Source organism: Ailuropoda melanoleuca, chromosome 1 (genome assembly GCF_002007445.2).
Source record: "Ailuropoda melanoleuca isolate Jingjing chromosome 1, ASM200744v2, whole genome shotgun sequence".
NCBI lineage: Eukaryota > Metazoa > Chordata > Mammalia > Carnivora > Ursidae > Ailuropoda > Ailuropoda melanoleuca.
This window is the reverse complement of record NC_048218.1, coordinates 148,848,744-148,920,832: the sequence shown is the minus strand read 5'-3', so window position 1 is coordinate 148,920,832 and position 72,089 is coordinate 148,848,744.

The window sequence follows — 72,089 nt, the reverse complement described above, 5'->3', positions numbered from 1 at the left end:
TGCCTCATGGGACATGCCAAAATGCGGCAGGAAACCTTAAAGGTAATATATTGACATCTTTTGGCGTTCTGTACCTGGCACTAAAGAGCTTGGCTTACAGGGTGCAAAATAAATACTCGGTGCAAGTCACATAATAAGAGCATGTCACATCCACCAGATTTATAAGCCTGAGGATTTACTGACAGATACAGATATTTTAAAGGTGTTTTCATTTAGCATCTTACTAGTATCGTGGTAGATATATACTGAAAAGACCTGTTCACTGTACTCTTGGGAGGAGAATAAAGCCAAAAAAGTTTTGTGGGGTTTTTTTTTTGTTTTTTTTTTTGACAGCTGGCCTTTGTGCTCCTCTATTTTCACTATATCCTTTAGGGGATAAGATTTCTTTTTNATGTGAATGAATATACAAACTAGTGTAAGAGTCATTACTTTCATTAAGAATATTACAGTGAATAAATTAACCCCAAACAATAAAACCTGAGCAGTTGATATATGCAAGTCATTTACATCTTGTAGACTCATTTGGGGTAGGGAAAAATAAATGTGTTATGGTGGAGGTTTCATTAGCCCTTGCATTTCAATTGACTTCAAAAGCACACAATAAGAATACAAAGGCAATAAATATCATCCATAAACAAGAATACCATACAGGATTGTGGCTTTTTTTTTTTAACAAGATGTTCTGTGCCATTACACTTTAATAGTCCTGCTGAATTTTCAATATGAAAAAAGCTAAAGAGACCTGCCGTAGTGCCATCACTGTATTCTGCAGCCATATTTTATCCTGCTTTATTACATCACTCTGCATTCAGAGCTATGTACATGATGATGCCTCATGGGACATGCCAAAATGCGGCAGGAAACCTTAAAGGTAATATATTGACATCTTTTGGCGTTCTGTACCTGGCACTAAAGAGCTTGGCTTACAGGGTGCAAAATAAATACTCGGTGCAAGTCACATAATAAGAGCATGTCACATCCACCAGATTTATAAGCCTGAGGATTTACTGACAGATACAGATATTTTAAAGGTGTTTTCATTTAGCATCTTACTAGTATCGTGGTAGATATATACTGAAAAGACCTGTTCACTGTACTCTTGGGAGGAGAATAAAGCCAAAAAAGTTTTGTGGGGTTTTTTTTTTGTTTTTTTTTTTGACAGCTGGCCTTTGTGCTCCTCTATTTTCACTATATCCTTTAGGGGATAAGATTTCTTTTTAATCCTGTCTAGATCAGCATTATTTTTCAAAAGATTTGTATTTGCTATATCAGACTAGAATGAAAACTCTAGACTTCAGTATCAACAACACTGAGTTAGAATTTCATTGGTGATACAACAAAGAGCTTTAGAGATCAAACTAGCAAAAAAAATAACAATAATTTCCTTGTTACAAACATTCAGAAAAATTTTAAATGCTCCTTGAATATAGCAGTTACATGAAAAGGACTTTGGAGACCCTTTGGGGGTGAATTAATACATGAAAAGCCCTGCTTGTAATAGCTGATGGTGCCCCCAAAATAGACGTTCTGTGGTAGCCCTTCTAGAACCATGAAATAAAGTAATCAGAGACATTCAGGGTAAGACTGATGAGCACAGCCCTGAAAAAAAAAAGAAAGAAAAAAAAAATCTCTCAGCTCCCTGGAGGGTTTGCACTCCAGGTTCAATTCAGGTACTTCATCAGGAAAGACATCAGGGCCTGAAAGAACTTATACCTGTCTGCCTCTAACACCCCTACACACCTCACCAGACTCTTCCTTGACAGACTCTCCTCTTCCTTCAGCTCTCAGAGATGCCACTTCCTCAGAGAAGAGTAACTTGATCATTCCGCCTAAAGCAGCCTGGCTCCCAACGCATTTCCTTATCACTTTGCCTCATTTGTTTCTTTATATTATCAAAATCTGTATTCATTGGGTTTACAATTTTGTTTCCTTGCTTACCAGTTTATGGCTCTGACACCAGAATGTTATCTCCAAAGAGGGAGGTATCATGACTGTATCCCGTGACCTCATACCAGCATCTTGCTCAGTGTAAGGCACATGGTCAGGTTTAATCCATATTTTGGAAGGGGGTTAGAGAAGAAAGATAAACAACTGAGGGAAGGGAAAGGAGAAGGGGAGATAACAGAGAAGAGAAGGGACAGGGAACGGGAGGGAAGGGATGGAGAAAAAGGGAGGGCAGGGGACAAGGGGAGAGGATGGAAACAAGGAGGAAAAAGCAGCACACTAGGTAGCTTATAACTCTTCTTGTTTGTTTCATTAGACTTATACTAACTGGTACTAGTGTTTGACTAGGGTTGGATGGCTTAACTGCTTTTGGCCTCACTTTTTTTTTTAATGGAAATAATAACCAGAGTTGCTTGATTGTTGCCTAGTCTAAATGACACAGCAATTGTGAAGCTCTCTGCAAATTGCCACGCATAATACATAAAACTTTGTAATCTATAAAGCCCTAAAGAAATGTTAGGTATTACTATTAGCTGAAGTTACTGATATCCCCACTAAGCATAACTGCACAACCAATGGTTTCATTCTGGTTACTCCTCCATCCATAAACATATTGATATAAGTATATTAAGGATCACTCTTAAATGTATATGGTGTCTTTATTCAATTAACTGGTTGTTAACATAGTACTTGAGCAAACCCTTACCACGGAGCAACATCATAACAATAATAATAAGTTAGATTGCTGAACAGTTATTATAAGACTGAAACCATTCTACTATTATAAGCATTTTAAAAATATCTTTAATCTCATTTACTCTTTAGAAAATCCTGTGAGGTAACATTTCATTATTCCTATCTTTAAAGTGAGTAAACTGAGGCACAGAGAGATTAAGTAATTTGCTCAAGGGCCAGATCAAATAGGAGGCAAAAGCTGGCTGTGAAGAGAGTATCTAGCTCCAAGGCTAGTCCTCTTAACCTATGCTCCACAGGATTCTTAACATGCAATCTATCTATATGATTCCTCAATTATAAGGCCTATGGAATTGTTCCTGGAAGTGGATCTTGAATTTAGAACTGTGTTCAGTTAACAGACAGAATGGTTCTCTTTTGCACACCCAATAAGAACATAAAATAGTGACAGAGATGCCAGAAATGAAAACATGTCCAACAATTTTTAAAAGAACTTCCAAAATACTTTGAAAAGTGGGCCCTGGGTTTAGTCCTGAGATAATTTATTTACTTTCTAAAAGTCCTCATTTTGTATATGTTGGTTTGCAAATTGTTCTTATGTACNAGATTCTACTCTTTCTCTCTCTGCATCTAGTCTGTCAACTAATACAGTGGCCTTTCCTTTTTTTTTTTTTTTTTTAAAGATTTTGTTTATTTATTCGGCAGAGATAGAGACAGCCAGTGAGAGAGGGAACACAAGCAGGGGGAGTGGGAGAGGAAGAAGCAGGCTCATAACAGAGGAGCCTGATGTGGGGCTCGATCCCATAACGCCGGGATCACGCCCTGAGCTGAAGGCAGACGCTCAACCGCTGTGCCACCCAGGCACCCCTGGTAGGTGGTTTTAAGAAACAAAGGAAATTACTTACAAGGCTCATCTTGGATAGCCCCAAGTGAATAGAACTCTGCACCCTCCCACTAGAATCTTAAAAGCTCATATAGAGGTCTTAACGAGGTTCAGTCATGTATTCAGTCCGGATGGTCTCAAGACTTCTTATTCTCTCAAAGCTACATCCTTGAAACAGTTCCAGCTATGGGAACAGGGGGCAGAATGTACATTCCAAGGGCAGGGGAGAGGGTGAGGAGCCTTTGATTGCCCAGATCTAGCCCATGGGTCAACTGGTGGTCACATCCTCTTGATGACCTCCTCCAAGAGTATTGTGCTTAAAGATTCTCAAAGAAAAATGAGTAAGCATCAGAAACTCTAAGAAGTTTCTACACACTTCCCAGGTTTACTACCATGCTAACAAGATATAATAATAAAGTTTTTACTCAGTGCTTACTAGACACTTGGTTAATCATTTTAACATACACACAAGGCTTCCTAACAACTAACACATATAATATGTTCTCTTGACCTCCATCTTACTCAAGAAACTATTTCAGTTATTTGCCCAAGGTCTCTCAACTATGTGACTGGTGGATCTGCAATTTAAAGCCAAATCAACCTGACCCCAAACACCCAATGCTACCTCAAAACACGTTTCTCACCACATGAATGTGTGCAACACACAGACACACACACACACATATTTTCTCTCTTCCTCAGATTTCTGCTTGGCTAATTAGGGCACTATTGATGCTTTAGATTTGCACTACAACAGGAATGCTCTAAAAAAAAGTACTTTGCTATTTCTGTATCATATTATGAAATACAGAGTTCTTTTTTAGCATAATTCATGTGCAACAGAGTCTCATGGTATGTAACATCGTAAAACAAAAAGGTATTCCATATTCAAAATGTCTCAAAGTCTGAAACTAAATCTTTCAAATGCTACAGCTTCCACACACATTTTATTCACAATTACTAGTGACGGATATGCCACTAAAGCATTTCACTAAAGTCCCCACTTCCTTAGGCCATTGAACATGGCAGCACAACCATTGCCTAGTGTACTGAAATCTGTAATATTTCTGTCTTCATCCTCTCTTATAGCATCAAACAATGTTTGGTTTTTTTTTTTTCTGTTTTCACTGGGCTGGCTCCAGGAGCCTCTATTATGGACTGGGAAAACAAATAATTAAGATTGCTAAGAATTTTGTATTAAATGAACACTAATAAGGTGTCCAAAGGAAAGTAGTGTTGGAAATAGGGTCAGAAGTGTGGAAAAGGATGGCCAGTTCTTTTAGACATTCAAAAGTTCTTTTGATAAGATAAAGGGGATGCTAATGCACATAGATTCATGGATTCTTCATTTCTCATTTGTAATAACTTTTATAAAGAAACGCCTCTGCTATGTGATCATTAAGGATCAATGGAAACTTGATTTTAACCTCTCTTCAATCCTCTAATTAAAAGAGCTATCATTCTTATAAAAAATTCTATAATAAAGATATTGCATATTTTAATTATCTATTGAAATTGAGCAATAATATTCCAATAGTTTAAGTACTTTTTCTGGAAAATCTCTACATTTTGTGACAATTTAACAAGCAAAGAAACAGCCCTTATGGAATTTTGTTATCTTTAAAGACTTTTATAGGGGTGCCGGGGTGGCTCAGTCAGTTAAGTATCTGCCTTTGGCTCAGGTCATGATACCAGGGTCCTGGGATTGAGCCCCACATCAGGCTCCCTGCTCAGTGGAGAGCCTGTTTCTCTCTCTTCCTCTGCTGCCCCGCCCCCCCCTCATGCGAGTGTGTGTTCTATTTCTGTCTTGCTCAATCTCTGTACCGCTAATAAATAAATAAAATCTTTAAAAAAAATTAAGACTTTTATAAATATCTAATTGATCTCCATCATGTTTTGGCAATCAGGTATTAATTATTTGCTTTATACAGATGAAGAGCTTGGGTTGCAGAAAAACACCTGTGACTTTCCACAGACACCACATCCAAAAGACTATCTGGACTATAACTGAGAAGCTTGGAGAATGATCTGCACCTATTAATATTCATGACAGATTTTGAAAGAGAGAAAGTTTTCAGGATTCTATTCGTTTTGTTTTAGGCAACACCCTGAATAAGTGTTTGCCATTATTTCATTGCCATGAGAAAAGAATGACATTAAAATTCAGCTGAGTGTAATTCAGAAGTTGTGGTGACCTACAAATTTAAATTCTGATGAAAATTCTAGTTAGAAAGTGAGATATTAGGGGCGCCTGGGTGGCACAGCGGTTGGGCGTCTGCCTTCAGCTCAGGGCGTGATCCTGGCATTATGGGATCGAGCCCCACATCGGGCTCCTCCGCTATGAGCCTGCTTCTTCCTCTCCCACTCCCCTGCTTGTGTTCCCTCTCTCGCTGGCTGTCTCTATCTCTGTCAAATAAATAAATAAAATCTTAAAAAAAAAAAGTGAGATATTAACATTTCTCTTGACTCTTAAATAAATTTACTACTATATATAATGCTCTGAAAAATGAAAAAGGTTTTTGATGAATTTTAGGGACAAGTAAAAGCAAGGTACCTGCTCTCACAATTTTTCATCAGGCATTATTTTTTTTAAGAGAACTAGAATAGTGTTGAACTTTAGAAAAATAAAGGTTGCATCTTTAAGCTAATATTTATTGAATATACATGGGTCAGGCAAAGTGTTCAGCATTTTCACAAATGGATTCTATTCTCATCTAATTCTCACAGTGAGGTCAATTCTTCCTTTTATTTGTTGAGAAAATGGCAGAGGTTAAGTAAAGCCCACAATCATACAATCAGCTAGTGGCAAAAATCAGATTTCAAATTCAAGTCTGCTAATTTCACAAATCCCAGTCTCTAAAACTGCCACATGCTAATATCTCTCTATTTTCTTGGGTACTTTACATTTAGGTTGCAGGACTAGAACATTTTAAACCCTCCAGATTAAGTAAAAATTAACAGAATCAAAAGGAAAGAATATTTGCAGGCCACTTCAAGACTAAAAACTAACAGGATGTGATGAATGAATTGATCTTTGCCTCTGCTCTCACTTGATACATGATCTGAACGGGAGACTGAGCAGCGCTCAACTCCAAAGCTAGAGCAAGGCTGCCCAGGCTCCCCTTTCTGTGTTTTCAGCTCTTCTTTGCTCTTCCTTGCCACTAAGTTTTACATATCTTCCACTCAGTTCCTACCTTCTCTCCTCATTGTCTAACTTCCAGATGATACCAGGCAGCATGGAGCCACTTGAAGCTGGCCTTATTAAAGAAGCTTCTAGTTTGTAACTGCTTACAAGATAGGACCAAAATAAGCACCCGGTGTTCCATGCAATGGCCAGGCTTGTCTGAGCTCCAGAATTCTACACCATAGGCCCAGCTCCCTAGGCCCAATTTTACCCAACGTAGCACTTTAGAACATCTGGAACAGAGTGGCAAATTTTAAACCTGGGGCTTAATTTGGTTAAGATCGACTCTGCCAATGTGTGTGAGACATTTTAAAAGACAAAAAGCAAAGAAACAACTCATAATTAAGTAGGATAAATGTTTCCACTGCAAATTGCTAAAACCTACTCAGAGGCCAGGATAGGCACTTAAAGAGATATGTAGAAATACATGAGACAATGTACCTAGGCTTAATATTTAGGTGGAGAATTGAAATACAGTCATAAGAAGCCACGCCTAAGAGTAGCAGAAAGTGTCAAATAAAGAGTGAAGGAATCAGGACACGTACTATGAGTTAAGAGTAGAAAGTGGAGGAGAATGTTTCCTGAAAGAGGTAGAGTCTTCCTGGTTTTTCAGGAAGATGAGTTTCACTTGGATGGGGTGAAACCATAACACAGGCAAGGGCACCACAGTGACCCTGGGGAAAACATCTCATTTTTCTACATATGTTTTTAAATCGGGCTTTTCAGTTTCAGAAATTCATCCTACAGGTACTCGTATTGAGATCACATTCAATGTGTAGATTAACTCATGGAGAAATGACATCTTCATGACTTCCTGTCTTTCTTGCAAGAACATGACGTGATTTTCATATGTCAAAATATCCTTTCATGCATCTCTGTAGGGTTTTAAACTTTTCTGCATTTAGGTCTTGATTATTTTTTTTTAAGTCATTCTGTTGCTATTATAAAAAATGTTGTTTCTTCAAAGTGAAGGGTGGGGGTTGGGGAGTGGGTAAAATGGGTGAATGGGAGTGGGAGATACAGACTTCCAGTTATGGAATTAATAAGTCACAGAAATGAAAGGTACAGCATAGGGAATATAGTCAATGATATTATAAAACCATTGCATGATAAGAGATGGGGCTACATGTGTAGTGAGCATAACTTAATATACAGAGTTATGAATCACTGTGTTGCACACCTGAAACTAATGTAACATTGTGTGTCAACTATACTCAAAAAACAATAAAAATTTTAAAAATTAAGTTCTAAAAATATTTCTTTTGTTATATTTTATAAATTATTGTTTCAAAACAAAAAAAAAGCACTCAGAAAATAGAGTGGTGGTGGCTAGAGGCAGGGGTTTGGGAGTAGGGGAAATAAGTAAAGGGTGTCAAAAGGTACGAACTTCCAATTATAAAATAAATAAGTCATTGGAATGTAATGTACAGCATAGTGATTATAATAATACTGTATTGCAGGGGTGCCTGGGTGGCTCAGTCAGCTAGGTAACCAACTCTTGATTTCACTTGAGGTCATGATCTTGGGGTTATGAGATTGAGCCCTGTGTTGGACTCCATGCTGGGTGTGGAGCCTCCTTAAGATTTTCTCTCTCCCACTGCCCCTATCCACTGCTCATGAGCTCTCTCTCTCTCTCTCTCTCTAAAAAACAAAATAAAAAATAATACATATTGCATATTTGAAAGTTCCTAAGAGTAGAACTTAAAATTTGTCACTTGAAAAAAAAATTGGTGCCTATGGATAAAGATGGATGTTAATTAAATTCATTGTGATCATTTTGCACTATGTACAAATAACAGATCATTATGTTGTATACCTGAATTATGTCAATTATCTCTTAATAAAAAATAACCAAACAAAAAGACAATGTGTATGAAGGCAATTATATTACTCTATGCCTACCTCACTGAATTCTCTTTGTTTTTCACAAAAATTCAGTTGATTATCTTAGGATTACCAAATGAACAATCATACTATTTGCAGATAGTGATCATTTTACATTTGACTTTCTAATTCCTATGTCTCCTTTTTCTTCTTCTTTATTAATTACATTAGCTGGCAATTCAGAACAATGTTAAAAAATAATGGTGTAAGGAACATTCTCGTCTTATTCTTTGTTGTAAAAATAATTATATTGTGAAGATGAAGAGTCCAACTAGGCTAGAAGAGTAAGAGGTGGAGAAGAAAGAGAGCTGCATAAGAGTAGTTATAAGACAGAAAGGGTTGGGTGAAATAATTGAAAATCTTGTAAATACAAGAATCCATTGAAAGTTTGTCAGTGAAGAAATGAAGTGAGGTGGTAGAGTTATTTAAAAAGAGTTAACAGTATTGTAGACTATACGTGGAGATATAGACTATAAAGCGAGACGGGCAGTAAAATTAATCTATAATTTTTTCTTGAAAAGGCTACATTTCTAAATGGATTTTAATAGTATGCAAGCATTACAAACTATAAATTATAAAATAATGAGACTATCTTTCACTTATAATTAGTGGAATCAAGCTATTCAGAGGCATTTAAGAGCAATTAATTCTTTGATCCACATCTTTTCTAGAGGGCTTTAAGTGCTGGAAGAATTCAGAGATGTTAAAATCTTGGTGCCCTTTTCCCTAGAATTAAAAATATAATTGAGTAAATATGTAAACTGAAATACACTNCTTTAAGTGCTGGAAGAATTCAGAGTTGTTAAAATCTTGGTGCCCTTTTCCCTAGAATTAAAAATATAATTGAGTAAATATGTAAACTGAAATACACTAGGTCATATAGGGTAAGTACCAGAAATGGTACAAAACAAGTGCTCAGAAGAATGAACTGGGAGAGATGATGAGAAGGCTTCATGTTTGTGGCTGAATTTGAACATACACTTGAAGAGAGTGGTCTTTGATTGACGATATGTAATGAGGAGTGTTTATGTAGGACATAGTGTGTATTAAGACACTGCATTTCTGGCTTAAGCAAAGCTAATGTGAAGGGAAATTATCAGGCGATAACAAACAGAACTATTTGATAGAGAAGGAATTTTGTTTGGTTGATTTTTGTTTTGTATGTGTCTGTATGTTTTGTTTTTGTTTTTGGAGAATAGTAAGTCAAAATTACTAAAAAGTTAAATCAAGGACACATGATCAAGTTTTGGAATTTTTTTATTCATTATAGGGAGANTTTTTGGAGAATAGTAAATCAAAATTACTAAAAAGTTAAATCAAGGACACATGATCAAGTTTTGGAATTTTTTTATTCATTATAGGGAGATGAAGAAAATTTTACTGGCAAGAAGATACATGATTAGAGTATTTTTATTTATTTGTTTGATAACAGGAAGCAAGAAGAATGGATGTGAGAGGGAGATGCCACTGGCCCTGGCATGACTTTAAAATGTTATAGAGTCTTTCGTCTCCTGTCTGTAGCCAGTATCACAGGTTTGCAACATCTATTTTCGGTACTTTAGTTTTATGAATGCAGATTTTGACTTATTTAAATATTGAAAACTAGGACAATTGAAACTTTTACTTTTACATTGCCATGTATTTGTGTGAAGTACTGTCATCATTCAACTTAAATTTAAAATTAATTAGTAGGTCTAAAACTTACCCCAAGTGTCCTATTTATAAGGTTTATTCCAATGCAACTTGTAATTTCTTTTTTTTAAATATAAATCAATAGCCCATCATATTTTCTTTTCTAAAATCAAGGCTTGGTTAATTTATTCTGCTGGCACATAAGATGCTAAGTAGAACTGCCACTGAACAGGAACTCACACTCTTAGATAGAACTTGAATAATACATTTTTTAATTAAAGAGGAAAAACAGAAAGCTATTCCCAGAAAGTATAGGGTAGTTATAGCATGAGTCTTGCACTCTACAAAAATAGTTCTTACATTTTTAGTTTCTCTTATAAAAATGAAGAATGAAGAAGCAGACTCATGCTTTTGATAATCACTACTTTGAAAGAGTAAAATCATTCTCCTTGTTTCCCTAGTCAGGTATGTTTAGAAGGGCATAGAAGAGGTAAAGTAGAATTTGGCTTCTCATGCCCCCCCCATATCCTTTCCCCATAGTATTTCCTTCATGAACCTAAGACTCATGAAAATGAAGTTAATGGCACCAACTTTATGCATACTAAAAGTCCCCATAACCCACCCAAATCAGCGCTTGCATTGGAACTCTGCTGTATCCCAATGTGCTCAGAGAAGCGAGGGTGACAGCTGACTGGGACATGAGCCCCCATGGAGAATAGGAATAATTACTAATAGGTTTGTTTCCCTCTATCTCCATTGAGCGTAGGCTATTCTCAGTGAAAATCCAAAGTATTAAATAGAAATTTCAGTTATGTGTAACAGAAGCTTTAGATGTAATAAAAAAGAAAAAAAAAAAAAACCCTGTTCTTCAAAGCCTTCCTTTCTTTGAAATAGACAAAAAGGAAAGGTGAAATTCATTTGAGAACTGTTCAAAAGCATTATAATCTCAGTAAAAGGGGTAAAATGAAAATATGTTCAAAGCCATCTTTGTTTCTTCAGAAATATTTTACAAATGAAATCAAGGAGTATTTGCTTAGAGCAATAAAGTCAAACTCACCAGAGAACGAAAATGATACACATGAATGTTTATAGAAAAGTATTCTTCATTTGAAGTAAGTTTACTTTACAGAACATTGAATTTACAGGATTAAGGTGAATAACTATTAAGTTTCAGGAAACGGGCAGCCAGGAATGCAAGAACTTTCCACCCGAAATACATTGTAAAGTATATTTTGTAAATATCTTAGAAAATGTGACTCTATTGAGTACTATGATGTAATAATTTATTAATAATCTAGGGAAACATACTCACTTCTAAAATACTAAGAGTATCATGGGCCAGAAGAAGCAACTGTGTCATCCTAATTTTCATTTGTGATCATTTGCCATAACTGGTGCCAGTTTTATGTCGCAATACAATAACATAATAAAATTTCACTGATATTGTTAATACACCTAAACTGAGATGGAGGGATTCTTGCATTCTCAAAGAGTTAACTTCTTTCCTCAATTCATGAAGGAGGAAACTTACTGAAAGTTAATAATGCTTGAATGGGGTGAAGAGTATTTCAAAGACATTTGCTCACTAGATCTAATGCAGAGGAAGTCATACATGTTCTGAGTGCAGAATGAAAGGGCCATACTCTGCTCAGGGTTCCGAGGTGGGAAAAGTTTCCTGTCTCATCCAATCAAAGTAGTTGATGAAGGGATTCCTTTCAGGCTTGGGAGTGGGAAAGAGGAATAGATATGGGAGGCTAATCTAAATTACAACTGATCATCTTTGGCTAAACAGTGTCTGGTAAGTAGATGAAGTGGGATAAGCAGCATTTACTTATGAGAGAAGAACTTCTGTTTGGAATCCTGTTCTGCTCTATGTAGCTGAGCAATTCCAAGGAAGTTATGACTTCTTCAAGCCACAGTTTCTTCATCTGTGAAATGAGGATAGTAACATCTACCTCTCAGAGTTCTTTTGAGTAGTAATTACTCAGAACTGCTTATTAAAAAGTAGGAAACTGAACAAAAAGTATGTACTCATACATATATAGATATGCATGTATATAGATAGATATATATCTATATATGAGCACATGAATATATTAATATATGAACTCTCTGGCACTGCACTCGAAGAATAAACACTATGTACATAGGCAGAAAACAGCTTTAGTGTTAAATATTATGGGGAATATACAAATATACATGAAATACCATATGGCTCCTTCCTTCAAAATATTTATGTACATTGTTTTTTACTTACTAACTAAATGCAAATTTAAAAAGTTGCTATTATTACCATCCCTGTTTTATAGATAAGAAAATAAGACACTGAGTAGTAACAAGTAGTAGTAGTAATAGGTGCTGTAGTCCAGAAACAAGAAATGATGTCATCTAAAGTTAGTGATCAGGAAAATGGAGCTATTACAAGGAACTGGCCTATCCATGGATAATTTGAGTGAAAAATTAAAGAAGTAAAAAAAAAGGTATCTTTGCATAGAAAATGAGCATTAGGCCTCAACCTACTGGATTACAAGCTTTAGAAAGGGCTATTTTTTTTAATGGTTTTTTATTATATTATGTTAGTCACCATCCAGTACATCCCCGGTTTCCGATGTAAAGTTCGATGACTCATTAGTTGCGTATAACACCCAGTGCACCATGCANGGTATCTTTGCATAGAAAATGAGCATTAGGCCTCAACCTAGTGGATTACAAGCTTTAGAAAGGGCTATTTTTTTTAATGTTTTTTTATTATATTATGTTAGTCACCATCCAGTACATCCCCGGTTTCTGATGTAAAGTTCGATGACTCATTAGTTGCGTATAACACCCAGTGCACCATGCAATACGTGCCCTCCTTACTACCCATCACCGGTCTATCCCATTCCCCCACCCCCTCCCCTCTGAAGTCCGCAGTTTGTTTCTCAGAGTCCACAGTCTCTCATGTTTCATTCCCCCTTCTGATTACCACCCCCTTCTTTATCCCTTAGAAAGGGCTATTTTGAGACACGTGCATTAAAATGTAGTGGAATTGGTGTGACTATCTTGAAATTGACAGCCAAGCATCTGTAGCTTTGTTATGAATTATTAGTGACACTATCATTTAGGGATTTTTAAAAGTGACAACAGTTGACATAAAATCTGATAATAACAACAAAAATCAATAGATAAAAGGAGAGAGAACCTGGAATTATGGAGGCCCATGAGGAGGAGTTTTCAACTGTTTATATTCTTATAAAAGGGGAAGCAATATTTACATATGTGTGGAGAGGAAAAAAAGTGATTTCGTGGTGGTCTACAAACAGGAATACAGAGTTTAAAATGATGTTCAAAGATAATATTTTAAAACATTTTATCTTTTGAAGTGCTTTCACAAGCATTATCAATAAATTCTCAAATAACATAAAAGGTGGAGCAAAACAGCCATTTCTTTCACTCCTAGATATGAAAATTAAAGAACATAGGGACCACAGAATTTGCTCAGTCACAAATGTAGCGAGTGACAGCAAAATGCAACCCACGTCTGCTATCCCTTAATTACTTGTACTCCACTATATCACACAATCTCTCAAATGCATGTGTCATCGTTCCCTTTTCCACATCAGGTTATTTTCTAACTTGCAATGTACTTTCTTTGAGGAGGCTCTTGTGAAATTATAAAAATGATAGTCCTAGAATATTAAGCTTCATGAAAAGCAGAAATGAGCTTTATAAATATTGAATGGTAGATGACTGTAAGTATAAAATAGTCATTGTCTATGTTACTAGCAATAATAATACATACTTTTTTTTTTTATAGAGCTGCTCTTTGAGGATTCTGTTTATTTTTAATTCCAGTATTTGGCAATGCTCTCTCCTAATGTGGCCTTTTGTACCAGCTGCTTCCTCCTACCCATAAAGTCTGTTACATTCTATTGGCATAAATAAAGGTAGGAGCCACTTATTCTAAACAAAACAAACAGAAAAGCAAAGATGGTGTTAATTGGGAACCACAGAAAGAGAAACGGTGAGAATGAATGCTGTGAGGATATTTTAAATCCAAAAGAAGAACTGGCTTGATTGATTGTTGGGAATACTCTGTCCGTAAGGAAGAGTGGTTCCTAACAAGGATGGATGCATCATCTAAGTGCACACGAAACGGCAACAGCAAGGAAGAAATTGTGATGCATGTAGAGAGCCTTTTCTTTGAACAGTGCCCGCTATGAGACCATGTCAGAAGCAAGTAGAAAGCATTCTCTTATGTATTGTGCAATAAGTAAAATGGCATGATGGAAACAAATATCATCAAGCTATAAGAGGCTACAAATTGTGAGTTCTTTGTTTTCCAAACAAAAGAATTTTCCACTGTCCAAATGTCTGACAAGCACACACTGTATCTTTTACTCACTTGAGAATTTGTTTCAGTTTCCTAATCAAGATGAATTGCTGCAGGATAAGAAAATTATTCCGTAGGAGGATAAAAGACATTTATAGGGTTGGGTATATTAATAACTAATGATTTTAGTTCAGATTTTATTGAAAACAATTGAAACAGATAAGATAATGAATGTAAGAAAAGCATGCTGGAAGCATGCAAATAATTGTGCATTTTCACTTGTTTTCACTTACCAGTAATTTCAAAGAAAATGTGCATATAAATATATGGAAAATATTTATTCCCAAAGCGAATATTGGACTTAACATTTTTCACAGAGAAAAAAATTACAGGAGATACAAATACTTTTGTCCATCATGCTATTACAAAAGGATAAGAAATTCTATTTCATTTCCAAATAACAATAATACCACCTTATGGTTATATGGTACATTTTGTCTGAGAGCTCAAAAGGTCAACTCCATGCAAGGTGTAAAGGATTTTTTCATTAAAATTAATAACATTCCTAGTGGTGAAAATTCAAAAGTGATAAATAGCATCTGATTTTTGCTGTGTGGGCACAATACCGGCACTGAGAAAAATTTAGAAATTTGTGGCGTCATATTTTCAGATCCATAAATAGATAAAGAGAACCATCTGGAGACTTCTATAAATTTTGCATGAATTTCTCAGGAGTCAAGTTTGAATCCTAAAGGTTAAAAATATGTCAAATATAAAAGGTTCATCTTTAGCTTAAACTACTCACTTAAGATTATTTAAAGTCTTTGCTTAGATTTGAAAATCTGTGAGATGGTAATCAATAATTTTCTAGAAATACAAAAGACAAAAACATTTATTGCAAATGTAATCTGAAATTCTGACATATTTTGTCTGTCATGACATAATTCATATACATTTCAATATATTCTCATTATACTAGTGAAAATAGTTAACTCAAAATAATAATTTGGTCCCAATCAATAGTTATCTGAGATCACTGGTCTTCTGAATATTTTATCTATTTTTATCTTCCCAAAAGAGATTTAGTGATATATTGTTAACAAAGAAGATAAAAGACAAGTTCTATGTGCTTCCTATAGATGTCACTTACCAGTAATACTTAGCATTGACTACACTATAATTTTAGGTAACATTTTAAAATATATAAACATATATTCAAAAGATATTTTATATAACCACCTCTCAGAATTTCAAAGGAAGAATAAAACTTAGGAATCATCTAATCCTCCCTACTTTTACAGCTAAGAAAACTGGAACACAGGGAAATTAAAGTGACTCTGTTTTAGGTTATGCAATATAAGTTATTAGTACAGCTAGTTCAGAAATCTGATTCACTTGGCTTACATTATCTTCAACTGTTGATTTAAGAGTAAATTAAGACTTGTAATTTGCCTATTTGTGTATATTAAAAAGATGTAAGTATCAAGAGCACTAAAATCTTCAGCATAGAACTGTTAATTTCAATAATTTCTTAGATGATTGATTTAATTAGCTTAATCACTATTATGCTACAATTGAAATCACTGTGACCTGAATAAAATGTGACTGAACTCCAGTGAGTAATCTGTACCCATTCATTCATTCAGTCACTATGTAGTAAGTTCCTACTAATTCTAAGGCACTGTTATAGGCATTCAGAGTACAGGGACAAACAAAAATAAACCAATTTTTATGCATTTTTAAGGTAAAGATGAGATAAAATAAATATGTTAATTGGTTATAAGTTCTTCAGAGGAAAAAATAATACACTGTGTGAGGAAGCGTAAGGCAGGATAGCATTTCATTTAAATAGAGTGTTCAGGAAAGCCCAAATTTAGATGCTAAAATTTGATTGGTGAGTGAAGGAGCCACAAGGAAGAAGAACATAACTGGCGTAGAAACACCAAGTGCTGAAATCTTCTATGGGGAGAATGCCTGGTGTCCTTAAGGAACAGGGAAAGTCTAGAGCAGGGGAGTACATGACAGAATGGCTAAGAAGGGAGATTAGAGGAGGGGTAAGAGAGCCATGGACTGAGGAAGACTGTCAGGGTTCTGAGGCGAAGGAGATGTCTTGAACTTTTAGATTTGAAGCCCTGCAAGAGCTTTGAGCAGAGATATGATCTGATCTTTCTTACATTTTAACAAGATCACTCTGATTCCTCTGTTGAAGATAGACTTTAGTGGAACAAGGGTAGAAGCAGGGAGACCAATAGGAGGCTACTGTAATAAAGCAGGCAAAAGAAGATGTGACATTAAAGATTGTACCCCAAAACTCAGTACTCTGGGGAATCCATTCGCTACACAAAAAACAGATCAGTCAGGAAACAGACGGATCATTTAAATGGGGTAATCTGAGGTTTTACTAAAAGGATTATTTCCAAGAGTGTGTCAAGTTATAAAGACATTATTGATAAATAGTGTAATACACTGAGGCAAGTAATAATAGAAAAAAGTACTATCATATAAATCTAAAGAGGCAATGGGAGCAAGATATTACTGGAACCTAAAGAGCACAGCTATGAGGAGAGGGCCTCTTGATGGAAGTCAGCCTTTCTTTTAGGGGCACAGTCAACTGATCACATACCAACAGAGAGACACTTTGGGAAATAAATACCCTTACATCACTGTCCCCCCTCAGGACAGAATGTAAACTAGAAGCATAAACGGAAGGTTACAACACACTGCCCTAATTCACCCCGAGTATACCCATGTACACAGTAAACTGTTAAGAGCTCACTATATTTTGTTTGAAGAGAATGCATATGTGCAGAAACTTAAAATACATAGATTTCTGAAACTAATTCATGAATGTGACTAATTCATTAAAGTTGTTAATGTGTTCTTATTCTTGGGCAATGATGTATAAAATTTATATATTATGGAATTTATTTTTAATGAAATTATTCTATTCAGTATGTCAGCGAAAAAAATTATATATGTTTAACTCATCTATATGCTACCAAATCAGACATTTAGGAATTATTATTAGGAGTCATTGAACATGTGTTGGGCATTTCAGAGATTTTCTAGAAGACAAAAGCATACTTCATTTATTTGAAGTCCTGCTTATCTTAACCAGTTTCTTCTCTCTTCCCTCTTATCCTGACCTTCATAGTACCCTCAGTTGAAACAGATAGTTCAGAAGCAGGAAAACCGTCCCATTTCTCAAGGTTCAGTTATTTCTCAAGCTGATTCCTACTTTCAGAGTAATTCAGAGTTAACTCAGTACCTCTTATCCCAGTAGAGTTTTTAAACAGAGAAAAGAACAACAGTACAATAAAAGTAAATATTATGTTTTATAGTGCTTTTTATTTTTCAAAGCATTTTAGCGTGTACGAACTCAACTGGTAAGGAAAACAGGAGTAGTAAAAGACACGTACAAACTTGGCTGAAGCAAAATCTCTGGGTTTTATGGAAAATAGACGTTGTCAGCAATCCAGACAAAACAAAACAAACCAGCAAAATAACTCCACCAAAATGTTAGTCTAATGCAAGTTCAAATGACTGTAGTTACTCAAAAACCACAGAACATACAATTCACTGAAGACTAGAGTGTAAAATTTCACAGAGCAGAAGTCAGCCCTTCCATTCCTGTTCTTTCACTTGAACTTCAGATAATCTTCTGCTGTGGTTCGTAGGTATATTTCCAGTTATTAATAACTGAACTGAACCAGGTGAATAGGAATGGAGAACGTATCTCACTGGGAACTCACTGAAAGGTATTATCTTTTTTTTCCCATTTCCTGTACGTCATCAACAAGCAATCTCCAACCCATTCCACAAGAAAGATTTCTTTGATACTTGTTTTTGCTACTATAAGAAAATATACTCCAGGTCCTACTATGATGCAAGGTCATTAGTTTTTTAGATAGTCCACGAAATTGTATTTAATCTATGATTTATTTGAATTATACTATTACAAGAATTATAATTGCTTACTTTGCTCTGGGAAAATACTATACCAGTTTCAACAGGAGAGTCAGGAAATTGATATGTAGTTCTGGGCTGGCAGAATGGAAAGAATATGTGCTTTAAAATCAGATATTTATTTTGTTTTACAAACACTTAGATATTGCTCATTTTGATATTCTAAACTCTTATAAATGTTAACTTATTTGCTTCTAATAACAACTCCATGAAAAAGGGTTTATCATCACCATTCAAATTTCATGGATAAGAAGCCTGAAGCATAAATAACCAACCAAAAGTCACATAATGGATAAGTGGTAGAGTGGGGATCTTGCAACAGTTAGTCTCTACTCCTATAAAGGAAATATATTGTACCTAAGAAAATTGTAAGATCCAGTATTTAGGTGCTATCACCCTAATGTGCCTGGCACAAGGCCAGGACTTAATAAATGTTAGGTCTTATTAGTTTATATTAAAAATTAGTACCAATAATGTCATCCCCATTTTCCTTCCAATTCCCTTAACATTTCAAAAAAGACCACTGTACTTTCCTTCAGACTCATGAAAAGGGTCAAGAATTTTGTTCTTTAGTTGACCCAGTACCAAGAACTGGAAAAGTCATTCATCGCCTTTTACCCACTGTCCAAGACTACAAGTGTTTTATCTTCCCTCATTTGAGCATCCTCTCTTGCTTTCCCCCAGGATTAGAAAGGACAAAACTGCAGCTCTCCCTACTCAGAAAAAAACAGAACCAAGAAATTCACAAACAGCAACAAGAGTTACAACTATGACTCCCTCATACGGAAAGATCAGGAAAACTTCAGGTGTTACTTTGGAATCCTCAGTAGTATGAATTCAGTGTAAGTGGAATGGAGTGTTAGAGGTCATTTAACCAGTCACAGCATCCACCAGTGTGCATATGAAGATATTCAGTATAATACATAAGAAGATATTCAATATAATGAAAAAAAGAAAGAAAGAAAGAAAAAGACTAAATAAAAATGCCTTGCTTCTTGCCCAGATGGATCATCCAGCTCTGTGATGGCCATGATAGGTTTCCAGCTCATCTCAGAGTCTATGGGGAATACCTACCCTCTCAATGTTCTGGTTTCTTCCCCCAAACAATGTAATATGCTCAGAATTCTGCCTTAAAACAAACAAAAAACAACCTTGTCTTACTCTACTTTCTTCTCCAAGAATTACCTGATCTCTCCCATTCACTGTCTCATTTATTGAAATGACTAGAGCTGCTGTCTCTACTTCCTTATCCATTCTTCACTTTCTCAGTACTCAACAGCTACTGCACTCTGTCTTTGATTAATTCCTTTGTAAAATCTGTTTTTATTGTGGTCACAAATAACTTCCAAATTCCAAGTCCAATGGAGATTTTTCATCATTACGCAGTAGCAGTCAATACAGTTGGACACTCCTTACTCAGAATACTTTTTTTTGGTACCCTTGATTCAAAATTAAGAACTCTCTTCAATGTCTCCCTTTCCTCATAGTACATACTCTGCAGAGATGATATTGTCCATTACTCTGACTTTAATTTTCCTGTGTATAGCTTCTTGTGAAATATCCTGGGCTCCAGTGCAGTATCTCTTGCTCTAATGCCCAGCTGACAACAGCTGCTGATGTTTATAGTGAATGAAACCTATAACCTATTTCCTAACTTGTCAGACTAATGATACTCTTCCCTAGTCTGGCTAGGCAGGCTACTATTCTGCCACGTGGTACATTCAGTTGGCTTCATACCCCAACTGGGCACCCTCTCTGCACCCTCATGGCACTGTGGATACCACAGAGGCATCACTGCTCCCCTTCCTTCCCCTTCTCTAGGTTCTTTTACCAAGTTTGATATTCTTTGGTGTGAGGTGGTGAGTCAGACCATATCCCAGCTATCTGCCGCCTCCTTCTCTAAGGCTTAAAGGAAAACTAGAAAGTCCTATAGAAAATGGGGAGTCTATTTTTGCCCTTTTACAAGTGGTTATGCTACTGCCTTAGATAACACCTGGGTGGCCGCATGTTGTAAATGGCACTCCCTCTAAGGGAACCTTGAAATTTTACTAATATGTAGCTAGGAAAGTGAGAAACAAATATTCTTGTTTTAGAACTCCTAAAAATTTATCTGGTATTTGTATTGCTAGAATTATGATGTTGTAGACACATCAGGAGAGAAGGGAAGGATGAGGAGAATGGTTTTATCCTTCACTTTCTGTCTTTCCCTAACCAGCTCCCCTCTGGCAATTGAAATGGCTGTTTTCATTTTTATCCTCCTCGGTTTACAATTTGCTCTTCCCTTTCCTGAGGCCAAGGTCTCAATATATACATAATATATTCAACATTACTTTATTTGATATATATTCCATAATAATATTCAATATTATGTTCAATTACATATGTCATTATATATTATATTCAATTATACACACACACACACACACACACAATTGGTTTTATTTCTCTGGAGCACCCTGACTAGTACAAGTTCTTTATGTCCTTGCGTGCCTGTTGATGGATCAAAGGTTAAATGAGATAGTGAAAGTAAGCATGTCTTCTAACTCTAGGGAAGTATAATGTGGGGTAATATGGGCCAGTATATTAACCAACAGTGAGCTCTGACCACCTACTTGGCCCACCAGACTGGTGCAGAATCCAAAAGGAAATATTACTAATATTCTCTATGATACAAAAGGATAGCCAAGTAGATATGTTAAGCATCAATTCACTAAATATCCAAAGACAATTTAGTTTTAATGACTTTTATTGTAGAAATCTGTGATATAACATGATATGACTTCTGATCATGTCTTTCTGTGGGATTCTGGAATTTGTGTTAAAGATCACTGAAAGTTTAGAAATGGCATCTCTAAAATTAAAATTGAGTGGCTATAGTCATGTTTATTTGCCAAAGGCATGGGGTGGTGATATAAAAATATGATCTATTTCAGCTGGCTACGCAGCATCTTAATAAACACACTGACTCATGGCTGTGATTTTAGTCACTTGAGATGAGCTTTCTGGATTAAACACTTTTCCCCGACTCAAACTCATTTTTTGTCTTATCTTTACTACCTTCTACAAATTTATGTAGACAGGCTGTGCAAATGGTGGAGGGAGGATAAAGAAACCTCTTTGGCTTTGAAAATTTGCATTTTGATTTGTGCGGTGTTAAAATTGTTTAGAGGTGGTTAAAACAGGAAAAGCATCTACCTAGAGGTAAGAACCTGAGTGAAAATGAGAAACAGCTGGGGGTATCCAGCTAAGTGTTTTCCCTATAAATATCCATTGGAATTATTCAGGGAGAAAGAAGACCAAAAAAAAAAAAAAAAAGTAGAAGTTTGATATACCAAAGGGCTCTAGAAATTGCTTAAAACAGAATTCTTTCATGCTAAAAGTAGGATATATGAAAGTGTTAAGAAGGCAATTATCACCTGTAATCAAAATATCAATTGACTCTACATGAAAACTAATGGATTTATAAACTTTGAAAGTGAATTATAGCTTCCTCAAGGAAGGGAAATAGTATATTCACCCATTCATTCAAAAATTATTTATTAATAATCTAATGTGACAGGCAGTTGTGTTTCAGTGACAAACTATGAGAAATTGGTGAGGCACAAAATAAGCAATGAAACACATAGATAAACAAGATACCCAAAGGCTATGGGAAGTACTGTAGGAGAAATAAGCAGATGTCTAGAGAGGGAAAACAGAAGTTCAAAGTGGGAAATCTTCCAGACAGGATGGTCAGGAAACACCTCTCTCAGTTTGTGACACTTCATCTGAGGTCCAAAGAATCAGAAGAATCATGGGAAAGGGGTCCAGGCAGAGCTGAGAGTGGATACAAAGACTGTAAGGCTAGAAAACCTCCAAGTCTTCAAAGAAGACAAAGAACAACAATTCAACTGAAGAAAAAGTGAGGGGAAGCATAATGGATAGAAATCAAGACAAGAGTCCAATCACGTAGCATCATATACATCAGGATAAGGAGTTTTTCAGATTTATTCCAGCACAAAAGAAAGCTATTGAGAAGTTTTAAATGGAGAAGTATAGTGTGATCATGAGTGATCTTTCAAAAAACATTTGTTTTGTGGGGAAATAAAAGAAATAAATGGAAAAACACTCAGGCTAATTAGAAGGCTGTTCTAGGAATAGAGATGGGTGGGGTTGGGTGGGGCAGTAGCAGGGAAGACACAGAAGAATGCATTGAATAGACATGTATTTTGGAAGAAAACTAGAAAACTTGTTTATTGAGCAATTATAATTTAGAAAGTAGTTAAGAATGATTTTTGTCTTGAGCAAGTGATGGTGCCAGTACAAAAATGGAAAATATATTACAGATGGACAGGGAAATCAGTTGATCTGGTTGGTTTGTTTTGTGTGTGTGTGTGTGTGTGTGTGTGTTTGTTTTGCTGCTGGGTTTTTTTGTTTGTTTGTTTGTTTGTTTTAATAGAGGTCTTTCACTGTATCTTTAAAATATCACAAGTAGGTCCTGGGAATCATCCAGCATTTTGTTTCTATATTGGCCAACTCTTAAACCTTATTCATCAGTCTGTTGAACTTTTCCTCTTTTGGAGGTATAGATACCATCCAAATTTCTTCTAATAGTCTTGTTTTTAGCTGTTGTGTCTTGCTGAATCAAAGCAGCTGAATTTGATTCAAGTTCAATGTCATTTTCTTCAAGAATTAATACATCTTTCTGGGCTTGAAATACTGAATAAGCAATGCCCCGCTTCATCTGAACCCTATGAGTGTATTTTTCAATCAAGAAATTTCTAATTTTCAACAAAGGTCCATTCTAAATAATGAGGTTGATGGGAAGTGGCATCAATCTCTTCCCGTAACAGAAGCCCACTGTGATACCCTTACTCATGCTGTATACACGACTAGAGATAGTGTGAACAGTAGCCAGGTCCTTTCTATTTCCCTGCCATTTGTCAAAACGTAGCCTCTTTTCATTCCAAGAAGACTGACTTCTACACTGGTATGATGGAAGTCCCTCTGCAGGTTTCCTCCTTGGTCCTTGAAAATAACCCTGTGCACTTTCAGACTGATGTTGACATTTTCTGGAATGTTGACAGTCTCATTGCTGAGAATGTTCTTCAACTCACAGTAGATGCAAAAAGCTCAAATGATCTGTTTTTAATGTATTATATTTGAATTACTCTAGGGGAGACCTCCAAAAAGACAGTTGAATATATGTGACTGAAGCTCAGAGAAGAGATCTGGACTAAAGATAGGAATTTGGGAGTCATCAGCATTTAGGTAAATATTATTTATGGTCATGGAACTAGTTAAGTGCATCTAAGTGCCAGCTGTTAGAGACCAAAGCTAAGAAACATGTATGGAGAAAACCTAAAAAAAAGTCTTTTGAGGCTAAACCTGAAACGTGAAACCATTTTTGCTAAGAAAACATCAGAGTGATCCACACTAAATTTGGGTTTTGTTTCCTGATTCATCTGCACGTAAAATGCATTCTATTTAGTTATTCTACTCTATTCATTCATTTAGTTATACAAGGTCTCTTGCATCATTCAAAGAAGGTCCTGTAATTCTATCACTTTTATATACTATTTTCAAAGAATGAATAACATGTTGCAGATACTGGTGATTTACATGAAGACTTCATTGGAACACTTAAATTCACACATGAAAAAGAGCTGGCTAATGAATGTGTTGACAAAGGTACAGCTCAGGTATTGAATGACAGAAAGAACTTTCATAAAAACTCAGTAGTTCAGAGTGATGACCTGGAATATTAGAAAGAAATGAAATTAGTTTATATGACAAGTTACATATTGCAGTTGAAATAATTACTCAAGTAGAAGATAGAGGAAACTTATCGCTGTAATCACTTTTATTTAAAAAAAAATTAGGGGTGCCTGGATGGCTCAGTCATTAAGCATCTGCCTTCCGCCCAGGGTGTGATCTCAGGGTCCTGGGATCGAGCCCTGCATCGGGCTCCCTGCTCTGCTGGGAGCCTGCTTCTTCCTCTCCCACTTCCCCTGCTTGTGTTCCCTCTCTCGCTGGCTCTCTCTCTCTGTCAAATAAATAAATAAAATCTTAAATAAAAATAAAATAAAGACTAAATTTCAATTAACTCTGTGATGCAGGTACTTAAAATGCAAATTTAAGCTGTGTGGTAATTACCTTAAAATCAGATAGACCTGAGGTGTAATCTAGGCCATCACTTCCCAGTACTGGGACTTTGGAGTCTTAATATCTATACAACTTGTCAAATTGTGATGATGATAGTCTAGAACATAAAGACATGAAGTCTTCTTTTTCCACAAATATTGTTTGATGGGATTTTTTTTTCATGTTATTAACATATTAGAAAGTTATTTTAATGGTTGCACCAATAGTCCATTTACTGAAATTTCAAACTATTATTTATCTCACTATTATCCTCTACTTGGCTATTTAGAATATTTTCATTTTACATTATTATTTTAATTTATGTTTGTTGTGAATCTTAGCCCTTCAGCTTGTTGATTTTGTGGAAGGAAGGGAAGGAAGGAAGGAAGTTAGGAAGGAAGGAAGGAAGGAAGGAAGGAAGGAAGGAAGGAAGGAAGAAGAGAGAGAAAGAGAAAAAAGCAATCAGAAGAGAAATTCCCAAGCTGCTATAATCTTCTCTCTTCACCTATTTGCATCTGTGTTTACACACTCTGCCTTCCCATCTGTTAATCTGAATGAACAACCTGTGCTTTCTTTGAAGGGCATCCCTTCCACTGTACACCTGCTCAAACACATCACTCCAGAAATTTTTCTTTCTCTAGGATATTATTATTTTCCTTCTTGACTAAATTATCCCAAGAAAATATAAACATTCTGCTATTTTTCCCATCTTAAAAAATGGGGGGAGAAAAACAATCCTCAATACCACAACACGCAATCCCTTAGAGGAAAGCTTCTAAACATCTCCTTTATAAGCTGTTCTTAATTCCTTTCTTCCTAGTCTCTCTCTTGAATGCAGTCCAATCAGTAATTCACTGCATACGCCACCAAAACTTCCCTCAAGGTTATCACTATCTCCACATTGTTCGAAGCCAATAATAAATTCTCCATCCTCAGCTTATCTGAACCACCAGCAGTATTAATATGGCTGATGATGGTCTCCTTCATATACTCTTCACTGATCATCAGGATTTACATGCTCTTCTTTCTCTCCCTATTATACTAGCTGCTCCTTCTCATTCCACTTTTAGTTTAAAATACCTCCATGACCTCCCCTCAAAACTGGAAAGGTCCAAGCCTCAGTTCTAAGGTTAAAACTTCTATACCACTACTGTCCTATGATCTCATCCATGAATTTGGTATGCTGAAAACTTGCAAATTTATATCTCCAGCTCAGACCTCTTTGCTGAACTTTGTATGTGACACTGGCTACCAAACAGGAACAACTATTGTGATGTGTTAGCCATCTCAAAGACTAACCTCATGAAATGAACCTCCAAACCTCTAAACCTGGCCTTCCCACAAGCTTTCTAGTAGCAATAAAGAAATCAATTGTCTGTTCTTCCAATTGCCTAAGCCAAAAAATAAAAAGTCTTTCACAAGTACTTTTCTTCTCTTATACCTTTTCTCTGTCAGCACATTCTTTTGTTTCTATCTTCAAAGTATTTGCAGTGTCTGAATATTTCTCGTTATCTCTGCTACTTCTACCACCACTGATACAAGCCACCATTACCACACACTTGGATTCTCACAATTACTTCTAATTCAGAAGTGGGCATTTGTCTCTGTAGACCATTGAATAGTAAATATTTTAGATACTGCAGGCCATTAGGTCCCCACTGCAACTATGTAACTCTGCCACATTGTGAAAGCCGCCACCAACAATATGCAATTGAATGAATGTTATTTACTAAAACAGGAAGCTGGCCAGATTTGATCTCTGGGCTACAGTTTGCTAACAACTATTCTGGTTCGTCTCCCTGATTATCTTTCTTTCCTAGTATCTGTTTTCAACAGAAGGGCACAGCAGTCCTTTTGAAATGAAAACCACAGCACATGATGTGTCTACTTAAAACGGCTCCCACTGCCTATTTCACTCACAATAAATCCAAAATTCTTAATATTGCACACAGAGTTTTTAAGCAATATGTGCCGTCAATTTCGGTGCCTGTGATCCAGCCACATTGATTTTTCTGCTGGTCTTTGAAATTGCCACATATATGAGGGCATCTTTCTTTTCTATTCCCTCTGTTCAGAGAACTTGATAGAACTCATATAACTGGAGAGCTCACTCTTCACCTTTCTCTGGTCCTTGGTCAAGTATCATATTTTCAGTGAAGACTTACCCCCCTAAGAAATTATAATTGCCATCCTCCCAACATGCTCCATTCTCTTTTCTTGCTTAATTTCTATTTTTCCACAGAAATTTTCACCACCACCAGCTGATGTGCAAAAAAGTTTAATTTTCTTATTTGCTTGCCCCTATTCATAATATATTCCCTTAGAATACTGGGATATACTTGAGGATAGTTTTATTATAATTGTTTCTTATTTTATCCCCAGAGTCTAGAACAGATTCTGCTACAAGATTGAGGACTAGTAAGTAAATATTTGTTGAATGAAGCACTGTAGATGAACAGGAGAAAGTCAAGAGAAGGTTCTTGGCCTAGTTCCACAGAACAGAAATTATTCTATCACATGATAGAAGTTATTTAAGGCTTTTAATGTAATTTGTCAATTTCTGTCTCTAAACTTTTTACATGAAGTTTTGATGTTCTTTCTTCTCCCTCTGTCTCTATGGTGGTTAATTTTTTGGTGTCAACTTTATTAGATTAAGAGGTACACAGCTGGTATAACATTATTTCTGGGTGTTTCTGTGAGGGAGTTTCCAGAAGAGATTAGTATTTGAATAGGTAAACTGAGTAAAGCAGATGGCCCTCCCCACACATGCACAGGCATCATGCAATCTGTGGAGGGCCTGTATAGGACAAAAAAGTGGAGGAAGGGTGAATTTGCTCTCTCTTTGGTTGATCTGGGACATCAATCTTCTCTTGCCCTCAAACATCAGAGCTACTATCTCCCAGGCTTTCAGACTCAATCACTGAATCCCATCAAAGGCTCTTCTGGTTCTCCAGCTTAAAGACAGCACATTCTGGGGCTTTTAGCTTCCTTAACTGCATAAGCCAATTTCCGTAATAATTCTCTTATCTCTCTCACTGTATCTCTATCTTCATAACTTTATCTACTATTAATTCTGCTTCTCTGAAGAACCTTGATTAATACAGTCTCCAAAATGAAAGTGACTATTTCTTTTCTTTTTCTCCAAAGATTTATTTACTTATCCCAGTGAAAGAGAGAGAGAAAAAAAGAGAGAGAGAGAGGATGAGGGACAGAGAGAGAGAGAGAAAGAAGGGGCAAAGGGAGAGGGACAGGAGAATCCTCAAGCAGACTCCCCACCGAGTGTGGGGCCAGACCCCATGACCCTGAGATCATGACCTGAGCTGAAATTAAGAATCAGATGCTCAACCAACTGAGCCACCCAGGTGCCGTGAAAGTGACTATTTCTTTAACAAACTTTCAGTATTACCCAACAGAGCCACATGCACAGTCATATGTATACCGTGTTCAGTTCACATATTAATCCCTTATTTTCTCCTATTATGCTCATAAATGAAATAGATAGGTCAAATATTTTACTTAAGACCAAAGAAATACAAGGGACTTCTTTGAAGCCTTCTATGAATTTATCCCTCTAAACTCTGATCATTATTTTTGTCGTTGGCTACTCCCAACGACATGCTAAGCTGAGTGTACTAACAAATTTAGCTAGTAATTTCGTAACTAATTTAACTGGTAATGCCCAAGATCTCCCAGTTTTAGGTATTAAAAAAAGCTCTGAATGAATGAATGGTTAGCAGTGTGAGAACCAGGGCTTGGGCTGTCTTACTTCATGTGTGGTATTCTTTTCAGTACAGCATGCTTCCTTTATGGTGACCTCACAAATACTTGTCAAAGAGGCAGAAGGATCCCTGGACTTCAAGTTCAAAAGACAAATAAAAGCCCTACACACATTACTCACACTCTAACTGGACAACAGATAATTCATGAAATGAAAAGACTAGTAAAAGTAAACCACAGTATTGCCTTTGCAAGGTTATTTTGAAAACCAATGCAATAATAAATTAGTCATTGGCTCAAGTCTGAAAAGAACCTGGATGGAAGAGAGAAGCTAGTAGATAAATCCCTTCTATGACTCCATGACTGTGTTAGGTTTTGATTCTTGAACCACTGGCATCAAGTATCACACAGGATGTTTGTTAAGAATTCAGAGTTTGTGATCAGACCTCATCCCAATCTCTGAGTCTCTGGAGTTAACCCCAAAATCTGAATTCTTAACTATAACAGATTATAACAGATTCTTATATACACTTTCGTTTTACAGCCAGAGTTTTGCTACTCAAAGTGTGCTGCGGAACCAACAGCAAGAGCATCACTTGGGAATGTGCTAGTGATGATGCATATTCTCAGGTCTCTCCTCAAACCTACTGAATCAGAGTCCGCATTTTAACAAGATTCCTGGGTGATTGGAATGCAAATTAAAGTTTAAGAAGCACTACTCTTGAGAGTACCTTCCTATAAGCAATGAAACATAAAGGAACTATGATTTCCCCTATTAGATACTCTCTCTTTACACTTTCCCTTAATCGCCCTCCAATGTTCCTTTAGAGCACTACATGGAAAATGAGCCATTAATTTACATAAGATGGAATTACGTAATACATAAAAACAGAATGTTAGAAGGGGAAAGGACCTTGGAGAGCATCTTGTTGAACTCCTTCATTTTACAGATGTAGAAAATTAGACCCGGAGAGGTCATCTGGGTTCACAGAGATAACTGATGGCTAAGCCAGGAATACACACTTCAGACCCCCTGCTTCTGCTATTCTGTCTACTTTAATCATATGCTGCTTCCTTCCAAAAGAATTTTACCCACAACTGGGATTTTTCTAAAAATTTAGCATTTAACATATAGATTTTTTTTTCAAAGCAAAGTCAAATAGCAGGTAAGAAATCCATTGTGTTAATCAAACGTGATCTCATCATTCCTTCTAAAAAGGGACTAATTACAAAAATGGACTAGACTCCTCTATAATCAGGAAGATTATTTTTTAATCTAATTCATTCTTCAGGATAATTACTCAAAATCAATCACTGTCGGTTTATAACAATAATCAGAGAAGAGTTAGAAAATATTGGTGATATTACAGGGTTCAATTTCTTCCCAAGATAAGAAGATCAAATCAATCCAGCAACTGGGAATTGCATTACAACTATTTCTAAATGGAGTTTAGCTGCATCATTTTACATTCCAGGCCCTTTGGTCTCCAATGTTCAATTTTTTGTGTGGAAAAACATATGCGCGGTGGATATAAGATGGCATTTTAGAACTAATTACAGCCCCTTTCAGCTTCCTAGAGGAAGCTTTCTTAGCACAAGCGAATGCCTTCATTTCTTTCTTTGCTTTTTGTCTAGTCAAAAAGGAATGACAAGTAACTGAGTCTTGAATGATCCTATTTTGAGTTGTTAAAGAACAAATAAGAAAGGAATGTGCCAGTAAAGCAATAGTACAGTGAATATACATATTAATGATGATACACTCCTACAGGATTTGTTTCTCAAATAAATAACTTGAGCTATTCTGCCTCTCCACCCTAACATGTGTGAAATAATTTAGCATAGTGACTACCACATGGGTTCTAAATAAATATTATCGTTGTTTTTATAACCAACCCCCAGACCATAATATAAGCATTAACCCCATGTATTAAAGTCAGATTTTTTAAAAGTCTACTTAACTCCTTCAGAAGGGAAAGCATTACATAACTCAAATTGTAAGTGTTTTTACTTAGAAATTGTGGAATCAGGTCGGTCAGGACACAATTTGAAGAGAGGAACCCAGGTGAGTGGATTCAGGTTGTATATATGGAGAAACAAACTGTGCTGACTCATGGTCCATCTGACACTGTTTTTCTGGCCAAATGCTTCATTATATAAAGATTTCTTCTTTGGTATGGCTACTTGCTGTTAAAACTGCTGTATCCCAGTGCTCACAGTGACCTTAAATGTCACAAGGAACAATGCAAGTACAATGAGTTACTATGTATTTACAAGAGACAGATGACTCAGTTGGTCTAAAATGGTTTCAGAAGAATTGATCTTGAGATAGCATTAGATATCCATTTCATAAATATTTTGACCTAATTTAAGCTTCATTTTCTTCTCAAATCTGGGGATACAAATATAAATTTTAAAAGGTTCCAAAAAGAGATTAATGTTATGCCAAAGGAAACCAGGTGCCTGACTGAAGTTAGATACTCAGTATTACTGATTTCCTTTATCCTTTGCACATACTGGTCTGGTGATAACCTGTGTATATTCTTAAAAACAGTAAAAACTATAGAACTTGGCAACATCCATTCAGTTGAAGTCACATTACATATCCAAGAGCAAACCAGCCCTGCATTGGTAGTTTGGTAGTTGGCAATCAGAAGGATAGTACCTTTTGACTGTTTGATTATATTATAGTATCTCTATGTGTGCAAATACATTTGGCATTCAGGCTAAAGATACCACAAAAAAATTTGATTTTAGGAGTATCAATTGAAAGAATAAATGACTACCAGAGCTTATGTCTTGACCAGGTTTTTTTTATATGAAAGCAATGGTCAGTTGCTTTCTCCATGGTCACCCAATAGTCTCAAATCAAAACCTGGTAAAAGTACATAAATAAAAGGAAATCCTCCAAGACTGAATTCAGACATTTTTCTATTTATCCACCTATATTTCACTTAGCTGAGCTGGGAGGATACAATATTCCATTAATGTTGTAGGGCAAAATAGGCTTTAGAATAATGATTCAGTCCAAGGTTCATACTGGGAAATTTTATAGCCTACAAAAATAGTGAAATGTATTATTGAGATCTTTGGGAGTATGTTCTTAGGCTGTGCAAGCACCATGAATTTAATTCAGCAAAACATTTTTCTTTTGTTAGACTTTTCTCTGCTGCTGAGTTTCAATAAGATATACTTGATTTTTTAGTATACCACAAAAAACCAAAGCATATGCTGTAGAATTAGAAATTGGGCTCTTAAAAAAAATAGCAATAGTCAAGTGAATTTAGTATGCATGCCTGTGCTGCATTAGACACTTAGAAGCTTGAAAAATTAGCTCTACTATTAATAGTAGTTTGATGGTACTGTAGTTCCACATGAACAGAAAATGATCTAATTCATACTAAGAGGTTAAAAAACAAAAACAAAAACAAACAAACAAAAACAACCACTATTATGAAAGAGAGAACTTTTGGAAGATGGGAATTATATTAGTTTGTTAGGGCTGTCATAACAAAATATCACATACTGGGGGGCTTAAACAATAGAAATTTATTTCTCACAACTCTGGAGTCTGGAAGTCCAAGATCTAAGTGTCAGCAGATTTAGTCTCTCCTGAGACCTCTCTTCCTGACTCGCAGATGGGGAGTCTTCTTAGTGTGTCCTCACATGGTCTTTTCTCTATATGCATGCTCCTCGTTCTTCTTCTCTTATCAGGATACCAGTCATACTGGAATAAGGCCCTACCTTACTGCACTCATTTTAACTTAACCACCCTTTTGAAGACTCTATCTCCAAATACAATTACATGGATCAGGGCTACCCATATAACCTCATTTAACCTTAATTACTTCCTAAAGTTTCTATCTCCAAATATGATCACAATCTGTGTTACTGAGCATTGAAATTTCAACATATGAATTCAGGGAAGTGCATAATTCAGCCCATAATAGGAACATATCTTCACGTGGCCAGGAACTGGTTCCTGCTACTATAATTTTACTGCTACAAAACTGATCCCCTTTTAAGAACACAGTCACTTATAAAATTCTTGGGTGTTTTGTTACATATCTATCATGCTATCACTCTTGCAGGTCTTTAGGTTGGCTATTGACAGGACATAAGATATTATATTTTTTTGGACCTTCTAATTGGGACGAAAATTTCTGTAAAAATCTTTTACTTGCAACAGAGTTAATAGCTGAGCATAATTCTAAACAATACATTTGGTATCCAGTCTCCTTTAAAATTTTCATTGGAACATCTGCTAGGTTCGAACAATGTAGTAACTCTCTCTGTTTCTCTCTTTCACTCTCTCTCTTCCAAATCAGAGGGTAGAATTAAAACTGTTTTTATAAAAATGTAGTTGTTATTGTTATGTAAATATAGGATTTGAAAGTTTCTCAGAAAGAATCTTTAGTTGGTATTTCTGTATAGATTTAATTTCAAATAAGTGGTAAGCCATATTTAGAACTATAAAACAAATATAGAAAATAGTAAATTCATTCAATTCTCCATAATTCTGGAGCCCTAAAAGGTGAATTTCTCTAATTGTTTTTGCTACCAAGTATAGGCTTTAAAGAAGTTTTCCAGTATTTGCTGCCTCCCGAGGAAGAGTAATTTGGATGTTACATACAGAGAAAATCTCCTTAAAATATTTGCATTATCTTGGCTGAGCAGAGCCATAAAGGTAGTGTCATATGGACTCATGGTATTTCTCTCATCATCTGTGTGATAGGCTAGTTATAACCTGACACTGTCCATGACTTTCTCTTATAGTATATTAGGGTGTGACAAGACACCGCATGTCCTTCTGGGCTTCCTTTCATGTAAATCAGGTTTTCATTCTCTCAAAGACAAGAAGGGAGTTCCTCTGAATTTTTCGAGCCACACTGCAAAACTTCTACTTCAATTCTGCTGTATTTTACTCTGCACTTCATGTTTTAAATCTCTATTTCACTCTTTTCCCGTTAACAATATTTACTACTAAAAAATTTTAATAGGAGAAAAAGTCCCACTCCAAGAACAGATCAAACAATAGTAAAGATCAAGTTTACATTTTATATAGGAAGATTTATAAAATTATCACAAATATTTTAAGACAAATTATTCATGCCACATATGACTTGGTAAATGTCTAATTTATTTTTTTTTTTTTTTGCCGGGAATCAGGGATATTTTCAAGAGTAAGAAAAATTAGTTTATTCTCTTACTTACAAGTAGTTATTTGATTGCAAGCAATAGACACCAAACGAAAAAAAAAAATTGTAGGATACTTTACAGTTTACAGAATTGAAGAAAGAATTTAGCATTCAGTTCTAAGAAAGAACAGATATCAGGGAAGCTCCAGTGGGCTTAATCTCTTAGAAACTGAGTGCACAGAGAGTAGAACTGCTACGAAAATTGGAATTTGTTAGAGATTACCAGATAATATTAAGATATTGCAAAGATTTATGGCAGAAGGATGAGAAAATAAATATCCCTTAACTGAAATGCTATAAAATAATCTATTGTTTAGATCATTGGAAGTACAAGATGGAAGATAAAGAGAAAATATTTTTCCTAGAGAAACGTGCTAAAATAAGCACAGATCACCAAAATGTCTCAATGTTCTAAGATTTTCTTCTAAATTTCAAATCATACTGAATAGAAGCAAAGCTTTGAAAAAGTTAATGGCTAAAATGGACTAACCCAGAGCCCTATCAGCATTTTCAAGAACTATGTTTTTATTTAAAAAAAAAATTAAACAAATGATACGAAATACAAGAAACAACATTATTCTTGGCTTGGCTTATGCCACTAAGAACCTGTACCTTACTCTCTATAAAGCAAAAGATGTTGATTCAACCAACAATAATCTATTAAGGTAGGAACACTGAAGTTAGCCAATTATTCAAGTCCATCTATAAACATTCTCCCATTTTATTATATTTAACATTTATGTGATATTATCCAACTCCATATAAAAAGTAAGCATTTATAAAAGATATCACAAAGAACATATTTTATTTGGAAGAAAACGTACATAATGGGTGACTCTCAGGAGAAAAGAAGAAAAATGGAATAAATGGGCCAAAATAATATAACTGAAAAACATTTCTGAAACTAAAGAGTTGAACTTAAGGACTTTACAGTAAAAGTTAAAACAAATCATAAAAATATGTTTTTAAAATGTTTTCTTTAGCCTCTTCCATAATAACACTCAACTTCAAAATACAGTATGACAATACCTAAAACAATTCTGAAAGAAAGGATAGCAGCATAAAAAAGTTATATGTAGGCAATTTGTCTTTCAAAAATACAATAACATATAGGCATTCTCTAGCAAGCTTGGATACTGGTAATATAGCATATATGAAAATTATATTAGATGGTAAACTACATTAGACTAACAGATTAACCAAACTGAAAAATCCGAAGTAGAGATACTGTGGTGAACAGATTTTGGATATACATAACTATAAAGCTAGTACTCAGTAAAGGACAAAATTAAGGTAATTTAATTAATATAAACATAATAAGCTGCATGTACCTTGACAATTTAAAAATAAAAGTACAATTAAACAATATTAACATAAATATGAAGAAACAGAAGTGAGATCATTTCCTCATTTTTGTCAAAAATTCAATACAGCCTAAAATTGAAATATAATATTATGAGAAACATATATAATGAACTCAAAACCTTAAGGCTCTTCATAATATTTCTTTTATAAATGGAGAAATTTTAATGTCATTTATTATAAAGAAATACATATCAGAAATTTAACAACTGCTTCAGCTTGAACTTATTTTCCTTTTATAAAGTATATCTTATTTAATGGTTTATATTAAAATCATCTACAATATAATGCCAGTTTTTAAAATTAGTTCTATCTATATGCCTTTATATTTTTATAGAGATAAGTCTGGAGCAGCATTACTCAATTGTTAACAAAGGACAATATCTCAGATGCTTCCTGGGTGTTTTCTTTCTTTCTTTTTTCCCCCCTCCCTTTCTCTATGCATTTTTTGGACCACTTTGACTTTTTTATAGTAGCTATATATAATTTTAACAGAAGAGAAAATCCATCACTTTTTGAAAAAAGTGTCACTCTGTATGATAAGATATAGAATGATGGAATATTTAAAATATTAACTCATAACAATTTAAACTGGAAGGAATAATTGTACCTATCTTGGAGATGACATGAATTAATTGTAAAACCCTAGAATAGTTCCAAGCACATAGTAAACATGTAGTATACATTAGCTACTCCTTCAACTAATCACATTTATACTAGAACTGTGATTTTTACTTAAATGAGATTTGATAAATTGTAATTTGCAAAGACTGCTATTGTATGTTTTTCTCCTGGAAAATGGAAATAACAATAACAACTGAAGCATTATTATAAGGGTTAAAAGAGCTCATTAGTTAAATGGAGCTGCTGGGTAGTTGTCTAGGCTACCTCTCTAATTGAGTCAGTCTATTCACCACTTCATTATACCTATCTATAATTAAATACCTGTTAGGGCTAAAGTATTGTGCTAGGCACCCCAGACACAGCGGTGAACAAGACAGATCACTCATAGACGTTCAAGGTTTCTCATGAATAATTCCTCATGAATGGTGAATCCTATAATATACAATTTCTAATATCCTGATTAACATAATCAATATTTTCAATGTTGACTGTAAAATAATTTAAATATTTAAGCTATATTTAAATAAGCTCATTTGCATCCTTATATAAATTACTTAACATAATTTTCTGTCATAATTTATTGAAAATTTCAGTAAGTTTTTATTATGTAATATGGATTCAAATAGGGTTTTGACCTAAATCCTCATGTATCCCATATCATTTCTTTCAGAAAACTATGAGGCCATGCTAAGGAAAAAGGAGTTGTAAGGTTAAGAGATGCTCATCGCCCAACAACCAATGACTTTGAGAAACCACCTGTTATTACTACAATTTAATTACTTTTTGACAAGTTCTCTTAGTGTTTTATAAATTAATAAATTACTTTAATTACAGCAATGCATTTCTTTAGTAAAAAGGCATTATTATATACTGGCTTTGAAAATAATAAATTACCAAATTTATAACGTCTAACACAAAAAAATCCAATAATGAACACATTCCTTAAAAATTATGTTTAGTAAGTAGTACAAATCATTACCCAATATAGTTCTTTAAGGGCCAAATTTTAAATTATCTTTAAAATAGGTTATTATTTAGATAAAAAGTTGAATACTTAAGCTAAATATTTGCAAACCTTCAAACATATAGTAAGAATATTATATTTCAATGCTTAAGTGTTAAATATTTAATAATAATAATTTGCCAGCTTTATACTATATGTGATTCACATAAATACTTTATTATATTACTAGCAATTTAGGGAAATGATGTTACTTTTTTAAATTACAATTCTCTACTATATATTTGAGTATTGAATATTATTGAGTATGCTTGTAAATATAAAATTTATAGATTAATTCTGAAATGTTATCCCAATAAAATAAGTTCACCAGTGAGAGGAACTGTATCAGAATGACAGCCTTGTTTTAGTCAAAATGTGACTCAAAGTCATTATGGAAAAGTGATATTCCCCTTGGTTAGCCAAGAAGGTGTTGAAATTGGGTAACCAATGAAAACTAAAATGCTATTAAATGAACAGAGAAGCAGGAACATGCAAAGTGAAAAGTGAAATGTTTTGTCACAGGAGGTAGGTAGTATTTTAAGGAGTAAACCAGTAATAACATTGCTAAAGGGAAGTATTTATCAAAATGTTCCAGCTGAAAAAAGATGCAGCAACTAGAAAGTAAAGCAAGCAGTACAAATTGCCTCTGAAGCAACTTTATTGCCTCCAGAAGGAAATGTTTTCATTGCTGTGGAATTTTTACCAAAAGTGTAATGTCCAGACTAGAAAAGGTTCAGCACTCTCAAATGCCTCCAGTAGGAACACACACACAAAAAGGTAAAGATTTTCTAAACATCAAATTCACAGCACATAACAAAATCTTCAAATAAACACGCTAATATCTCATGAACACCACACATGTAATCTTTAGAATTTAGGTTTCTAAATTTAGGTTTCTAACATGATTATTCAAAAAAAATTTTCCTCCGAGAATGTTCTTCAGGAGTGTTGATGAGAAATTACCCTAAGGAGAAAACCTAAAGAGCCAACATAAGGCAACTGGATAAATTAATTATGGTAAGGCCATGGAATCATGAGAGCTTTTTTGGAAAACCCCAGTGAATTGTCTCCTCTTTAATCTCATCTATTTTCATTCTTTTGGCAGAATTTTCTTAGTTCTTTTAAAAGCCAATTCTTTCTTCTATGATTTTAACAAACTTCAAAAAATGTTCTCTTTCCCTTTTCTCCCCAATCCCCCTACGTCCTACCTGACTAACTTCTATTCAACTCTTCCCTGAGTTCACAAGTCCCAGTTAAGGCTCCTCAGATACGCCCCTACAGTACAATGAATCTCTGCTCTTATCACCCTTATAATACAATGCCATTTTTAAAAAATTTTCTGTACTGTTCGTTAGATGCTAAGCTCCCTGAGAAAAGCCTCTATATGTACTTCATTCAATGCTATATTCCAAATGCTTGTTACATAGTAGGCATTAAAATATATGTTTAAATAATAATTCATAAACTTTTTGGTAAGTGAACTGAATTCACTATTCATGTAATAGATAACATATGAGATTTTGTTCCATCAGCCTAAAAAAGGAAGAGCTTATATTGACTAACCTTCCCACCAAATGTAAAGTTTGAAAAATACAAAAATATTTGTCTGGAATCATAGAAGAACAATTCAGGCACTAAGGATTTGAGAGACAAAGGTCCTAGAGAAAAAAAAAATAAAATGTATTGAAGAGAGCCTGATATTCACCACCGCTTTTTCCCCTGGAGCACTTTTTTTTTTCTTCTAAATTTCATTGCAGGGCATAGAGTTCAAACAAAGTTATGGCTTAGAGATGCAGAGTCTTAGTGAATTAAGAAGTTGAGAATTGTAGTTCAGGGCTCCAATGAAGCAAGAAGGAAGGTAGGAGCTAAGATCATCCTGGATATAGACAGATGATAAAGATAAGAGGCTAATATTTTACACAGTTTCCTCAAGGCATTTGGGGATTCCTAAACTGCACATGCACTGGCTAAGTGTTTAAAAGGTGGCTGCTAAATCTCACTTTAAAAGTAATAGGGTGTAAGTGAGAACAAAACTGGAGTTTAAAGTCCACCAACGAAGAACATTTGTAAATGCTTTTAAATAAGATCCTAGAAACATTTCAGTCACTGATTGGACAAAGATAATTTTCCTGCAAGGAGGAAATTAAACTCTGTCCTGGACAGATATGGCCAATCCTTATTCTTCAGAGGTTTCATATTTGCAAATTTGTCTACTCACTAAAATTTATTTGTAGCTCCCCAAAATCAATACACAGGGCTTTGTGTTTTTGTTTTTGTTTTTTACAGTCATTGTGGACATGAAAAGACCAATGAAAAATATGAATTGCCCAGCACATTCTCAGCTGAAGTTGAATAGGCGACAGACACTCTACCTTGTTTCAGTTCTCATACGGTAAAGAAGTGTCCTTTTTGTGGTATATTTAGTGCCACATACTTTGCTTTTTTTTTTTCTTTTTTTTGTGTGATTTCATTGTTTAAAGCAAGCACAAAGCATAGTGCTGATGTGCTGATTAGTGCTCCTAAGTGTAGGAAGGCTGCATTTGCCTTATGGAGAAAATACATGTTAGATAGACTACGTTTAGGCATGAGTTAAAGTGCTGTTGCTTAGGAGATCAATGGTAATGGATCAACAACATATATTAAATAATACATCTTTAAACAGAAACACACATAAAACAAAGGTGTGTGTGATTGATTGATGAGAATACTATGACCAGAAGCCCCTAGGAACCTAATCTTGTGTTTCCTCTAGTAACACTGGTTCAATAACCATTAATTCAGTGACTTTATGACATAACTACCAAAAATAGTGAGAATTGACTACACCACAATCCAGAGGCTCTAAAATTAATTCATATAAAACAGTAAGCATTTATTTAAAAACACAAGTTGTGGTAGAAAAAGGACCAAGAGACTGAAAGGCAGGAAAAAAAAAAAACACCCAAAATATACACACATAATAAAATGAGACCCTTAGATAAACCAGATATCGGGGTTACCAGAGACAGGAGGGATTATTTTCAAAAGGACTTTATGTATGTATTTTCAAAAGGACTTATTTTCAACAAGACTGACACCTGGCTTTTTAGCAAAAACACTGAAAGTTGAAGACCACGGAATGACAGTTCTAAAGGACTGGAAGTAAATAATGGTCAATCTAGAACCTATATCCAGTAAAAATATTCTTTTAAAAGTTGGACAAATAAAAACTTTTTTCCGCTAAAAAAAAACTGAGAAAATGTGTTGACAGAAGACCCACAAGGTAGAAGGAACTTCAAAAGAGTTCTGGTAGAAGAAATACAATTTCAGATGAAGGTATTATAATACAGAAATAAAGACTACCAAAAAGGATAAATGTGCATATAAATCTAAATAAATATTGACTGTTAAAACAGCAATAATGATTTCTCATTATTTAAAATATATGTAGGAATGAGATGCATGAGAACAATAAAAAAACAAAGATCCTTGGAAAGTAGGTCTTACTGACTTTGAATGTCTTCTAAAACTATACTATTGTACTGGGCCCATTACCATCATGAAAGGAAAAGTACCCTAGCATGTGTATTTTCTCCACAAGCGTTTATTAAAAACATACTACCTTACTATACCCCATGTATTAAGGAAGGCAAAAAGGAAATAATAATGAAAATGATAGATCTTCCTGCCCAATAGACATTTCAATCCAGTACATAATGGAGACTAATACATTTTAAAAACTCAAAGGAAGTCAGTGTAACTGGATTGTAGTATTTGGAGAAGAGTAATGATAAATGAGGCTGGAGAGATATATCACATCCACATCACTCATAGCTAAAAGAGCCATATTGAAGAGTTTGGTCTTTATCTTGAGAGAAAAAGGATGATATTAAAGGATATTCAACTGCATAGTGCTAAGATCAGATATGGGTATTTCAAAGGATCACTTTAGCTGCCATGCACAGAATAGCTTGAGTGATGTTATTACAGTCATTAAGTAGAGACACAGTGGTAGATCTGGCTTGGAAAAAGTGTGGTGGGAATGGGAAAACAGAAGGGCGGCAGATTTAAGGGACATTTACTGAGTAAAATCAGTAGAAGGTGTTTATGAATTAGACGTGGGAAGTGGTGAAAAGGTAGGGCAGGGAGGTGGCACTAAGAATAATGTCAACAATTAAGGCTGGCAAGAGTGAACAAACACTGATGCCAAACAGTTGAGCAAACCAATTCATTCCTTTCATGTGTGGCTTCCATCCTCATTGCAACACAAAAAGGGGTTTCTCAAAGGCCCTTAATGATATTCTGTCTCCAAAACCAGCAGTTGTTTCTTGGCTTTCCTTCTTGGTGTTTTTTTGTGGTTCTTAATAGGTTCCCTTGGTTTTTCATACTTCTTTGATTATTCCCGATATTGAGGTTTCTTGGAGGATTTATTTTTAGCTGAATTTTTGGCCCTGTTTCCTGTTTTCACTGGTAGAACCACTCACCCCCCAGGTAATACAGTCAAAACCTCAAACTCATTTTAATTTGTTTCTTTTACTCTCTTCCATCAAATTGGTCAAAGTCCTATTGATTTTTACATCTAAAACACCCTCTCATTTATCTTACATGTTCTTCAATCTTACACCTTCATTCTACTTCACATACTTCCATTTCTATAGCGCTTACTTCCTTATAGGTCCCACCAACTTCCAATCTATCCCTCCCCATTTCAGTTACTTAAAGTTGACAGATTAACTGTAGATAGCCCCTTAATTTCCCATTGTTGTTAAAAATAATTTGAGTTGGGGCGCCTGGGTGGCACAGTGGTTAAGTGTCTGCCTTCGGCTCAGGGCGTGATCCCGGCATTATGGGATCGAGCCCCACATCAGGCTCCTCTGTTATGAGCCTGCTTCTTCCTCTCCCATTCCCCCTGCTTGTGTTCCCTCTCTCGCTGGCTGTCTCTATCTCTGTCGAATAAATAAATAAAATCTTAAAAAAATAATAAAATAAAAAAATAATTTGAGTTGGGCTTCTATGATTTACAACCAAGAATCTAATACAGTAAGTTCTTTTCATTACATTTCTTATAGCTAATTATTTGTTACTTATCTAATAAAATTCTTATTTATAATTATTTGCTCAACATTTGTCACTCCTGCTCAGTTAGAAACTCCATGCAGGCGAGGATCGTATCTGCCTTGTTTACTGCTCTCCTCAGGTCCCAGCAGAAGGTCAAAATAAGTCAAAGATTAAATCAGTTTTCAATACACATTAAAATACTTGAAAAAATATATTTAAAATTCAGTTGTACTAAACACCTCAAATAATGGTGATGACAAATTTTCTCTTACTTTTTTTTTTTTTTTTTTTGTTTTGGGTTTTTTTTTTTTTGGTTATGGGTTAGCCCAATATCCAATATAGAGGCCAGCACCTAAAACACAATTTCAAGCCTTGTTTAGATTTTCTGACCAAACCAACTGGTTTGAGTCTCATCTTTAGTAAGGAAGAGCAATCTCAAAATTAATAGTCACAATTAAGCATTTAAACTTCCTCCAGAGGCTCATCATTTAGAGACAAAGCCCTATTTTAAAACAAAATAATATGTATGTTTTTAATACTTGTTTTGAAATGTCAGCAAAAAAATGTACACTCTCTGTTTCTGTTTTCCTTCAATATTTAGGTACTTTGCTCTTCCAAACAGATCCATAACCAATTTTATCTTTTAGTGGTTGTCTAAATTCCATTTACATCAATAACTTTTTTGTTTTGTCTTCAACTATCAAAGTTTTCTTCAATTATGTGCATATTGGATTTTGTGTGTGTGTGGATTCTAGCAATGGAAATAAGTGCCATGCTGCATGTGATAGCACTTCCAGAGTTTATTTCACATAAACTTGGCCTGTATTTATGTCTACTGGAGGAAAAGAGGGCAGATGATTATTAAATATAGTCAACATAGATACTTCAGCCAGAGCACTGTGAAATTTGTCTGCTTACTTTTTTCAATATATAATCATAAATTCTTCATTTTTCTTCAAATGAATTTTAATAATAGAACTTGTAAAATTAGATTATTCTTTATGCTCTCTACCACCTGCTAGGACAAAACTACAGAAAAAAGCTTATTATCATCAAAATATAATGCCAGCATTAGTACCACTAGAATTTTACAACTTTTATAACACATAACTGTTTATTTAAAATTGCAACCAGATTTTTTTTCCTTATAAATAGATACAATAAAGCATCAGTCAAGAAGATTCTGAATCTCAATTAACCACATCTGCAAAATTAAAAAAAAAACAATAGTTGTACACTATCTATATTAGTTTCCTTGGACTGCTGGAACAAAGTATCACGATCTTCAATGACTTAAAACAAGAGAAATTTATATTCTCACAACTCTGGAAGCTCGAAGTCTGAAATCAAGGTGTCACAGAGCCATGATCTCTCTGAAGATTCTAGGAGAGGATTCTTCCTAGCATCTTCCTAGTGACGCTCAAAATTCTTGGCACTCATTAGTTTGCAGCTGCATCATTCCAATCCCTGCCTTGACTGTCACATGGCCTTCTCTCCAAAATTCCCTTTTCTTAGAGAACACAATCATCATGGACTAAGGGCCCAACCTAATCCAGTATGACTGTATGTTTAACTTGATTACATCTGTAAAACCCTATTCACAAATAAGGTCACATTCACAGGTTTAAAAGGACATGAATTTTTGGTTACACTATTTAACCCCAAATGCTATCTAAAGATACACAACTTAAGATGTATTTTTTAATGTAAAATAATTGAAATACTACACTAAGTATATTCTGAAAAGTAATGGCTAGAGAATATGGAGGTTGGGCACAGGCAGCACAGTGTGATAGACAAGTGCAGCCTCTGGAACCAAACTGTCTGGGTCACTAGCTGTGTGACCTTGGGAAAATCATCTCTAGGTCTGACTTTCCTTATCTATCAAATGGATATAGCAAAAGTACTTTCCTCATAAGGTTATTGTAAGTGTACAATGAATTATTTGTAAAATCCTTAGAACTGGAACACAGGCCCAGATAAAAGTTAGAAATTGCTAGATCTAGCTATAGACCTGAAAACCCACAAGAACTTATTTTTAAAAATATCTTGCATTGTGATAAAATTATATAACATGAAATTTCCCATTTTAACAACTTTTAAGTCATTAACTACATTCACAATTAATTACATTTACAATGCCGTGCAAATGTCACTACTAGTTCCAAAATGTTTAGATCACCCCAAAAAGAAACTATGTAACCATTAAGCAGTAAGTTCCCATTGCCCTCTTCTCCAAGTCCCAGCAACCTCTATTCTACTTTTTTTTTTTTAAGATTTTATTTATTTATTTGACAGAGAGATAGACAGCCAGCGAGAGAGGGAACACAAGCAGAGGGAGTGGGAGAGGAAGAATCAGGCTCCCAGCGGAGCAGGGAGCCTGATGTGGGGATCGATCCCAGGACTCTGGGATCACGCCCTAAGCCAAAGGCAGAAGCTTAACGACTGAGCCACTCAGGCGCCCCTCTATTCTACTTTCTGTTTTTATGAATTTACCTATTCTAGATATTTCAGAAAAGTAGAATCACACATATTTGCATGTGTCTGGCTTATTTCACTTAGCATAATATCTTCAAGGTTCATCTTTGTTATAGTATATATCAGAACTTCATTACTTCTTATGGCAATAATATTCCTTCTACATATCATTTATTCATTGATCTACTGATGGGCGCTTGGCTTGTTTACAATTTCTATTGTAAGCAATGGTGTGCAAGTATCTATTTGAGTCTGTTTTCCAGTTCTTTCGGGTATATCCTTAGGAGTGGAATTGCTAAGTTATATGGGTTTATTTCTAGACCCTCAGTTCTATCTATATGTCTCCCTATATATGCAAATAGAAATATATAGATATATGCCTGTACAACATCATTTTGGTTACTGTAGCATTATAGTAAATTTTGAAATTGGGAAGTGTGAGTATTCCAACTTTGTTCTTTTAAATACGGTTTTGGTTCTTTGGAGACCTTACAATTCTATATGAATTTGAGAATCAGCTTTTCCATTTACACAAAAAAGTTTGTTCTTTATTTTAGAAGAAAATTTTCAGTCTTTCATAATTGAGTGTGACGTTAGCTATAGGTTTTCTATAAATGCTCTTTATCATGTTGAGGAAACTTCCTTCTATTCTTAGCTTATTGAATGTTTTTATCACGAAAGGATATTGAACTACCTTATTAAGTGCCTTTGCTGCATCAATTGAGATGATCTTTTTTTCCCCCTTCATATGAGTAATGTGTTGTATTACACTGGCTGATTTTCTTATGTTGACCCACTCTGGCATTCCTGGGATAAATCCCACTTGGTTACAGTACATAATCCTTTAATATGCTACTGGATTTGGTTTGCTAGCAATCTGTTGAGGATTTTTGTACCTATATTCACAGAGGATATTGGTCTGTAATTTTCTTCTTATGATGTCTTTAACTGCCTTGATAGCAAGGTAATGCTGACCTCATAGAATGAATTAGGAAGTATTCCCTTCTCTTCTATTAAATATTCTGTAGAACTCACCAGAGAAACTCTCTGGTCCCTGGACTTTTATTTTGGGGGGGAGCTTTTGATTACTAATTCAATCTCTTTACTTGTAGCTCTGTTTAGATTTTCTTTTTCTTCTTGAGTCACTTTAGATTTAATTGGTCAGCTTAATTTGTTTCTAAGAATTTGCCCATTTCATCTAGGTTAGCTAAGTGGTAACATACAAAACTCACAGAAATCTCTTATAGTCCTTTTTTTTTAATTTCTGGAAGGTCAGTAGTAAAGTCCCTACTTTTTTCCTTTTTTTTTTTTTTAAGATTTTATGTATTTATTTGCCAGAGAGAGAGAGCGCAGGAATACACACAAGCAGGGGGAGTGGCAGGCAGAGGGAGAAGCAGGCTCCGCACTGAGCAAGAGCTTGATGCAGGGCTCATCCCAGCACCCTGGGATCATGACCTGAGCCTAAGGCAGACGTTTAACCGACCTAGCTACCCAGACATCCCAGTAATGTCCCTAGTTTCATTCGCGATTTTAGTTACTGGTGTCTCACAACAACTTTTGAAAAACATTTAATGAACTGATGAAAAACATTTAGATTTCATATTGTCTGGTCCAGCAAATATTTATGCAACTGAAAATTTTTTTATTATTCAGTAACCAAAATATTTGACATTTTTGCCTCAATATTCCTATGAAAATCATTAGAAATTCATACATTTGGTGAAAAAGATTTTTTTCAGAATTATTTAAAATACTAACTCTTACAAACCATCTAAATTTAAAGCATTAGGGAATAAATAATACTAACTGTGGTACCTACCACCTTGCAGGAAATATACAGACAACAAACAAAATGCAACATTGTATTTCATATATTTATTAAAATACAAATCCTCAAAACATAAAAAAGTTTAAAAGGATATAAAATGATGAATAAAGTATAATGGTATCCCTAAGTTTTGAAAGATGCCACAGGACATGGATTTTTATTTCTGATATTCCTTGGTCTTACTGTTTCAGAGAATTCTACACCATAGATGAGCTAAAGATCTGACTTTAAATTCTCTAGCCTATGGGAAGGAACTGAGTCAAGTAAAAAATACTGAATTTTCAGAGGCCTGCGTGTTATTCATGGTATTATAACCTATTTCAGCTTGTGCTTGCCTAATTTGTACATCAGGCTATCAGGAGCACAACACATTCTCCTGTTTACAAAACTGTGTTTTTCTGTAAACTTGATCAGCCTTACTTACTCTGTTAAGAATCGTCTAAATTGGAAAAAAAAAAAGAATTGTCTAAATTGAAATTGTTGATAGTGCCTTAGTGGAAAGAGTGTGACTTTGGTTTTTGCTGATTTTTAAGCGACTTAAAATACTTAATTGTTGGCATTTTCAAATTTTACTATGCCCTGAGGCCTAATGGAATGTAGTGCAATTATAATAAATAGAAACATAAAATTATCTAATTATGTTACATATATAGAAAAATGCAAAAATATGTTCTGCTGTCTAGATTGCATCAACGCCAGTGAAGCTTGCAATGATCCATCAGTGCCACTCCTGCCTCAGGCCACAAAGCTCTGGGGTTTTATTCTCCATCTGAAGAGAGATTAGAAGGCTCATTATCCGACCACTCGAGTTCGGCTAAAGCAGCTCCATCCCTTACTTCTCAGGCACCCTCCCTACATAAGCAGATCCAAAGTGCTTGCTATTCCCAAATTCTTAAAACCCAGAGAACTTTCTTGCAAGAAGAATTTAGGCTTACTCTACTGACAAATTTGTTCTAAAGAAATTTTTTTTTTAAACCTATGAGGCCCAAGAATATACCATTAAAAATATTACTATTGCTACTGCTGCTTTTAATACAATAAAAAAAAGAAATCATCTCAAATAATAAACAAAACAAAAAACAAAACAATTCTTCATTTGTATGATAGATACTGCCATTACCAAGAAACCACCTGGTCTACTAGTTTTAAATTCTGGACCAAGACAAGGCAGAGAATGAGCCAAGAATAGCACCTTCCTTTAGGAAACACCAGCACTCATATCTATCACTTCTACAAAGCTTGGCAGTGGTTGCCATGAGCTCCTTAAGCCAGCAGAAGTCTTGCCTTTCAGCTGAAGATACGCTGCCTTAACGCAAGATTATGCCTTCTTAATATGCTCGTCAAAGGCTAAGGATGGTAGTGAAAACTGAAAACTGGTGCTATTGGTGTTCTAAAGTCTTCCATTTCCCCTTGATGGAAGTACATTTAATGTCAAGGAATGAGCTCTCTAAGCCAAGGTGATAGAGATCAAGTATATTCTAAGGCGCTGTCGTAAGTAAGGCCATTTTCTTACTTCAGTATTTTTTCCTCATTTGTTTGCTGTACTCACCCTCACAGAAATTTTACAAGGCTCACACGCAAAACCCTATTGTAAAGTACCAGTTATATAAAGACCAAAACATTATCATAATGGTATTACTGGTCGGTCAAGTGTCTGCTTGGGTAATTGGCTGGCAACTGTACCTTTCTAACTGATATCCAACAGGTAAGCAGTTGTTCAACCAACTGCTTAATAAATGGTTTCAAGTTACCCAAACTAAATAGTATCCATTCCATAGAATCATATTGATATGAACAAATAATCAAGCTAAGTCCCAAGATTTAAAGGAAAAGGAAGTACTAATTTTTGAGACAGGCTGCCATTGTGCTGAAACAATTATTTTGTAATTTATTTCTCACTCAAACCCTGAAAGGTACTTATTTTTATCCCTATTTTACACATGACACATTCACACACAAAAGTTAAAAAACAAGCCCAAGCTCACACGCTTTATATGTGGGAGAACCCAGATTCAAACTGATCTGCTAACTCCAAACCAAGGGCTCCTTATTTCATGCTGTACCGCGCTGTTTCTCACTAGCACCAATGTTCACTGCCAACCCAAACCGGCATCGTAATGAAGATGAGGTATATGAAGTCTAGTTTGAGGAAGTACACATCACTGTGATTCCATTATGAACAAAAATAGAAAAAGAGCTGACTTTTAAAAAAATATTTTATTTATTTATTTATTTATTCATTCATTCATTCATTTATTGAGAGAGACCTCGCACGTGCTAAGTAGGGGGACGGGCAGAAGCAGAGAGAGAATCTCAAGCAGACTCTGACCTAAGCACGGAGCTGGCCATGGGGATCGATCCTGGCCTGAGTTGAAATCAAGAGTCAGCGGCTTAACTGATGGAACCACCCAGGCACCCCAAAAGAGCTGACTTTTTTTTAAAAGACTTTAGCTAAATGTTGTACAGGCATCATCTCATGTCCTCATAATAATTCTATCTGCAGGCTCTTTCTTGTATTAAGTCCATTTTATAAGTGAAGAACTGGTATGTGCAAAAAGATAAAGAAACTCACAGAGGGTTTCTTCTTAGCACATGGTAACAACCTAAAGCCAGAGCTGCTAACCATGTTGATGGGGGTTTGTGTGTATTTGTCTCATTTTCACAATTCTTTCATCAGAGCAAGTCTTTCTTTAAATACTGTTTCCTTTCATTGTCTCTGGTCATACTGTGTAATTGTAATTTCTTGACAAAGAGAACAGGCAATGTCTTTTTAAAATGTCCAATTGATCACCCACAAATAAGAAACCGGATATTGACCTGTACCACTCTCAATAAAGACTATGCTAGTATGATAATTGGGCAATAGAACTTCATTTAACACTTCATTGTTTGTATTTATTCTACATCCATAACTATAAGCATTTTTTCTTGATATAAGTGTAATGACAAGTAGAAATTAAAAAAAAAAACATTTTAGTAAATATTGGAAACATTACATTTATTGGCTCTGAGGTTAAACACCCAAAGCATGCGTTAAATGTTTGGTCACAGGGTTAACCTATATATACTTAGTAGAAAGAACAATAATTAAGTAAATCATCCTATTAGTTAAAATTAAGATATATTATTTGATATAAGTCATCTGCTTATGTTGTACTTTACTTTGCATATGTTCTTAAAAGTCTATGTTTTAGGGATGCCTGGGTGGTACAGTCAGTTGAGCGCAGTTCTTGGTTTCGGCTCAGGTCACCATCTCAGGGTCACGAGATTGAGCCTTGCATTGGGCTCTGTGCTCAGTGGGGAGTTTGCTTGAGGATTCTCTCTGCCTCTCCCTTTGCACCTCTGTAAGATAAGCACTTCTGTGAGGCTCTGAGGAGAAACCTTTGTTTAACTTACAAACAGGGTTTTTGGGCTACACAGTCTTTAAAAGAAATTATATGAAAGCCCATTATAAGTTTCCATAATGTTTATTTGAATATACATTTACCAACACAATTTGATACTTTATCGTTGGAAGAAAGCAGGACATCACAGTCAAGGAAGACCATCTGCAAAAATAAGGATGTACATATTTTGGAAAAAGCAACTGCTGCAGATTGCGTGTCTGCTGCATAAGGTTCAAAGTAAGGTGCCATAGCTTATCTGAATGCAAAGGTAGTTTGATTAACCTTCCTGGCATCTCCATTATAATGTGAGCAACATGAGGGGAAAGACTGTCTTTTTCATAGCTGCAAACATGGAATAGCCTGGTGCATCATAGGAGCTCGGTTAACATGTAGAGAAAGAAAAAATATTAAGCAAGCTCCTATCTCTTGCTAGAAAGCAAAGACTTATTCTGTAAACAATTTAAAACAAGGTTTTTTGACCAATGAATATACTGATCAGAGTCTGGAAAGAGCATTATAGAAGGGAGAAGGAAAAAGTTTGAAAACAGTAGCAATATTAATAAAAAAGAAAAAAATAGTTGAAAGGCAATATGAGTGGGGTATAAATTAAAAATAAATCAGGGAAATATTAGAAACATTACAAAGGTTAATTGTGGGACTCTGTGTGGCTTCTAAAAGAATGAGGGGAGCCACAAAAATGAGAATGACTTCCGAGCAGTGCCCTATAGAAAATCTTTTTCCTAAGCTCTTAAATTTATATAGGCAACTACCCACTCTCTGAGACTCCCAGACAATTCTGTTTCAGAATTACAAACTAATTTATTTTTAGATCCTCCATGTTCCCATACACATAAATAGTCAACTTGTTTTGTTTCATAATCTTGCCTTCTAACCAATACCACTGCCTCCACAGTCTTGCTCGTATGCCTCTCATTTGATCTCATACAAAAGAGTCCACTAGGCAGAATGCAAAGGTCTTATTCATGAAATAGGGAAGGAATAGCTTATAAAAGAGTTGAGTTTTTGAGTGATAGCTTTAGTTTTTAAAATGTTAGAAAGTTTGTGAGTACGTACGTATACAGTAAGTATGGAGGAAGGAAACAGGATGTAAGAGCAAAGAAGAAAATACCATAAAATAAGCAAGACAATACATGAGATTCCTAGGTAACAATAACGATCACAGACAAGAGATTTGCCATTCTCCATTCCTTTTATTTATTTGGCTTAAAAGAAAAAAAAAAATGAGTATCAGGACCTAGCAGGGGAGTACCTAAAGGCCATGTACAAAAGTACAAAACAGCTATCTTCTGCTCTTAACACAGTCATAAAGACAGATATTATGAAGGAGGGGTCTTCAGAAAAGACCTTTAAAAATTTCAGGATTGGTATTCTTCTAAGACCCTAAGAGCCAAACCATTTCAGACCGCCTATCCTAATGTCTTTTAATGACTCTGTGATATATTTGAATCCCAAAATGGATAGCGTAAGAGAAAGACAAAGAAAAAAAAAGAAGAATGATTCTAAGAAAAAGAAAAGAAGGAGAGAGAATGGGACTACAGTAGATGCTGCTGCTGCTTTATCATCAGCAGCAGGGGCTTTACTAATAGTGCCACAAATGTAGTAGGAAATAAATATGAAGAAAATTCTATTCATAATAATGCCAGAATTATAAAACATCTGGGAACAGACAAAACATGAGATATGTAAGAGTATCAGAAGAACTCTAGAAAGCCAGACTGAGGGACAAAAACTAAGGACAATAGAGACCCATACACATTACCCTATATTTAAAGACAAAGTATTGCAAAGACGCTGCTTCTCCTCCACAGTGAATTTAATCCAGTCTATCTCTAGCTAAATACTGAATTGTCTTGGAATATGCGAAACAACTTTACAGTTCCGTTGGCATAGAAAGGATATAAAAAGAACAATAACCAAAAAGTGGGAGGGCTTGTCTTTCTGTATACTGTAACTTAATTCAAAACAAGGATAATTAAAGGCATATGATTATAGCATGTGAGTGAAAATGGAACAAGAAATTCATGTGTGTGGATACACACCCTATAGGTCAACATACACACTTCACACACTGGGTATGGATTTAAAATATGATTTAAGTGGCTTCTCCAATCAGTGCATAATGTGTTATTAAATAAGTGGTATTGAGATAATAAACTCATTTGCAAAACAAACAAACAAAAAGATTAGATCCCTATTTCATTATTAATTTGCTAGGGCTTTCATAGCAGAGTACTACAAACTGGGTGGGTTAATAACATAAATTAATTTTGCCATATTTCCGGAGGCTAGAAATACAAGATAAGGGCCTTTATAGGGTTAGTTTTTGTTTTTCTTTTTGTTTTTTTTTTCCCTGAGGCTTCATTCCTTTGCTTCTAGATGGCTGGCTTCTTCCTATGTCTTCACAAAGTCTTCCCTATGTGTCTATGTCTTAATCTCCTTAATCTCCTCTTTTTAGAAAGACATCAGGCACTTTGGGTTACAGCCCACCCAATATGACCTCATTTTACCTTTATTAACTCTTTATAAAGGTCCTATCTCCAAATGCCATCATATTCTGAGGTGGGGGGATATCAACATATGAGTTGGGGGGAGGGGCACAATTTGTCCTAAAACACTTATAAAAAATGGATTTCAAAATAATTAAGAAATGTTTAAAACCAAAAACAGGGTGGCTCAGTCAGTTTAGCATCTGCCTTTGGCTCAGCTCATGATCTCAGGGTCCTGGGGTTGAGCTCCACATCAGGCTCCCTGCTCAGCAGGGAACCTGCTTCTCCCTCTCCCTCTACCATTCCCCCCTGCTCCTACATGCTCATGCTCTCTCTCACTCACTCACTTGCTCTATCTCAAATAATAAATAAAATCTTTTAAAAAAATAAAATAAAACAGGGGCGCCTGGGTGGTGCAGTTGTTAAGCACCTGCCTTGGGCTCAGGGTGTGATCCCGGCATTACGGGATCGAGCCCCACATCAGGCTCCTCTGTTATGAGCCTGCTTCTTCCTCTCCCACTCCCCCTGCTTGTGTTCCCTCTCTCGCTGGCTGTCTCTATCTCTGTCAAATAAATAAATAAAATCTTTAAAAAAATAAAATAAAATAAAAAACAAAACAAAACATCACCCTTTTGCCTCTGATGCACAGGTTTCAGAGATTCTATGAACTTCTGAAGTGCCAGGCAAAATTTTCTGTGTACGGTCATTTGTGCATATTTCTGGATGAGACACGTTATATCTCATAAGCTTCGTGAGAAGATCTGTAATTACAATTTTTTAAAAGTTTAAAATGTTAAAGTAGGGGAACATATAAATGATATTTATATAGTATTGAAGCAGGTAAAGACTGCCTAAGTTAAGAGCAAAAGCACACATCCTAAAGTAAAATGTGGATAGATTTGACTACATAAATATTAAACCATTTTTTTTATGGGGAAAGAAACTGTTAACAAAGTTAAAAGTAAAACCCTGGGGGGAAATAATTACAGCATAGATAGGGAAGTAGCATAAAATAGAGTTAAGCACATGGGCTTGCAAGGAATATATATATATATATCTTTAATGCTAGCCTATCTGTTATAGCTATGTGACTTTCTACAGACTAAGTTTCTCTTGTTCTTTCTTCAATTCTAAAGTGAAGATTACAATAATGCTTAATAGGGTATCAGGAAAATTATATAGGATAATATTTGTTACAAGTTAGTGCAATGACTAAAAAACAGTATGAATAAATAAATATTGGTTAAGAAGGCAAATATTTAATCAACGTATTAATATACATATTTTTACAGTTCTTTTTAAATTAATATAAAAAATAAATACCTCAAGGACAAACTGGTATCAGCCATGAACAGAAAATCTAGTAAAGTGGTACACATGGTGAAAACCATCAGAAACAATATTCAACCTCACACTCAGAATAACAAACAGGCCAGTGCAAGTGGCTTAGAGATGGTTCTAAATTGAACCTAGTTCATACATTATTAATGGGTAATGCCTAGCATATGAAAAGTATCTAATAAATAAGTATGAAATAAATTGTTCTCACTTTAATAATATTGGGCAATAAATTTAAGCCATATTAATGTTTTAGAAGTTAAAAAATAGAATAAACCACAAGAATAAGATTAAAAGAGAAATAATTTTAAAGGAAATAAATGCATGAAGCAAATGACAAGACAGGATTTAAAAGGAACTCTAAAAAAAGAGCACAAATCAAGGCTGTAGAATGACTTATAACAACTCCAAGTTACCATAAGCTAAATATTTATAATAGAAACTCAAAATGGTAATTTAGTAAAATACACCACAAAGAGGACGAAGGGTGGTGGGGAAATGAAGAATCAGTTGTAGTCAAACACCCATATAATTAGAATGAGGTAGTTGCATTTTTCAAAGTCCCATGTTTTGGAAAGCCCCACTTCTAGGAAAAGTGGAGAATCTCACCTTCTTTCCCCACCCTCATTCACCTTTCCCCATGACTCATTCTCCTTTTAAATCATATTGTCAACACAGGTGTTGTGGCTCTATAATTAAAATAGGGTCGGCTGTGTCACTTCCAGTCTCTCCCACCGCCTGCCTTCCACTATGACAACCTCCTCCTTCATATGTTCAAAACTGTCCTGTCTTGGTTTATTGTAAACAGAAAATGAGATGTTGTACACTAAAAGTACAAAGCAACAGATTATTTTAACATTATAAATATCTGTTTTGAAGAGTTGATTCAAAAAACATCTGACCATTGAGGTTTGAAAGGGTTCTGTTTAAGGGCTCAAATTTCTATCACTTGTTCCATAGCAATGTATTATCACCACTCCAGTTGCTCATATCTGGAGAACTGAAATGCCAGCCTTCCATAAAGAGAGGAGCAGTTCAAGGACCTCTAAAATCCCAGCGGATAAAAAAAGGATGATGAGACCAAAACTAATACCTTATACTGGAAGATTGAGTATAAATTGATTAAACATCAATGTCTCTTATGTTTCTTATCCAATCAGTTAGAAGAAAAAAATAAATTAGCCTGAAGTAGGAATAGGGAAGAGAAGAAAAGGAAAGGGAGGCATAACATACGGATCCAAAACACAAAGTAAGATTATAATCCAAGCCTCTGAGAGTTGTCACTCAGGCCATCAGAGGAAGAAGGCACCTTACTTGCATTGCTAAGCCAGCCCCCTAACTTCCAGGCTAGGTTGCACTCCCCAGGTCATGCCACTTCCCATTAGCCCCGATGTTTGTTAGCCTGAGTATTTTACAAAGTGGATCATCTCATCCAGGAATTTATGAAACAGATTTTTGTCATAAGATTGGATCACAGTAAGCAGACAGGGGTAATATGAAGCTCCGAGTAACAGAGAGCTCATTCTAAATTATTCATAGGAAATATGCCTCCAGACTGAAGAAACATCCCACGTGAGATGAACCCGCATCAGCACACACCTGCCCTATTTTTATTTCCTACTTTGGCTTGACACCTTACATACACAAAGTCTCTCTGAGATTACTGTGGTTTGGTTGATTGCCAATTGCTGATATTACATCATTGAAATGAAAACTACAATTAGCCATGCCTTTGACGTGCCATGTATAAAGTGGAGATGGCAGAATACGTCCCTGAATATATGTAGCCTACATCTGGCTGTGACAAGGTACAAATCTCTTCTATACTCTGAGCTGCATTACTTGAAGTGTTAATTTCCATGAGCTGAGGGGTTTTTTTAACCCACCAAATTAATTTCCTCAAACACTAAAATACAGTTGATAGTCTTAATAATATAAAATTCTCCTCATTATTTTTCCTAGTTTAATTTTGCCCTATTTACAGCCCATTTAGATAACACAAATTAAAGAGGCTGTTTTTTTTTTTTTTTTGGTGCTAGCGTACACTAGCATGTAAATGAGGAGTATCTCAGCTAGATAGGCAATTATGCATACCGAATATGTGTTTGTGTCTATACATATATAAATGCATATATTACCTTGTTGCCACTTCGCAAAAATACAATTGAATGTATTCTTAGGTGGGCCCATGAAGACATTTTGCTTTTAATTTCTGAAGTAACAAATTGTCTAGCTCCAGAATGTTGCTTACCATTACTGGTTGTGGCTTTAGGGACAGTTACTTTATTACCTTACTGAACTGTACTTCAAAGGAATTAATTAATTGATGCTCTTAGCAGCCTCATCCTGACAAAAACATATGATACTCAAATGTTAAACATGGAACCTCAGATGAAACTGTCAGGAAAAAGCTGAAAGTGGTTATTAATATGGCTTTTGATAAATATCTGTTCAGCCTCACACTGTGCCTCGTCTGTTTTCAACTTGGAAAGTAGTTAATCTGATTGATGAAGATCCCTGTTCAGATTGTCTCCCATGCTGAGTTTAATAACAGCACTTTTTTTTCCAGAAAATATTCTTATTTTTGAGCGAAGACTTTTGTGCATTTTCATTTTACTGTTTTTCCAGAGCACAAGCTTTAAGTAGGGTCCCTGGAATTTCCTAATTCCTACTGTCACACAGCACATAAGCAGGAAGAACTAGTTTCCAGGCCCTAGCTCTTTGCAAAGTGAAGTTCATAAGGATGCTGTCAAATACTAATGCTGACCCTCCAGGCATAGAAGAGCAAACCCATCAGAACAAATTAGGCAGCCAGCACAGATAGGCTACAAACCTTGGCTCATTATCATTATCTACCATCTTCAATGAACCATGACATTTTTTCATCATAATTCAAATAGTTCCACTTCTAGATTAAGCACAGACACAGAGATGGCTGACGCAACAGAGAATGGGCTGTGCCCCATGGAATTCACACGTTAAATATGGTGGAGCCACTTAAGTTCCCTCTACCCACCTCAACTGCTTAGTGTTGGCACATATCGCTCTTCCCATTTTAATGAAAGAGAAATTTAATGCAAGAATATAGTTCAAAAACTAATCTAATTGGAAACAATCAAAGATCAGTTTTGAAATAATTTCTTAATGTCATAGTAATTGGCCATTATGGAAATTCAAGACAAGAATGGAAAATTTGTGTGTGTGGGGTCAACCATACTCGAAGAACATGAATATGATTAAATTATGAATCAGTGTTATGGTGAGAGAGAAAACTCGCTGCTAAGATTGCTATTCTTTTGGTAAAAGGCCTATAATCATACAGGAACTACGCTTTTCCATCCATTTCACTATCGCAGATCAGGCAGAGCAAGTTATGTTTGTCATTTTATTTGCAGCTGCAGACTTCAACATCCTTATGGACAATCTAGATATATAACCTGGACCTTCAAACTTTGAAAGCTATGTACTCTCACTTGTATCAAGTAATAATGGGTTATTGGATAAGAGGCTTACTGCCTTATCTTCAATTATTTTTCAAATGCCCTTCTAAATGCTATGGGTGTCTACGTTCATAAAATTCATATGCATGTACACACACACACTTGATATCTCTAAAACTTTCTTAAAGAAATCATTACTATTTTACATTAACCAATATTGAGTAGATAAGGTCAACACACTCTGAATTAAAATTGGCCTCTTTTAGTGCATCAACTTATTCATAAGGATTGTTGTTGTTTCATATTCCATTTCGTTAGTTCTGTAAATTTAGCACATTTTCAACAATGAATAATCTAAAAACAGTCATCTTCCCCTTTATAAAATTATTTCTACCCTAGGAAAATATTCCCGGTCATCTGTGGGGAAAAGACTATTTATACAACTCCCTCAATGGAAAATAACATATAACCTCAAGTTGAAATATTTAGTAGCACTTATAGAAGTATGGCTACCATTGAGAGAAAAACAAAGCAATTACTATGAATTAAAACAGTCACTGGATAGGTTTATTAATCAGAAATAGAGTATCACTTAGCTTTAGAAAAGGAATAAGATTGGCAGAAAGATATCAGGACCAAGAAACTAAGTTTCTTGTCAGGATTATTATACGACACTGGAAAAGTAAATTTTCCTACTCGATGTCTATAAGAAGAAACAAGATGTTCTCTTCAGTCTCTTTAAGTTTCAGCATTCTAAGGTAATAATTTTTTACAATCTATTTTACCTTTTATTTGGTGACAATATTTTAGACAAAATTAAGGATAGGACTCTGAACTGTATCTTGAAGATGAGGAAATACACGGACAAGGGTGTGAACAGGTAGCTAAATATGTAGAGGGAAATGCATGCAAAGGCCTACAGGCAAAGAGTATGTGGTACAGAAAGGGAAAGTGAGAGTTTAAGGTTCCCTGCTGGATTGTTGTGATGGGCAGAATTCAAAGACAGCACTCAATTATCCCCACTTTATGGTACTTACACTTTTTTGTAATCCCCTTTTCTTGAGCATGGGCAGGTTTTATCGACTCATGCCTAACAGCAAGTAGACTACAAAAAAGTGATGGCTGTCACTTCCATAATTAGCCTGCAAAAGACCCTGACTTTGATCTTGTTATTGGTCTCTCTCTCTCTCTCTCACTCTTTCTCTGACCAACCACCAACGATGGAATCAGGATCTTAGGAAATCAACCCACCAAGAACTGAATTCTGCCAGCAATGACATGAAGATGACACTGCAGACCTGGCTGACATGTTGATTACATATTTGTGAGACTCTGACGCAGAGTACTCAGTGAAACTAAGGCCAGATACCTAGAACACAGAATTTGCTAGGTAATAAATGTGTGCTCTACTAGGCCTGTAAGTTTTGAGTAAGTTATCGCACAGCAACAGATAACTAACAAGCAGTTTGCTGTGCTCAGAACACAATTAAGTGCCTCATACATAGAAAATGCTAAATAGGGAAGCCTGGGTGGCTCAGTCGGTTAAGCATTCACTTTCAGCTCAGGTTATGATCCTAGAGTCCCGGGATCCCACATCAGGCTCCTTGCTCAGCGGAGAGCCTGCTTCTCCCTTTACCTGCTGCTCCCCCTGCTTGTGCTCTCTCTCTTTCTCTGACAATAAATAAGTAAATAAAATCTTTTTTAAAAAAAGAAAATCCCAAATATATTTTTAAGAGTAGGGAAGGAAGGAAGGAAGGAAGGAAGGAAGGAAGGAAGGAAGGGAGGGAGGGAGGGAGGGAGGGAGGGAGGTGGGTCTCTAAGTTTATCATGACTAGAAAACATATCAATATTAACATTTGATTTTTTTTAACTTAACATCTTTCAAAATAGTCATTCTTAATTTTAGGAAAAAATGTAAATGGCTTCATTTCTGACCTTTGGAGACACATGTCATATAGACATATAAAGTAACTATTTAAGAGGTCTAGAGGGAAAGGGGTATCTGGGGAACATCCCAAATTCAATTAAGAAGAGAATGGGGAAAAAAACATTGTCCATATTTAATTAAAGAAGGTGGTAAATTGTTCTCAGTTGGAAGAGAGGTTCTGTAGGGCACAGGTGAAAGAAAGGTTTAGGGAGCAAAGAAGATGAATATAATTTTTTAACTGAAAAAAGAATAGCTCAATAGAAAAGACTGAAATTTTGGTGGAGGACTAAAATTACAACTGTGAGGCATGAAGATAAACTGGCCTTGGGTCTTTACAGTTCTGACTTCTCTGAATAGTATCCTAATCCTGAGAGCATATCTGACCAAATCCCCATCCCTGTATGCATGTAATAAACAGAGGCAATGAACATAGTACTTGCTTATGCCAAGATGAGGATTTGGCTTAAATGGTTTTAGAAACAGATATGGTTAAAAAAGTACTCTCATGGAATGTCACCATATCAAGAGATTCTAAGTTACCAATATTGCATGATTTATTATTTTTTATGGAGATTTTTATTGTCCTTTTGAAGTAATGAAAAAGCATACCTGTATTCCCAAAATACAACTGATTCAGAAGGGAGTACAACTACTTATGTGTCTTTAATTAAAGATTAGCCCTTTCTCTATGACACAACAAGTGACACAGTGGGGGATACATGTGGATTAGGGAAAAAGAAAGGTCATAACTCCAAGTCAGCTAGACCAGGCCCAACGGGTAGTTTGTGCTGAAGACGAATTTCTCTTACATGTAAGTTATATGATTGAAAAATCAATATATGGAAAAGAACAATTACTCATTTTAGTGTGAATATTTGTACTAAGGTATGTTCAATGTCTATATTCAAATGGATTCACCAAAGTCTCTCTCTAATCTACTACAGCAGATACTTAATGCCCCAATTTTATCACTCATGGGCAAAAACCAAGAGAGCTCAATTTTTCAGGATTTCCACGTGGAACCCCTAACCTGATTAAACAAACTATTAGGTTTTCTTAAAGCAAACTTTTGCTATTTCAGAATAGCTGTAGATATACAAAATTATTTCAAAGATAGTACAGAGAATTTCTGAACTCCCCACACCCAGTTATCCCTTTTATTAACATCTTACATTAGCATGATACATTCGTTATAAATAGTGAACTAACACTAATACATTATAGTTAACTAATGTCCATATTACACTCAGATTTTCTCAGTTTTTACCTAATGTTATTTTCCCATTCCAGGACACCATCTAAAATGCCACATTACCATTTAATTGCCATGTCCCCTTAGGTTCCTCTTAGCTGTGATAGTTTTTGACAAATTTTGTTGTTCTGTTTTGATGACCTTGATAGTTTTGAGGAGTACTGGTCAGGTATTTTATAGAATGCTTCCCAAATTTTCTGATTTTTTTTTTCTCCTGATTAGACTAGAGTAATTTATTTGGGGGAGGAAGACTGCAGAGGTAAGGTGTCATTCTCATCACATCATATCAATGGTTCATTTTACCAATATAACTTTTCACTGTTGATACTAACTCGATAACCTGGATTGACATAGTGTTAGGTTTCTCCACTATAAAGTTACTCTTTTTTCCCCTTCCCCAACTGCACTCTTTGGAAGGAAGTCATAATGTACATTTCACATTAAAGAAGTGGGTACTTAACACTTCAGTTATGTTTCCCAGAAGGCTAAGTAGCTACAAAAATCGTTTGGAATTTTTCCTGCATTGAGGATTTGTCTATTCTCCTCATTTACTCTTTCAATCATTTATGTATGTCAATTCAGACTTGTATTTATTTTATAATTTTGGTTATAAGTTAATTCTATTTTATTTATTTCATTGCTCAAATCATTTCAGTTTTTACCATCAGGAGCTATTTCAATTTATTCCTGTGTTTTTGATAGACCTCTGTCATTGTGGATTTTGTTTTTTCAGGGGAAGGTGGGCACTTCCTTCCTTATTGTAGTACCTTGGACAGGTGCTACTAAATGCTCCAGGCTCATGTTGTATATTTTGTACCTTATTCCTAGAGTCAGCCATTTCTCTGAGAAGACCTAGTACCATTTTAGAGACTGGTAGAAACCAAGATTTGGGTACTAGGATTATTGGAAGTTTTGGTTTCATTGAAAATCTCTATCCTAAGGAAAAAATGCCTACTTTGTATGCCTCAAATGATACTGTCTTAAATTGGGAGTGGGTAGAATGAGAAACTTTAGGGAAAATTTAAATTTTGTATTATAATGATATGACAACCCATAAAACCTGCGTAAATGCTTCTCCGTGTGACAGGGCATTTAGCACTGAAATACTATATCTGCACAAAAAGAATACACTTTTTTGAGGTGTTGCTTCACTTTAGTTGACTATTCCCTTAACTGAAATGTTTAAATGTTGTCCCATACTTTAAATCCAAGTTAGTTGAAGAAGAGGGAAGTGGATAAGGCAGGACAAACATTAATGACTATCACAGAAATTATAAATTAAAGAAACAATGTGTTTTAAAATTAAAATTTAGTTGCATTATGTTAAGTTTTTCAAAAAAAAGATATCATTTGGAAACCTTTGCTTTAACATTAATTTTTCATAGGTAAACACAGAAAAATTCCATTATCCCATCAAATTCCTCTAAATATTAAAAATATTAAGGGAATATCAGTGGCATGGAATTGCTTAGTTTCAGCCAAAAAAGAATGCCTTTTCTGAAAGCCCAGTCTATTAAACCAAATGCCATTAATTCAAGAATAGGGAATTTAGCAAAGAAGAAAAAGACCAGGATACTCCATTCACAGCAGTTACAGGAGGTTATGATTTATTATGATTCCATTCATTTTTTTACAAAAGTAAAGAGAAACACAAATAGAACTGGTTGCTCTACTGGGTATTTACCCCCAAAGATACAAATGTAGTGATCTGAAGGGGCACTTGCACCCCAATGTTTATAGCACTAATGTCCACAATAGCCAAACTATGGAAAGAGCCCAGATGTCCATCGATAGATGGACGGATAAATAAGATGTGGTATACACACACACAGACACACACACACAGACACACACACACACACTGGAATATTACACAACAATCAAAAAAAAATCTTGCCATTTGCAACGACATGGATGGAACTAGAGGGTATTATTCTAAGCAAAATAAGTCAATCAGAGAGAGACAATTATCTTATGATCTCACTTGATACGTGGAATTTAAGAACAAGGCAGACGATCACAGTGGAAGAGAGGGAAAAAATGAAACAAGATGAAACCAGAGAGGGAGACAAACCATGAGACTCTTAATCTCAGGAAACAAACAGGGTTGCTGATGGGGTAGCTGGGTGATGGACACTGGGGAGGGTGTGTGTTGTGGTGAGCGCAGTGTATTGTGTAAGACTGATGGCTCACAGACCTGTACATACACAGTTCTTGATGTTTTGGTTCTCTCCTCGTGAATAAGAGATTTTAGTATACACTTGTGAAGCATGCAAAATTGCCAGTTTCCTTGACTTTATTTTTATTAAAGTATTTATACATCTAAGTTGAAAAGAAAATGTCTGTTTGTTCCCTTTATAAAATCTATCTGGTGATGAATTAATGCTTGGGACAGCTAATCTCCCAAGCTGTTTATCTCCTCAACATTGTGTGCTATCAGAGCGTCAGTTTCATGATCCCACATAATTATTTTAAACCAAATGCAATTAGACAGGAATTTACAGTTTGCTGAAATAAACCTCTGATATGATAGGCTAAAGAAATCTTTGCAACTTATTGAGTTTATAGATTTATTTATATATGTCTATTCAAATTGTCTCTTATTGTGTGACTTTTGGTAGATTGTGTCTTCCAAGGAGTTGTTCCATTTCATCTACATTATCAAATTTGTGATCATAGAGTTGTTCATAGTGTTCTGCTATTATCCGTCTAAAGTCCATGGATCTGTGGTAATGCTCCCTCTTTCATTTCTGATATTAGTAATTTGTGTTTTTTCCCTTTTTTCTTAGTTAGCCAGGAGAGAGGCTTATCAATTCTATTGATCTTTTCAAAGAATTAGCTTTAGGTTTTGTTGATTTTCTCTGTTGATTTTCTGTTTTCAATTTCATTGATGTCTGCTCCAATTTTTATTATTTTTTTCCTCTGCTTACTTTAGATTTAATTTGCATTTTTTTCTAGTTTCTTAAGGTGGAAACTTAGATTATTGATTTCAGGGTTTTTTTTCTTTTTAAAGATGCATTCAATGCTATAAATTTCCCTCTAAGCAGTTCTTTTGCTGCATCCCACAAATTTTGCTAAGTTGTGCTTCTATTTTCATTGTGTGTCAATATTTTTAAATTTCTCTTGAGATTTCTTCTTTGACCTATGTGTTGTTTAGAAGTATGTTTTTTTTTTCAAATCTCCACATATTTTGGATATTCTAACCACCTTTTTGTCATTGGTTTCTACTTTAATTCTATGGTGCTTTGAGAGCAGACATTGTATAATTTCTATTCCCTCAAATTTGTTAAGGTGTGTTTATGGCCCAGAATGTCATTTATCTTGGTGAACGTGTCATGTGAGCTTGAGAAGAATGTGTATTTCGCTGCTGTTGGATGAAGTAGTCAGTAAATATCAATTATATATAGTTGATTGACAGTGTCTTTACTGATTTTCTGCCTGTTGGAGATGTCCATTTCTGATAGAGAGGTGTTAAAGTCTACAACTGTAATAGTGGATTCGTCTATTTCTCCTCACAATTCTATCAGTTTTTCACCATATATTTTGATACTCTGTTGTTAGAAGCATACATATTAATGATTGTTATATCTTCTTAGAGAATTAAATCCTTTCTCATTATGTAATTCCCCTTTTGTATTATGATAACTTTCCCTGCTCTGAATCTGCTTTGTCTGAAATTAACATAACTTTCTTTAGATTAGTGTTAACATGGCATACACTTCTCTATCCCTTTAATTTTAATCTATATGTGTAGTTACATTTAAATTCTATTTCTTGTGGGTTCTGTTTTTGATCCATTCCAAAATCCACTCTCTTTTAATTGCTATAGTTAGACCATTGACATTGAAGGAATTGACTGATCTAGCTGGATTAGTACATACAGTAGTTGTTACTGCCTCTGTTGGCCTTGTTCTTAATTCCTACTTTTTGTCTTCTCCTTTTTCTGCCTTTTGTTGTTTTAATTGAGCATTTCATATAATTCTATTTTCTTTCCTTTCTTAGCATATCAATTATACTTCTTTTTTTACTTATTTTATTGGCTGTCCTAGAGTTTATGATATGTATTTACACTTAATCCAAGTCTGCCTTCAAATAACAGTATACTGCTTCATAGGCAGTACAAGTACCTTACGATAACAAAATTATCCTAATTCCTCCCTCCTGTCCTTCATATCATTGCTGTAATTTGCTTTATATATATGAAACCATATACAACCATATATAAGCTATTATTATTATCTTACTATCCATAAGTATAGATAATTGAATATATTGTTGCTATTATCATTTTGAACAAACTGTTACACCAAGAATAGAATTTGAAAATGAAATAATTTATTTTACCTTTACTTATTTCTTCTCCAATGCTTTTCCTTTCTTCATGTAAAACCAAGTGTATGACCTATATAATTTTCTTTTTTTTTTTAAGACTTTTAACATTTCTTATAAGATAGGTCTACCGGGAACAAATTCCAATATTTTATTTATCTGTGAAAGTCTCTATTTCTCCACTCTTTAATGATAATTTCAGAGGGTAAAGAATTTTAGATTGGTGGTTTTTATGTCTCAACATATTAAGTATTTCATTCCACTGTCTTCTTGCTTGTGCAGTTTCTGGAAAGAAGTCACATGTAATTCTTATCTTTGCTCCTCTATACCTAAATTTTACCTCCTCTGGCTCCTTTCAAGGTGTTTTCTTTATCTTTGATTTTCTGAAGTTTGAATTTGATAAACTTAGGTGTAGATTTTTTTTGGCATTTATCATCCTTGGTATTTTCTGAACTTCCTGGATCTGTAGTTCAGTGTCTGACATTAATTTGGGGAAATTCTCAGTCATTATTGCTTCAAATACATCTTCTTTTCCCTTTTTCTCCTCTAGAATTCTTATTATGTGTATGTTATAACTTTTGTAATTATCCTGTGGTTCTTGTGTATTCTATTATATGTTTCTTTCAGTCTTTTTTCTCTGCTTTTCAGTTTTGGAAGTTTCTATTGACACGTCCTCAAGTTCTGAGATTCTTTCCTTAGTGTATCTCATCTACTAATAAGCCCATCAAAGGCATTCTTCACTTCTATTACATTTTTAATTTGTCAGTTTTCTTTTTAATTTTTTCTTAGAATTTCCATTTCTCTACTTACACTTCCCATCTGTTCTTGCATGCTGTCTACTTTACCCTCCTTTAGAGCCCATATTAATCATAGTTAAGTAAATTCAGATTCTGATAACTCTAGCATTCCTGTCATTTCTGAGTCTGCTTCATATGCTTGCTTTGTTTCTTCAAACTGTGATTTTGGCCTTTTACTATGCTTTGTAATCTTTTCTTGATGGCCAGACTTGATGGACTGAGTAAAAGAAACTGAGATAAGCCTTTAGTAATGTGGTGGTAAATATGAGGGGAGGGAAAGCATTTTGTAGTCCCATAATTCTCTTTTAGTGATATTCTGCTTCTGAACTGTGAAATTCATGATTGTTTCTCAGATTTTCCCTGTCATTTTGTGGGACAATATGGCTATACTGGGTTGGAGTAAAGTATTTCCCTACCCCCACATGGAAAGCTACAGTGGGCTTCAGTTGGTATTTCCCTTCCACTAGGTTATTTAGGCTCTGAAAAAACTTCAGTAGTTTGGACTTTTAAATAGTTTTTCCTATTCTTTTGTTAAGAGCAGGCTTTGTTAAGAAGGACAGAATACCCTGGCATATTTCATAATGGTTCCTTTTCTTCTCCCCCTGCTGGAAGCATGAAAGGATTTTTGCCATGAGAACACAGTATAGTTCCCGGAGATAAAACTCACAAAGGTGTAGCCACCACCACCACCCTCCAATGTTTTTTAACCTCTGTGAGTTGTTCACACTGAGCCCCAACAACTTGTCAAATACAGTTCAGATTTTCTTATGTCGGTACTGGTTCCTGTAGAGATTTCTGCTTTAGAGTTTATGCTCCAATAACTTGTTATTCTTTGTGTTCCCCTGTTTGTCTCTCCAATTTGGTGGCAGTAGTTTGCCCTGTGACCTCACTTCTCTGAATGATCTAAGAAGACCTGTTGGTTTTTCAATGTGTTCAACTATTTACTTGTTGTTAGGACAAAGGGACACCTTCAATGCTCCTTACATGCTGAATCAAAAACCAAAAGAAAACCAAAACAATTCTTACATTTTTGTGAGTCTCTTTAAGGTAGACTATAGCTGACTTCTAAAATTCTATCTGGAATTATTGTTTTTTGATTGCATACTTTTTGTGATTATTGATACATTTAGATTTGTTATTTTTTCTACGCTTTTTTCTTCTTTATCCCCTCTTCCTTCTCTCTTACATTTATTTTAATGCATTCATTATTTTTTCATTCCATTTTCCCCTCTTCTTCATTTTGAATTTATACAATATTATTTTAGTGATTTTTGTAGGATATTTAACAAGTTATATTGTTCAATATCTATATGTGCCCCTCTTATACAGTATAAAGAGACAAATCACTACCTTCACCAACTTCTTCCTAACTTATGAGATAATGTTTTTCAGCATTTTATGTTTTTCCTTTTTTTTAAGTTTTTATTTATTCATTTGAGAGAGAGAGCAAGGGAGCACAAGCAGGGGGAGAGACAAAGGGAAAGGGAACAGCAGACTCCCCGCTGAGCTGGGAGCCTGACATGGGGCTCAATCGCAGGACCTGGAGATCATGATCTGAGCTGAAGGCAGATGCTTATCCGTCTGAGCCACCCACGCGCCCCATCTTTTTTCACATAACACTGCAAATGTTACACTTTGTTTTTCATGAAAAGCCTGTTTATAACACACATATTAACCAGTTTCTTGTCACTGACTGTTGTGTGTCATTGATTCTTGTTTCCAAATTAGATCAAAATCCTTCTCCCTGAAATACATCCTATAAATGAATTTTTGGTGTAAGTTCTATTAGTGTAAAATGCCCTCTATTTCTGCTTGTCTGAAACTGTCTTAATTTTAAACCCTAACTCTCAAAAGATAGCTTTGTTTATTATATAATTTTAGATTAAAGGATATTTTTTATCAGTACACAGAAAATATGACTCCACTGCGTTTTGTCTCTGCTGTGGGTTGTTGGTCGCCCAGTTAATTCCAAATAAACTGTTTTTTTTCCCCTTTCCTTTTCTTTTCTTCCTCTCTGACTTCTAAGAATGTCACTCTGTGACGTTCTAAGTCTCTCTATGATCTATTTGCATCTAACATTTTATTTATCCTGTATGAGATATTTAAATCTGGTGGGTTTTCTAAATCAAAATGTTTTGGTCCCTTTGTCATAAATTTTTACTTTGAATATTATATCTCATATGTTTTATCTATTCTTTGTTGAAAAGTTATATATTATCATGCTCATCCTAATTTCAATATCTTCTACCCTCTTCTTATATTTCCATCACTTTATCTTTCTGTGCTACAGCTTTGCAATTTCTTCCTTTTAATTTCTCAAGCTTTCTAATTCCTCACTTGTGTCATTTTAATGTCTAGCCAATCCATACTGGTTCTAATTTTCATTTTTTTTATCTTTCATTTCTGACTTATATTTTCCTCATTAAAATATTAAATTAATAATTGCAATATTTAAATACTGTATGGAACTTGTTTCAGTTGTCAATTGTTTTTGGCAGCTCTCTTACGGAGCCTAGGTTCCTCAAGTATTTTGTAATTCTTATCTCTGGTTTGGTTTTCTTACACTTCATATTAATATTTTCAATTTGGTATTGAAAATGCATTCCTCCAGCAATAATATGCTTTTGGTTGTCAGGCTTCCAGGATCACAACAAAGTCAGAACCATTTTAAAAAGTATTTTGGATTACAGCTTTTGTTTTTCGTTTTGTTGTTGTTTTGTTTTTATCAGATAGGGCACAAATCTATACTACAATCTAGAATTTGCATTCAAACACTCAAGAGTTTTCCCCTGTCTATAAAGCACCAAGTTTGAATAGAAAAGTTTTTTTTTTTTTTTTTTTTTTTTTTTTTTTTTTTGGGGGGAAGGTTTTTTTTTGTNATGTTTAGTTCCCTCTTATATTGCGATTGTATCCGTCTGGGGTCTCAGCTTTATTTCAGTGTCTCCAATTTGATTTTCTACTTGGGCAGGTGATAGGATTAGTTCCTTGGCCCCTATCTATCTTGTGGCTATCAATACTAGCTTCTATCATCACCAGAGTTAAGAAGAGGTCCAACGGTCCCAAACTGGCTTGAGTACCCTCTTCTACCTTTTTGGATTCCAATATTCATACTGTCTTTTGCTTTTTGAAGATTCTTTATTTTCTTCACTAAGCAATTTATTTTTTTTCCCCCAAATTTATCTTAAGTGCTTTTTTTTAATTGTTTAAGTTACTGTCATTGTGGTTTTCAAGGGAAATGCTTATTCAGGGAATCTAGTACTTCAGAACTACAGAAACAGTTCTCAATCCCCCAAATTTATCTTAAGTGTTTTTTTTTAATTGTTTAAGTTACTGTGATTGTGGTTTTCAAGGGAAATGCTTATTCAGGGAATCTAGTACTTCAGAACTACAGAAACAGTTCTCAATCTTTTCTTAATCTCTATCAGGATTTTATGCCCACAAATACACTGAAAACATCTTTTTCACCTGTACCAAGGAATCTCATGTTAGCAAACACAAAATCTATTTGATACTTATCAGCACATGACACTGTTATACTTTATTCTTTTTGAAGCACCTTTTTCATTGGTTTCCAGGTATCATATTCCCCTGACTCTCCTCTTTGCATACATATTGCTCCTTCTCACAGATCTCTTTCATGTTTCCTCCTTGATTCTTTAAAGCATGTATCACAAAATAACATTATAATAGCTATTTTCTCATTTATTATAACTCCATTAGACTATTAACCACCTTGTCCATTGCTATGTTTCCAGAATTAAAATAATGTCTGGCACATAAAAATGACATACCCATGTGAAAGGCAGTTTGGCTAGTGTTTAAGAACAATGTGGACGTGAGGGCCAGACTCACTGGGCTCAATCTTCATTCTGCTGTGTACTATGAGCAAGTTACCCAATTTCCCATAGCTTACTGTAAATGTTACTCAACTGTTAAATGGAGATAATAATAGTGTAAACCTTAGGATTAAATTAATTCAACAAAGGTAAAAGGGGACAGAGCAGTCCCTGGTATAAAGTTAACAGTGAGTAAGTAGCAACATGCTATTATAGTGGTAGGCAGCAAACAAATATTCCTTGAATTATTTGTGAAATAAACAAATATATAAATAATTCAGGAATTAGGTATTTTTAAGTTAGAATAGTTGTTATCAGGCCTATTTTCTTTTCCTCTATGAGAAGACACTCTATAAAAACAGGATATGCCATTAAAAGAATTAACTATGGATCTGCTTACTCCAAGATCATAAGCTAGAATTTTTATAAATATTTTAAATAAAACAAAGATGTTAAAACACACCTTTATCATTGATTCTATGTTATATTTGATCAATTAAATTAGGTTTTGATATTCTATGCCAAGACCAATTGTCAGATAATCAGAAATAAGTGGGGTAAATAGCACAACATTTCTATTTTTATTCAAAAAAATGAGAAAACAAATATCAATAAATGGCCTTCTTTTATTTCAATGACAATTTTAAATAATTTCAAATTTGACTTGCTCACTCTTTTAGTCAATTTTGAGTAAGTTTTGCTGCAGTAACAAACAAATCCATATTATCAGTGGATTGATCCTAAAAGAATAAAGGATTATTTCTCAATCCTGTCACATTCATTGTAGTCAGGCCACAATTTAGCTTCTTTTCTCTTTATTTCAGGACTCAGGTAGTCTGGAATAATGGAGGAGCCCCATCTAGAGGATTGCCAGTTTGATGACAAAAGGAAAAGACAATATGGCAGAATCGTACAATGGCTCTTAAGGTATATATTTAAAAGTGGCACAAAGCCCCTTTACTCATATTCCATTGGCTCAGGCAAATCACAACCAAGTGTGGTGTCAATTTAGCAGAAAGGCCACAGTTGTCTTATAAAAAGGAGCAATACACATCACATATCCAAACATGATATCAAAAGTGTGGGGATGCATAATCCCATCATAGGAAGGGCAAAATTATTTTTAAAGATCTCCCATACCAACATAAAGGATGTGTGTGTATGTCTGCGATTTGAGTACCTATTTTAACTTATACTAGAAAGCCCATTTCCATGGACAGTAAAGAAGAATAGCCTTCATTATGGTTAATTCATCAATTTAGATAATCTTAATAATAATGCATAATATTACATGAATTATTTGGCTACAGTGATTACCATTAATTGTAAAACTGGCAAAAAAAACACAATTTGTATATGTCACAGCCTGTCATTTATTGAAAATAGAATTTAGGGCTCATTGGATCACGGAATTTAGACATTCATTAAGACTCTCCTCCTTCCAAAGTGTTCTTATATAAGCCTTATACATTTTTCTCCTAGTGCTTAGTCAAGAGATTCATGAATAATTAGCTATACAAAGAACTAAGAAAAAAGAAATATTGACTCAGCCTCCTTTATATTTCCATGCAAGATATCCAGAGACAAAGATGCAAAAATCTTTGTAATTTCACGGAAATTTTCAGGGGAAAATATCAATTTCGTGGCAACATCTAGAGAAATGTGATGATTTCATGCAGATTTAATTCTCTGTCCCTATACCATCCACAAATACAGCTCACATAAATGTAAAAACAGACAGCTTCCTGTAAAATTTTCAGGATTCTAATTATGAAAATGAATTAACAAGTGAAATAGAGCATTTTGAAAGTTAGATGGGTGGATTGTAGAAAAATTAAGGGAATGTTTATATATTCTCTTGAAGAAAACTCTTCAAAAATATCAATTTAGATGAAAAAATTATTTCAAATCAAATACAATTCCCCATTGGCAAATTCCTAATTTAATTTTAACACTAAATTGCCAATTTTCCCATAAGTAAAACAAATTGTCATCTGACAAGTCAGTTTACAAAATCTAGGAAATGCTGATTATTGATGTAGTCCAAAAACAAATATTCAATTAATTTTTAAATATGTTTTAAAAATATTATACATGACATGACATGACGACCCATGGATATGTGGACAAATGAATATTGTTCTGTATGACCTTTGCTAATATATCAGGGCATAACCAGCCAGGTTAGTGTTTGCCCCTCATAAAAATGATAAACCCTTCACTAAATCTATTCAAGATGCATAGAGTTCTTATAATTGCAGACAGCTAATAAAACAAATACACAAAGAAATAATGCAACAAAAATCTTTAGGGCCAATCTACATACTCTTCCAACCTAGAGATTTTCTTCTAGAACCCAATTTAACCCACCTCCAGAACCTAAGGTTTTTTTATTCCATTTCAGTTCATTAGAAAACCTCATAAGAGTCACCCCATTTGGGGAGGAGAAGGAAATAAAAGAACTTAAAGTAGGAATACGAATATACAAGAGGAGACAGCTCCTAGTGTTCTTGAAGTCTCCCACCTAGTCTGTAGTAACTCAACCTGTCTTGCACATAATGTAGTTATTTGCAGATCTTCAGCAAATATTAAATTACAAAGCAATTGTATCTATAAATATAATGTAATGAGACTGGTGTCTTGATGCTGATGAACCAGATCAGAAGTGATACCAAGAAAAAAGTACCAAAAAAACACTTGAGTAGGATAACTATTTTAAGCTTAACTAAGATTGTGAAAAAGTTAAGATGACTATTTTAAAATCAGCTAAAATTCTGGAAAAATCTGCCTTTTTTCCAGAAACATAACTCACTCTGAGTATAGGAACAACCTGTGTATAATTACAATGTTTGCTGCTTTCCTCTGTTCATATGAGTGAAGTCGTGCATTTATGTCCATACATCCATACAAACTCATGAATTATGCCAAAACTCACAACTCAACCATTTTTAGACTTCTACAATAACACAGAAGCATTCGAATGAAAATTCCTAGTGATAAAGATTGCATTGGTTTTCTTTATTAGTGGCAATTTGAAGTGAAATATAGCAATTATTCTCCACATATTTCTCTCATACCTTCCCCACTTATTTATGTTGGCAAGGCACATCATTTTCTCTACCATCCTGGTTAGTACTTAAACAATACCTTATTAAGGATATACTCTTAATTGTCAAGGACGTTTCCAGAATGTAGCAAGCAAGGAAAACATGGCATAAATAGAAAAGTTAGGCAGGCACTTAAGGCCAGATCATGCACAGTGCTTAGGCTGGAGAATGCTGGTCAGACTGTATTCTAAGAGCAAGGGGAAGTATACAATACTGTTTTTATTAACATATGAGGACATAGTCTGATTGACATTTTTAATGCGTCTGTCTGGTGTATGCGGAGAATGGTTTGGAAGTGGCCCTCA